This window comes from Ovis aries, chromosome 2 (genome assembly GCF_016772045.2).
Source record: "Ovis aries strain OAR_USU_Benz2616 breed Rambouillet chromosome 2, ARS-UI_Ramb_v3.0, whole genome shotgun sequence".
Lineage (NCBI taxonomy): Eukaryota > Metazoa > Chordata > Mammalia > Artiodactyla > Bovidae > Ovis > Ovis aries.
Window position 1 is genome coordinate 104,551,644 of NC_056055.1, and position 60,948 is coordinate 104,612,591.

Below are 60,948 nucleotides of genomic sequence, written 5' to 3' on the forward strand. Positions count from 1 at the left end.
TGTTGTTCAGTTGCTCAGTTGCATCCGACTCTTTGCTACCCCATGGACTGCAGCACGCCAGGCCTCCCTGTCCTTCACCATCTCCCGGAGTTTATTCAAACTTGCGTCCATTGAGTTGGCGATGCCATCCAGTCATCTCATCTTCCGTCGCTTCCTTCTCATCCTGCCCTCAGTCTTTCCAGCACCAGGGTCTTTTCCAATGAGCTCGCTCTTTGCTTCAGGTGGCCAAAGTACTGGAGTTTCAGCTTCAGCATCAGTCCTTCCAATGAATATTCAGGGTCGATTTCCATTAGGATTGAGTGGTTTGATCTCCTTGCAATCCAAGGACTCTCAAGAGTCTTCTCCAGCACCACAATCCAAAGGCATCAGTTCTTTGGCACTCAGCCTTTTTTATTGTCCCGCTCTCATGTCCCATACATGACTACTGGAAAAACCATAGTTTTGACTATACGGACCTTTGCACGCAAAGTTAGAGGAGAGGATAGTAGCCCTATTCAAGGCAGAAGGAAGGACTGAAGCTTGCAAGCACACTGAGGACCGCTCTGGAATACTGGTGATGTGCTTGTTCTTTTTTTTTTAATTTTAGGTTGTTTTAAAGTTGAAGTATCATTGAATTACAGTATCGTGTTGGTGATGTTCTGACTATTGATCTGTGTGTTGGTTGTATTGGCTTGCTAAGTGTTAATACATCCAGCTCTCTACTCCCGACTTACATGCTTTTCGGTATGTATGTTGTATTTCAACAAAAACAAAATTTTGTTTTATTTTTTTTGGCCACACTGAGAGGCATGTGGTATCTCAGCTACACGACCAGGGATGGAAACAATGCCACCTGCATTGGAAGGTGCCGTCTTAACCTCTGGACCACCAGGGAAGTCCCTGAAGTTTAATTTTTAAAAAAGCTTCATGAGTGGCAGCCTGGATGGGAGGGGAGTTTGGGAGAAAGCGGATACATACATATGAATGGCTGAGTCCCTTCACAGTTCACCTTAAACAGTTCACAGCATTGTTTGTTACTCGGTTACACCCCAACACAAAATAAAAGTTTTTAAAAGAAACTCCATGATGTCCCATTGAAGAGATTTATCCCAAATATGCAACCAATATTCTATGGGTGGGCATTTCCCTGTGAGGTTATTATAGACGACGCTGAAATAAATGGCCTTGTAGACACAAAAAATTTTTCAAAGAGCTCTTAAAACCAACATGCATAAAGCTCTTTTTAGCTTACAAAGTGACTGTATCCATAAATCTATAAATATATACAGGTAAGTTAATATTTATTTATAGAATTATCTTGAAATCATATATAAATATAATAGCATTTATATAATATAAATATATACACACAAGTGTTATCTCATTGCTCCTGCAGTGACCTACACAGAGAGCAGGGGCCGGGAAAGCCCCCTGAGCAAAGGAGAAACTGGATGGGCAGAGTGCCAGGGTCTGCCTGTTCTTGGCCCCGAGGTTGTGGGCGCCCTGGGAAGCTTCCCTCAGCCTGCCTTCTCATCCCCAGCAAGGCCTCCACCCGTCCATGAGGGCTGGTAGAAAGCAAAAGAGAAGCTGCCTATTCTTGACAAAATGGAAACCAAGGACCCCTGGCCCTTAAATGATTCTGCACCCACCGAGGGAAAGATACTGTGACCACAAGTGTCCAGATTCAAAAACAGGAAGGGGGAAACCAGTGCAGGGCCGATTTGGAACCGTTCCATGGAAGTGGAATGAATCACTCCTAATCCTGCTTTCTCTGACACTCACGGTGGCCTGCATGAGCAGGGCAGCTCGTTTCCTTGGAAATGTTTCTGTCATTTTGTCATTAGGCTTCTCACAGCAAGGGGGCAAAGGGGGAGGTCCTGGGGGAGAGGTAAGGGGAGGAAGAAGTGGCAGGGGAGGGGTCACCTTGAGCCAGATGCTGCTGAGGAAGGAAAGGCAGAGAAGATGGGGGTACCCAGCCCCGGGGGAGGTCGAGGAGTGCAGGCTTGGTGGGGGGCGGGGTGGGGGTGGCTCTGAGATCACAGTGCTATCTCTGTGTTAGTCCGGGTTCTCTAGAGGAACAGAACCCATGGGATATATACAGATTCACAGAAAGAGACTCATCATGAGGGGTTGGGGCAGGCAATTATGGAGGCTGAGAAGTCCCACAGTCTGCTGTTTGCAAGCTGGAGGGCCAGGAGTGCCAGGGGTGCGATCTGATCAGACATCCACAGGCCTGAGCACCAGTTACAAGTCCTGGTAGCGGCAGAAGGCCCAGCACCAGGAGCTGGGTGTCCAAAGGCAGACAAGGGCTGTCCCAGCGCAAGCAGTAAGAGAATTCTCCTTCCTCAGGCTTTCTGTCCTCTCCGGGCCCTCGATGGTGCCCACCCCATCGGTGAAGACCATCTTCTTTACTCAGCTGATGATTCAAATGCTAATCTCTTCCAGAAACACCCTCACAAACACACACTCAGAAATAATGGGCACACATTGACCTTATCAAGTTGACACATAAACCATCACACACCGGTTCTAACAAATGACATAAAATAACCTGGGGAAGCCACGGGGTGCGAGAATAGTGGAGAGGGACCTCTCTAGCTGTCTAGTGGTTAAGACTTCGCCTTCCAATGCAGGGAGTGCAGGTTCGATCTTGGTCGGGAAGCTAAGACCCCACATGCCTCGTGGCCAAAAATCTAATATGTAAAACAGAAACAATATTGTAGCAAATTCAATAAAGACTTTAATTATAGCCCACATCAAAAAAAAAAATACAGTGGGAAATCCCCGTCCCCTGTTCAGGTTGAGGTACACCCAGCCAGCACGCCACTCATGACCCTTCAGTGGGATGGAGGCAGAACATGCTACTTGAGTCTTTTCTCTTGTGGACAATAGATGGGAGCAGTTTGTGTGTGAAGTCTGGAGGTGGAAGGGGCTGCGGGGAGACAGGCCTTGAATCTGGAGCTTGCTGGGCAATCGTCCAACCTTCAAAGCTGTTTCCTCCCCTGTGTGGTGGGGACAACAGTGTTTACCAGGAAGTTGGAGATGATGTTACGAAGCACCTGGCACATAGTAGGACATCAGTAAAGATTAGGTCTCCCTTTCGGTTTAGCTCATTGGTAAATAATTCTTGGCTATGCAATTCAACTTACCCAATCGATGTATGTGACTATCTCCACCCAAGATTCAGGAGAGGAGATGCCGTCTCTTATCCTGATTTCCTGTTTCTGCCCTGAGCTCCTTTAGCGCTTCCTGTCTCATTCTCATGCTGACTGTGTGGCTGTCACGTGTGTGTGTGCATGCGTGTGCGCAGCTTATTTCTCCTGCTGTATTAAAGGGGGTGGGGTGAGAATCAGGCATTTGTTTGGGGGTCCCCAGTGCGTGGCACCGTGCAGCATGTTTGCTCAGGAAATATGTGCTGAGTATCCGCATGAGTAATGGATGAAAGATCATTGGACAGAATGGCCTATGAGTAATGGATGAAAGATCACTGGACAGAATGGCCTATGAATCTCTACCTGAGGTTGACCCGATACAGGGCCAGTGAGGTCAGCATTGGGATTTCAAAGCATTCGAGGGCCCTTTGATGGTTCTGGCACTATTTGGAACCAAGAATGTCCTACCCTCTGAGACTGCTTGGTTCATCCATCAGAGACATCAGTTTCTACCGTCTGCTCTTTGGGCTGAGGCTGTGCTGTTTGAGTGGTACCCAAGCCACTGCCCTGGTTTATCTGTTATGCTTAGCTGCCCTCACCAGCCCCCTACTGAATCCCAAGTGCCACTCCGAGAGAGAGGCTCAGCCTCTGAAGTACCCTAAACCTTGACCTCACTGATTATCAGGTCAGTCTCAGATGGAGAATCACAGGCCATTCTGTCCAATGAGTGCTCATCATTTACTTATTCAGTTGCTCAGTACCTCCAAGGTGCCATGCACTGAGGACCCCACAATAAATGTCCTAGTTCTCAGCCCCAACCATCTCCTAGTGCAGTAGGAGAAATAAGCTGTGCATACCCGTGTCATTCAGGGTCCCCACAGGAAACACAGGGCCCAGTCCAAGGGTGTTTAGGGAAGAAACAGGACTTCCCCGAGTCTTTACTCAGTAGTAACAAATCTGCCTGCAACTCAGAAACAAGGGTTGAGGTCGATTCCTGGGTTGGGAAGATCCCCTGGAGTAGGAAATGGCAACCCACACCAGTAGCCTCACCTGAAAAATCTCATGGACAGAGGAGCCTGGCAGGCTGTAATCCGGGGGTCACAAAGAGTAGACACAACTGAGTGACTGAGTGTGCAGGGAATAAACCAGGGGGAGCATGTCTAACACCCTGTGTCCAACAAGGGACAGGGGTGTGCCTAGGAGACAGTGTCAGGGCGAAGCTGTGCCTCAAGGGGCACCAGGGAGAAGAGAGCTCTGCTGAACCAGTGAGAGCTGAAGCTATGGAGCAGCCACCACCTGGCTTTGAGTAAAAGAGTGCAGACATTGCCTGAGCTATTACCTGGCAGGGAAGGGGAATGAAATATCCCAGCCTCTCTCTCCTCTTTCCCTCTCATCTCCTGCTGGTGCTTCCCACTGGTCAAACCCAACCGGAAGCCAGAGGGCGAGGGAGCCCAAGAGGTAACCCATGGAGGTCAACTCCCAGGTCAAAGGACTAAGCATAATTCAGGCAGGGCAGATGGAGATTTAACAAGCCAAACACCCCGAATGAGATCAGCTTCCAGCCAAAGGAAGCCTTGGGCAGGGTCATCTAAGACTCTGAGTGCATTTCGGCTCCATAAACATGCTCCGTAACTCTACTACCGGCCAGACACTGGGGAGTCAGAAGCCGGCCCAGAGGAGTCCACAGTCTTGGGAGAGAAGCCAAATGACATCTTTTTTTTTTTTTTTTTAATCTTTCTTGAATCTGTTATCAACCTAGAACAACAGGTGGGACTCCAAACCTTATCATCCCCACCCACCTTAGAAACCCAAAGCTTCATATGCATTCTACCCTCTCTTGAGCGTCCTAAAAGAATGTGACTGGGAGAACTGACGTCATCCTATGAGACCAATTCATGCCTTCACTGGGCAGTGACTTCCTGAAGACCTACTACCTTCTGGGCTTTGTCGAGAAGGACCAGGCGACTTCTCATGACACAGGAGTTCTTTAAGGTTCTGCTCTCCAGGCAACTGGGAGCTCTTTGATTGAAAACACACAACGAGCATCCCATCTCCTCTGGTTTTCTCTTCCCTTCCCCTCCTGGCACAAAGTATCTTTCAGGGAAGCACCTGATGAGGGTGATGGGGCATGCGTGGAGAAGGCAGAGGTTGTGGGAGCTCCTTGTACTGTACTCAAAACTTTTCTGTAGTTTTGGAAGTTCTTCAAATTAAGTGTTGGTCACTTAAAGAGCACAAGTAGTATGGACTTGGGATCAGGTGGAGACCAGTGGGTGGAGGCAGCAGACATGAGAAGATGCTCCCCTCCCCGGTCAGGCCATTGCACTGACCCGTGAACAGAACTGTTCCCATGGAAGCACAGGCTGGGGGGCGGGCTTGGGCTCCTGTCCAGCTTTGCCGATAACTCCATCCTTTGTTCAACAGCTTTCCGTGGATGACCTGCCTGCTACCAGGTATGGTGGTAAGTGCTGTGTGGGTGTGGATAAATTGCTTTTCCTCTCTGGGTCTTGGTTTCCTCATCTCTAAAATGAGTTATTTGGATTCAGTAATGCTTGTGGGTCTTTCTAATGCTCACCCTTTCTGAACCCATAACGAAGGCTCTAGGCCATCTCACGTCTGGTCCTTGAAGAGGGATGTGGGGACTTTCGCAGTAAGGTTAAGGCTAGCTTTGTCCAGCATAAAGAAGGCAAAAAGGAGAGAAGCAGGAAGGTCAGCCACAACCCCTCAAAGTTACAGGGCTACCCTTTGGTAGCTGCAAAACCTTGAACTTGGGCTAAAGAATGAACCTGTCTGCACCTGGTCACCTCTCCCGTATGAAGTGGTGATGTCAGCACCTGCCCTCAGGGCTCTGTTGGGGTTTCCCTGAGCCCTCGCGGCCCACGCAGTGCCTTCCCTCTTCCCCTTCCCTCCTCGAATAGCATCTCAGCACCCCCACCCCCACCCCGCCAGCCCTGAGGAGCCTGCTTCGTAATGACCTCCTTGGATGAAAGGCGCTGGGGCAACAGGAAGGACTGTTGTTTTAACTGCTCTGTGTTTCCTCCCATTGTCTCCAGCATTATAAACAAGCCTATTCCCCAAAGCCACATCTGATAATCCAGCTGCAGGAGGTCAGTGGTCAAGCAATCAGAAGTGCTTTTAGCTGGGATTAGGTAATTCAGAGCTGGGCTTGATGCCCGCAGCAGGTCGGAACCAACCCATCCTTAATAACACGGGGAATGACCTAGGCATAGATGCCTCTCAGCAGGGAAAGATGTCAGATGCCCAAACAGTGACCAGGTCAAGGGTCAGCCCATGCACACGACTCCCTGAGACAGCTCCCCAGGCAGCCCAGCCTCGGAACCTGAGGTCAGGACAAAGACCCTGCTCAGGGGAGGCCCTTTGCAATATGCAAAGCACTTTCACCCACTCTCAGCTGTTCCTTGCAACTACTTCATAAGGGAGATAGGCAGAGCGTTTAGAGGGAGAGAACCTGGGGCCCAGAGATTAGGCACGCCTACTGAAGGTCCACAGCGCAGGTAAGGAGAGAGCAGAGCCTTCTGGACCAGATTCCTGGACTCAGATGGTCAGAAGCTTGGGCCCCTCCAGGCTTATCACAGAGCCTGCCCCTGAGTGGAGCTCACAGTCTCCTCCAGTGTTTCCCTAACGACTGAAATCAAGCCAGTTAGGGGACACATTAAAGGCACACTTACTGTGCATGATGTTGTGAGGGACCAGGAGAGTCCTCCAGGCCTTTGTGGCATTAATTGGAGGAATTATGCTGTTGTTTAGTCTCTAAGTCGTGTCCAACTCTTTGCGACCCCATGGACAATAGTCTACCAGGCTCCTCTGCCCATGGGATTTCCCAGGCAAAAATACTGGAGTCCAGCAAAAAAAAAATTAAAAAAAATACTGGAGTGCGCTGCCATTTCCTTCTCCAGGGGATCGTCCCGACCCAGGGATCGAACCCACGTCTCCTGCATTGGCAAGTGGATTCTTTGCCACTGAGCCACCACAGAAGCCCTTAAATAGAGAAATAAGCAATTTATTGTCTCCTTAAACAAGAAATAAGTATCAATTAAAAGTATGTATATACTTGAAAGAGCTCCCCGTTTAGACAGGCAACCCACTAGATGTGTACTACGTGCTCTAGTTGATTACAGCTCAGCTGAGCTTTCCTGCAGGGAAGGGGTTAATGGAGCTGTTATTTGTGGTCACTTATTTCCCTAAATTGGTTGAGACAGCAGAGGAAAGGGGGGGGGGCGGAATAGGAAGAGAGAGAGGAAAAATGGATTAGTTTCAAGATCAAAAGATGCTCAGAGACCCAAAAGGAAATACAAGCTCCAGGGGTGGGGGGATTTTCAGGACTCTGTATCCTCTTGATAAGGAACTAGTTCTTGGGATGGCCCCACCCTCCTGTCTGAAGCCCCAGGGCCAGGTCCCCTCCAGAGCGAGAGCAAGCGATGCACCCCCTGCCAGAGCCGATGAGCAGCTTAGGTGGTACAAACCCAGAACCTGGAAAAATCCCTAAATCCACAACAAGAAACAACATCTAAAAAGCACCTGCTTTGTAATGTTTTGTTACTTTCAGGTATGGCTTACGTCAGTGCTATACGTGGACACAAAACTATTGGCTCAGCTTGCCTGTGCAAAGTAAATACATCCCGACACATTTCCATTCGTCCACAGGCATTTGTGATGCTCTACCGAGTTCTACCCAGTACTAAAGCAATGTGGTTAACCTTGAAGGTAAATGTAAAAATGGAAGGATGAAGTAGGAATTTTCCATGGATGCTTGGGACTTCCACAAGAATTTGAGACTGTGTCACATAGGAAAAGGACTGAAGAAAGAACTGCAATAATACATTGCCTTGATTTTTTGTTTCCTCACAAAATTAAATCAAACTTTCTGCTCAAATTTTTCGAGGGTTGTACTATTGGGACCAGAGCTGAGGACAAATAAGAAGGTTCACCAGATCGAGGAATGCAGATAAAACCTGTTAATTGTTCCACAGACTGATGGAGGAAATACACATGGGCACTTGGGGCCAGTCATTCTCAGCTCCTCTGCTCTCTGATAGAACAGGCACGTGTCATTTCTGCTGAGGCCCTTGGATTATCTCCAGTTCTGGTGCCTATTACTCCATTATCATCAGGAAAGTTGATGTAGCGGAGAGAGAAGGAGAGAGTGAAGGGGAGAGAGAGAGAGATTGGAGAAATTTTGTAATCCAGGATTCAGCTAAAGCAGTTCTATCCTAGGCGTGTCCCATCTTTTTCCTTTGGCTTCTTGTTGGTGTTTTCAATTTATTTAATAAACTGTGCTATTTGAGCAGCTTACTGTAAGATGTAAGCCTTTCTGTTTCACGACTCCTGGGAAAGCTTGGCTAAATACTACTCAATCTACCAAACCATCAAAATATCCCCAGACAACAAATGCAGAAGATGAAGGGCATTTAACTTGGCAGAGATGAAACGAAAAGCATTTTGAGTAAAAGGCATGGCGTGGGCAAAGGCCGTGAGGCATTTCCCTCCGTTTAGGGCAGGGGTCCCCAACCTCTGGAATCTCACACCTGATAACTTGAGGGACACATTCTCAGCTTCTCAGAAAGGAGGAGAAAGCATTTATAGTAATGTCTTGAGGGAGGTAGGGAGAAGCCCTGTCTTTCCATCTGTTTCTCTTGCCAGGTAACAGAGTTTGGAAAAAGCTGGAATGTGGTCTTTCCTGCCTGGGAGAGAAAAGCCAATCCTTGCACCGAGAAAGAGAAGCCCCAGGTTCAGCCAATGACCTAGACCTAACGTGGGTGGTGGAAAGATGGTCCTTGCTCGCCCTGGGGCTTGCCGGCTACCTTTCACCTGGGCAGGTGATGGTTTGTGGCAAAGCCTCCTGTTCCAGGAGCATGATGATAGATCCATGGAAATTCAGAGGATGGAAGCAAGTGGAAGTTTACGAGAAACTGATTTACAAGACCAGAGCAATAAAACTGGATACTCTGTGTCATTCTGGCACACATGGCAGGGGCGTTTGGAAGGAGAGTGGGAGGGAGTCGGGGAGGGTAGCAGCATGTTCCAGCATCTGTCAGCAAGGGCGAGTGTTGCCAGGAACTGGTTTAGGATTTGGGGAGGCCCTGTTGGGTTCCAAGAGCACCCAGCCTCGTTCTGCCTTCTGGGAAAACTTGGCTGTTCCTGCCTCTCTTCTCCCAGAGGACCAAAGCTGCATTCAAGGGTTGGCAACTGGCACCATAGAGAGAATGCTCAGGTCCGGGGGTCAGTGACCCTGATGCTGTCTCCCTGGGGCGGTAAGGGCTCAGGGACTTCAAACCACATCTCTGGACTTCTCATTTCTTCTCCAAAAAGTGATGAGGCTGGACAACATGGTCCCTAAAAATCTTGGCCATCTTCAGTGTGTGTTTCTGCAGGAAGCCAGTGGCTCTCCTGAGCTGTAGGGGAATGTTCAGGGGTGGCCATCCATCCCTGCCACACCCTGTCCTTAGAAGGCGTCCATGAAGCTGCTGCTGCTGCTGCTAAGTCGCTTCAGTCGTTTCTGACTTTGTGCGACCCCATAGACAGCAGCCCACCAGGCTCCCCCATCCCTGGGATTCTCCAGGCAAGAACCCTGGAGTGGTTTACCATTTCCTTCTCCAGTGCATGAAAGTGAAAAGTGAAAGTGAAGTTGCTCAGTCGTGTCCAACTCTTAGCAACCCCATGGACTGCAGCCCATCAGGCCCTCTGTCCATGGGATTTTCCAGGCAAGAGTACTGGAGTGGGATGCCATTGCCTTCTCTGGTCCATGAAGCTACATGAGCCCAATTCACCCCTGCTCTCCACTACACAAACAGCTATGGTGGCTAAGAGCTGACTAGGTCAAGGTGAGGTTACCATATCCTCCAAGAGAGACACAGTACCTGCCCTTTCCCTGTTTAGCTTTTAGCTGGCCCATTCACTATCTGGACCTTAGTTTTTTCATCAATAAAATAAAAACAAAGTCCCTGCCTATTTCACAGGCTTGCTCTGAGGATGTTATGAAGCTGGTGATGGTGGGAGCTCTGTTGATGCCAGAGCAGCAGTTCTCACACTCGGCTGTGTGTTAGCATTCACCCAGAGCCTCCTCAGGGACCCCTACCAAACTGGCACTTTCCCAATGTACAATCCTAATGTACAGCCAAGGAAATACTTTTCTTCAACTCTGTGTAAATGCAGGGGCTATTAATGCCCATAAAGATCAAATTTCAGTCAAGCAGTTATTTAGTTTATATAAAACTAAGCTGGAGAAGACTTTTGAGAGTCCCTTGGACAGCAAGGAGATCAAATCAGTCAATCCTAAAGGAAATCAACCCTGAATATTCATTGGAAGGAGTGATAGTGAAGCTGAAGCTCCAATACTTTGGCCGCCTCATGTGAAGAGCCACCTCCTTGGGAAAAGACCACGATGGGCTGGGAAAGATCGAGGGCAGAGGAGAAGGGGGCTACAGATGATGAAATGATTGGATGGCATCAACAATTCAGTGGACATGAGTTTGAGCAAACTCCGGGAGACAGTGAAGGACAGGGAAGCCTGGCGTGCTGCAGTTTGTGGGGTCGCAAAGAGTCGGACACAACTGAGCGACTGAACAACCACCACCAGTTTGACCCCATTTCTCTCCTAATGATTGCATATGTTAACGTTGTTCCACATAACACCGAGTGACTACAATTCTTCAGATTCTCCTGGAAATGAGGAAATAAACAAATAGAAAAAACAAAATCTTAATCTCTATAAAGATCTCAAACCAGTGGCTCCCAATCATCAGTCTTCAAGACTAAATGTGTATCTAAACCACCAGAGGTTCTGGTTGAAGTTACAGGTTTTCCAAACCCCAGTCCACAGAATGAACGCAAACCTCTGAGTGGGGAAGGGGTCTGAGCCATTGGTCCAGGTGGTTCTGAAGCTCAGCCAGGCTGGAGAACCTCTGCCAACACCTTCTGGGATGGGTACATCCTGCCGGGAAAGAGGGCCTCCTGGAAGGGATGAAGTTGTGTGGCTTTGAGCCTTTGGGTTCTGCTACCTGAGCCTTCGTGTTTCCACCTGGGAAATGAGATCCTGTAAAAGATGGGTTCTGGTGGCGCTCGGAGTCTCAGCCAACGGGTAGTTTACTGTTGTACAGCTCCCATCTCGCAGGCTTCCCAGGTGGCCCCGGTGGTAAGGAACCCGCCTGCCAGTGCAGGAGATGTAAGAGACGTGGGTTCGATCCCTGGGTTGGGAAGATCCTGTGGAGGAGGGCCTTTCCACCCACTCCAGTATTCTTGCCTGGGAGATCCTATGGACAGGGGAGCCTCACGGGCTACAGCCCATGGGATCACAAAGAGTCAGACACGCAACTTAGCACACACAAGCATGCAGACACATCTTGACGCCCTGTCACAACTGGCCTGAGTGGAGGCTGCTGGTAGACTCAGATTCCATGCTGTTGCTGGCTTTGGCTGGCTCCCTGCTCTCCCCGCACCCGCACTGGCTCAGCCCCTCATCTCACTCAGAAAGCCCGGTTCCCTCAGCCCCCTGCAGACTCACCTGCCCCATCTTCGTCCCTCCACTCAACAGACACAGACTGAGCCCCAGACTCGGCACTAGGCCACCGCAGAAACACGACAGAAACCTCCCTTGCACCTGGAGCTTGGGGTCTAGTCTGGGAGAGAGACGAGGGCTGGGCTGTGACGGGAACAGCAAAAGACCCCATGTGAACAGTACAGACGGACCCTGAAATGTTGCTGAGAGTCTGCTGTGATACTGATCTCACAACCTCAGCATCCGTTTGTACCCTCGGGATGATGGAGGACGTGGAGGCTGGGAGATTGAAATTACCCAGAGGCAGGCGACAACTGAGGAATGAAGTTGGGGTTGGAACCAGAAAGTGAGGAGAGCAATGCTGGTTTCCTGAATAAGTGCCCTCTGTGCTCTGTTTACACCTTGTCTTTTATTCAAGAGCCATCGAAAGATTTTACTTTACGTGATTTTACTTTACGTGCCTTACCAGGGCCCTGGGGAGGATGGACCCAGAGAAGAGGTGATGCAAGCCCTAGAAACTTCCCAGAAATTCCATGTTCCCAGTGCCTGGTCAGGAAGGGAGGGAAAGATGTGAAGTCCAGGTGGAGGCATCCCCTTGTCCCTCCGGACTCCCCATCCCCAGGAAGGGGTGTAGATAGAGGAAGGCCAGAGATAGCCCCTCAAATGTCCAGGGCCCAGGGCAGAGCCTCTGTTGCTGGTGCCTCAGGGTGGAAGGCATGGGCAGAGCCCTGGGCTCAGACGGTGAGATGGGACTTCTAAAGCAGTTCAGCTACTCCCTAGCTCTGAGGCCTTGCAAGTGACTTCAACGCAGGGTGCCTTGCATACAAAGCCAGGAGACACTGCTTGCCTCAGAGACTGCTACAGTGAAGACAGAAATGGGTAGGAAAAGCCTGTGGTGCACCCCTGCTCTTAGGCACTTTGCATCTTTTTTTTTTTTTTTTTTTTCAAATTACAGCTCTCAGCTGTCACCTCCTTAGAGCTTGCTTCCGTGGAAGGCAGCGCTTCCACGGCCACGCTTGCAAAGGAGCACAGCCAATGACAGGCCCACTCCCCGGCTCTGAAGACCTGTCCTCCTGCCCCCAGTGGGGCTGCACTGAAGAGCTGTCCTGGCTTCAGACTCCCTGTGAAGTCGGCTGAGTTGCCATCGAGACTCCATGGCAACCTAGCTCCTCCTGCCCATCCTGCTTCTTTCTCTCCCCTTCACAGGGATGGGCTCTTGTGCCACAACTACTGAAGCCCAAGCACCTGAGCCCATGCTCTGCTGCAGGAGCAGCCACTGCCGTGAGAAAGCCCGCACTCCGCAGCTAGAGAGTAGCCCCCACTCAGCCTGAAACGAAAGAGCAGCCCACACTACAGTGAAGATCCAGAACAGCTACATAAATAAATTAAGCTTAAAAAAAAAGAATTTCAAAGTCTTAACTTGGTCAAGCCATTGAAAGAAGCAACCTTGAAACTACCCTCCTCTGGACTTCTGCTTAGATGATATGGGGTTAGACAACAAACTCCATATCTGAAAGCTACTTTTAGCCGAAATTCTATTTCTTGCAGGCAGAAGCATCCTAACTTGCAACAGTGGCCCAACATGCAGTTTTGACCAAAGGGACCCAAGGACCCAGGGTGGCATCAGCCAGGATATCAAACACAAACTTCCATTATCTACACCCAGAGCAGTGAACTGCCGCATGAGCAGCACCGGTGCACACCATGAACCTGGAGGCCATCCTGTCACACGACAGATGAGGAAATGAGGCTCGGGGAAATTATAAGGACAAGAATCCATGGTTCTTTATATTTCACAAATTGCTTTTATATAGATCATCACACTTAATCTTTACAAAAATGACTATTATTATCCTCATATTATAGGTGAGTAAGCTAAAGCTGATGGGGGATATTAAACCATTAACAAATGCATTGTGTTCTCTAGTTTATAAAGTGCTTTGCACATCATCATTTCTCTAATTATTACCTTTAAATCCCGTCTCTAAGGTGGCATTTTATAGACGAAGAAGCAGGCTCGGAGGGTCGGCTCACTTGGCCGAGCTCCACTAAGCTCCAGGCTGTTCTTCTACATCAGTGGTTCTCACGGTGCAGGCCCAGGACAGACAGCCTCAGCATCACCAGAGAACGTCTTAGAAATGCAAATTATTGGGTTCCACCCAGACTGACTGAATCAGAACCTCCAGGGTGGAGCCCAGCCATCTCCTCTGCTAAGACCTCCAGATGACTCTGATGCACACTCACATGTGAGAAACGTTTGCTTCGTAGCTTCAAGTTTCTCTTCTCTGACTGGTCCAAAGTTGCCCTGCTCAGTGAGACGGGGGTCTCAGTTAAGGCCGCGTGCTCTTTCTAGCACAGAAAGTGAAAATGAAAGTCATTTAGTCGTGTCCGACTCTTTGCAACCCCATGGATTATACAGTCCATGGAATTCTCCAGGCCAGAATACTGGAGTGGGTGGCCTTTCCCTTCTCCAGGGGATCTTCCCAGGGATCGAACCCAGGTCTCCTGTATTTCAGGCACATTTTGTACCAGCTGAGCCACCAGGAAAGCCCAGCACGGAAAACTGACGCTAAACTCAAAAAGGAAGTTGGATCCCGAACCGGAAGATAAAAGCTAAGTTCGCAGCTACTGACCTGAGACTGTAAAATTATGAAGCATACACTGTACTGAAGAGGATTGTCTTTCAACCTTGAAGAAAATTGTCTCAGATCAAAAAGCAGAGGCAGTGCCATTGTATACGTCATACAAATGACAAACGGAATCCAGCTAGTGGGATGGCCAACAATATATCAGAATAGCCACCCAGAAGAATTGAACACTCTTTGGAAACAGATCCATAATTTGGTGTGGGGAAGAGATACTAAATACAGATCACCAGCCATTTACAAATGTGATGTCATCTAAGCCTAAACAATCCTTCCTGGTAGGTATAATCCTGCCACGTTATGCTTAAAGTACCTGGGGCTCAGAAAGCTTAAATAACTCACCCAAGACTCACTCAGTTAATGAATGGTGAAATCACTATTCAAATTCAAATAAAGGTCTGGTTTTCTCCAGATTCTGAATTTTTTTTTTTTTTTTTTTTTTTTTGCTGCTTCACTTTATTATTGATCATGCTGCATTTGGGAGAAAACCTTCCAAAGCAGCCCAGCACCAACGTCTCGTCTGCAACCTTGAGGCTGGCTTGGTCCCCAGTGAGGACCGTTTTTAAGCCCTCTTTGCTTCCACGCCCTCCACTCTGGAACCCTTGCAGTGATTCATTTGATGATTTCTTATAATATTTTCAGACACTGAAGCTGAGGGAAGGTCCTGCTCTTTGGGGGTTCTTCATTAAAAGGAACAATGTCCACCCAGCATGACCCCGGCGCCTGTGGCCACAACCAGACATGTGCACCCAAGATCTGAGCCAGAGTGAACATTCTTTGTGTTCCTGTGTGGTTGGTTTGTATCAGCCCGGTACCTCCTGCAAGCCACAGGGTGGTTGCTCAAGAGATATTGTTGACAGATTGATTTACTGACTAATTTATACGACATACTTATCCAATGACATCGGTGTCTTGGAGGGAGTTCAGAGGAAAATAACCAAGTTGATTAAAGGATTGGAAAATGTGCTTTACAGGGAAAGGTTATAGGGACAAGGGTTATTTAACTTGGAGCTGAGAAGCTGATGAACAGTGCGTGTACAGGCCATCTTGTTGGAAAGAAATGATGGCTGGTTATGCTTAACCAAGCCCCTTCCCACCTGGGAGCGAGAGCCCGGGCACCACACAAGCAGTCAGAGCAGGGCTGGGCATTGTGGCTGCTGGCGGCAGCCGTATCTCCCCAGCGCCAGGTCTCCCCTGCCCACACATGTGCATATGCACAAACACAAGGACACGCCGGCACATACACACACACACGTGAAGGCTTGCACACCCGTCCCCCCAACCCCACACACACATACGTAGACATGCATTGGAGCACCTAGGGGTTGAAAATGGCAGCCAGCTCTTCTCTTTCCCCAAGGTTAGCCAAGGCCCTTCCCAGGTCACCGGAACCGATAGGAATCTGTGATGATGGCTGACGCATCTTAGAGGCACACAGGGAACAACTTAGGTTATACTTCTTTGGAGGCTGCCCCAAGTGGGGATGTTCGCACTGTCTATGTGGTTCTTTTGGCTGAAGGAAGGGCCAAATGCCTGCCCGGGGCCTCCTCCACAGCCGCACTGCCGGGAGGCAATGGCTTGTGCCCTTTCCCATGACTGCGGAGCAGATTCCTCCTCCACGGAAGGAGCCATGGCGGGGGGTGGGGGGGGCGCGCGAAGAGGATGCAGGCCAGGCTTCAGGCACACTTAGGGGCAGTCACGCTGGGCTTGGTCTTCACTGCTTGAACGCCTTCTTCCAATCACCCTGGTCCCCTGGCCTCGGTCTCTCTGTAGGCAAACCTGGGACAGGAGGATGGCACTTGCCCCACCCAGGGATGAACAGGAATGTGAGAAGAACAGGGAGGAAAGAGCTCACAGGCAGATATGGGCTGGGCTTGGTGGCCTTTCCGTAACTTAATCCTTCGGCGCCACCCTTTCCTCTTCTGTAGAAACAGGCTCAGCGATGCTAGCCTTAAAGTCAGAAAATGCAAAGAAGCGATGCCTAGGGACCCCGACCCACTCCTTGCCATTCTTTCTGTCGCCCTGGCTCTGGGTCCTCCGAAAAGCAAACGTGCCCCAACCCCCCCACACACAGCGGTTCTGCTCTCCTGCAGGTGGGGGGGGGGCAGTCTCCCTCCTCCAGGAGCCCGAGGAGGGTCCTCAGAAGAGATTTCTCCCTCTCAGGCTCTAGCGACTGTCTCGTTCCCTCTCCAGGTCCAGGCTCTGATACTAACAACCTGTACGTCAACGAGCAGGAACCTGCATCTCAGCAACGCCGTGTTGCAACATGACCCTCTAGCACACAGCCTGGCCAGCGGGGGAAGAGACCCGGCCTTCTGTCATGCAAGCATCTCACTCAGGACGTCTGTCCCACAGTCAGGCACAAGCACTTCCCTGTTGGCTCTTGCCCAGACTCCAGATACTCTGCCCCGTGACACAGACTCACCATCCTCTGGGAGAGCACAAGGGCAGGCCAGCTCCCCTGAGTCCTCTGAGCCCCCTGGGGCAGGGGTACCATCCAGCGGAGGGAAGTCACACCTCTCTCCCTGCTGTGGGTTCAGCCTCCTGGGGCCGCAGGGCTGGCATACTCAGGGCCGCTCTCCTTGTCTCCAGAACCCAGAGTCCCAGCCCCAGAGAGCAGATACCTGGTCTCCTCTGCCCATTTGCACTGAGGCCAGACACCCAGCATCCCTCCCCAGAACAGAGCTGGATTACGACAAACCCAAGGAGGATTAGGGGGACACCATCTGCAGAGAGAGTAATTAGCTTAGCAGGCTCCACAGACTGTTCCTGGCCCTCTGCCCAAGGGTACACTCTTCAGGACAGTTAAAGACAGGCTTGTAGGGGAGCCCAACAAGCACCGGGGCTAACAGGGGCTCCCCTCGGCCCTGATTCCAGTTGCCTGCATGGGCCACAAGCAGCCTGTGCTGGCAAAGGGCAGAGGACACCCACCCCACGAAACATCAGTCCTGAGTGGGGGACCCTGGGGGATGAGGTAGCTGGCTGGTTGCCATACACGAGATAGGAATTAGGTACATTAAGTCCCCTACATGTGAACCTTCAAGTTGAGAGCTTGCAAAGCGCGTCGGCGTCAGGCACGAGTGACAGTGCGGCTTGCCCTCCGTCTCATACGGCTGATGCCCCTTCAGCTCTACCATCTCCCACCTCCTCTCCTGCCTCCAGTCAGTAACTCTTCTTGGCCATTCACTCGATGCCAGCCCCCGTATGCCTGCTGTAAGTACTACCGAACTTTTCAAGGTACTGTACTGTAAGATTAAAAATGTTTATTTTGTGTGTTTGTTTTTTAATATATCATTTGTGTGAAAAGTATCCTAAACCAACGACAGAACAGTGCTGCATAGCCGACTGTGTTGACTGGGCACCTAGGCTAATGTTGTTGGCTTCTGTTTCTTGTTGCTTAGTCACCAAGTTGTGTCCAGCTCTTTTGCAACCCCTTGGACTGCAGCCAACCGGGCTCCTCTGTCCGTGGGATTTTCCAAGCAAGAGTACAGGCAATAGGTTAGGGTTTCCCAGGTGGTTCGGTGGTAAATGATGTTGGATCTACAAACAAATTGGGTTTACAAACATGCTCTTACAACAGAACTCGTTCAGATGTGGGGACTTAATGTACACGGAGCCCTGAAAGAACCAGCTAACAAGTTAACCCACCCTTCAGCTGTTTTCTCTACCAACACTGAGTAACCAGTTTCCCCTGGGAGGACTATTCTTACTATTTTAGAGTAAATTGATCATTTGGGTTTTATGTTGGCAGCAGTTAGGGGGGAACCTAGCATTCTCAAATACACTCTGAGGGCAGAAATTGATTCTTTCTTAAAATACCATGTTTAGGTGGTCCGGGGTTGCCTGCAGGCAGGGATAACCGTGTGATCAGAAGCATGGAAACCAATCAGGTTGATGAGCCATCTGTAGAAACTGCCGAGCCTGAGTGTGCTTGGCCCCAAGCACAGTGCTCTCTGAGGTCAGCTCTCCTGCACTGCCCACTCTTGTGGCATGAGCCCTCCACTTCTTTGCTGTCACTGTAGCCCCGCCCTCCTGATATCCTCGAGGGGACCCCCATGTTACCCCCCACCCTGTGCCTTCTGAGGGACCAACTGGTCTCCCACAAAATTGCAGCCTCCAGACCACATTTCTCACTTTGGTGCAAAGTCCCTTGTCCCTTTGGGGAGTTCACCACCTAGCCTGTCCAGACTTGTGCACTCTCTTTCTCAGTCCCCTTAGGCACATTTTATAACAAAAAAAAAAAAAGAGAGAGAGAGAGAGAGAGAAAGAAAATTATGTATCTATCTATTTGGCTGTACCAGGTCTTAGTTGCGGTATGAGGAAAAAAAAATTTTTGTCATTGTGGCATGTGGGATCTAACCCCCTAACCAGGGATCAAACCCTGGCCCCCCGCACTGGGAGCGTGGAGTCTTAGCCCTGAGCCACCAGGGAAGTCCCCCCGTGGGCACCAGTGGCAGAGATCCCTGCTGCCCTCCAGTCCTGCCACCATCCCATGAGACTGGGATGTGCGTGGCGCCCAGCCCACAGCCTGGCCTCATGTTCCCTTGACTCAACCCCCTGCGTCTGCAGCCCACATCACCAGCTCACTGCCCAGGACTTGGCCCGCATTCCAGGCTCGACTCTGGAAGCCTCGACCTGTGGGGTGAATCTCGGCCCGGCAGTCTCGGGCTGGCTTTCCTCTCCCGCCACCTCCATTCTTCACCCTTAGCCAACTATAGCCACCCTCCCCAGTCCCGTCAAGCCCTCCTCCTTGAGAACTCTCTGCACCAGTCTAGCGCCCTCAGGGCATGGCTTCAGTCACCCTCCTGGTCCACTCTTGCCCAAGACAGGAAGCATCTGCGGGTAAGCCCTGACTCCATTCCTCCAACAAATATGCATGGAACGTCCCCTACATGACAGACCCTGTTCTAGGCACTGGGTCCTAACAGAGCAAAGACCCTGCCATCATGGAGGTTACATTCTTGTGGGAGAAAGCAGAGTAAATCCATACGCGTTAGGTGGTTGTAATTGCTGGGAAGGAAAATAAAGCAGGACCAGAGGCTAGAAGGGCTTCCCTGGTGGTTAAGCTGGTAAAAAATTCACCTGCAATGCAGGAGACCCTGGTTCAATTCCTGGGTTGGGAAGATCCCCTGGGGAAGGGACAGGCTACCACTCCAGTATTCACGGGCTTCCCTGGTGGTTTGGGTGGTAAAGAATCAGCCTGCAATGTGGGAGACCTGGGTTTGATTCCTTGGCTGGAAAGATGCCCTGGAAGAGGGCACGGGATACTCCAGTACTCTTGCCTGGCGTATCTCCATGGACAGAAGACCCTGGAGGGCTACAGTCCATGGTGTCACAAAGGGTCAGACACAACTGACTAATTAAGCAGAGCACAGTACAGAGGCTAGAGAGAGCAGGGCGGGAGGTGGGGCAGGCCTTTTAAAGGCGGGGTCAAAGGGTGCATCTCTGGGGCTGTGACCTGTGGTTAAGGCCAGAGTGAAGTGAGCTGGCCAAACAGGCAGCTAGGAAATAAGCTGCCCCCCACCCCCCAGGACAGGCAAGAAAAATACAAAAGCCCTGAGAAGGAACATGACCGAGGCCTAGAGAGACCAGTAGTGCAAATAAAGTAAAGGAGAGTGAGCGCAGACAGGACGGGAGAGGGAGGCAGGAGCCGCGTTAGGGCTGACTTTGGAGGCTGTGTCTGCATCTCGCACTTTAGCAGGCTGGCGGCTCCTCTGCTCCTTTCAGTCTTTGAGTAAATGAATGAACTGAACTTGGAATCATATGAAGGTTTACTAACGGGCTGAGGTGTCTTAAAAATGACTTTTGTCATCTGTGTATCTGCCCACCCCTTCAGGGTCCTCCCCCGGGAAACCAAGGGTTCCCATCTGTCGAAGGGCTGCATACTTCCAAGGCTTAAATCTGCCTTCAGAGAAGTGTCCACAGTAGGGTAGACTCCTGTTTCCTCAGCATGATTTGGCCTCCATGGGGCTCCTTTTCTATTAATGAGCGGACTTCCCACCCTCTCCAGCCCTGGAAAAGTCTCCCCAAACTGTCCCTTTCTCAAGGCCCTGCCAGGAAGTTGGACGTGCAGCTCACTTTGGTGACCAGAGGACATATCCGGCAACCAAAACACCCCCACTTCCTGGTTCTGGCAGATCACTTTACTTCTGTGAACAACGTTTCTCTGCCTGGTCTATCTTATGACCTGGCTTGACCCAACTAGAGCTCAGAAATCAGTCTCCATACACTGAGAGACTGAATAGAGCTACCTGTAACTCTAAGCCCAAGTAACAGTGGCTTAACCAAGATGTGGGTGGTTTTTCCTCTCACACCCAAGAAGTCCTGAGGTCAGTGGCCAGTGGGTGGTACAACAGACCTCAACTGTACCACCAGGGACCTCAGGATGGGATTCCCACCCATGTGCTTGTAACATGACTGCAGGTGTTGTGAGACCCAGTGGCTGTTGTTGAGTCGCTAAATTGTGTCCAACTCTTGTGACCCCATGGACTGCAGCCTGCCAGGCTCCTCTGTCCATGGGTTTATCCCAGGCAAGAATATACTGGAGTGGATTGCCATTTCCTTCTCCAAGGGATCTTCCAGGCCCAGGGATCAAACCCACGTCTCCTGCCTTGGCGAGTGATAAAGAATCCACCTGTCAAGCAGGAGATGTGGGTTCTATCTTTGGATCAGAAAGATCCTGTAGAAGAAGAAATGTCAACCCACTCCAGTATTCTTGCCTGGGAAATCTCATGGACAGAGGAGCCTAGCGAGCTACAGTCCAAAGGGTCACAAAGTCAGACACGACTGAGTGACTTAAAAGCAAACAGCAACAACATATATGTAAACAGAAAGCTATGTATGCCATGTAAGTCCCTTTACAGCAGTGTTATCAGTCAGGAGCCTTCAGAGAATCAGAACCAAGAAGATAGATAGATAATAGAGGGGTAGGTAGGAGACAGACAAACAGATGGTAGGTATTTAATAGGTTGACAGATGATTGATGGGTAATTTGACAGATGATTGATGGGTAATTTGACAGACGGCTGACAGATTAAATGATAGCTAAATAGATAAACAGGTTTCCCTGGTGGCTCAGCTGGTAAAGAATCCACATTCAATGCAGGACCCAATGAGCCATGCCATGTAGGGCCACCCAAGATGGACGGGTCATGGTGGAGAGTTCTGACAGAACGTGGTTCCTTGGAGAAAGGAATGGCAAGCCACTTCAGTGTTCTTGCCTTAAGAACCCCATGAACAGTATGAAAAGGCAAAAGCATATGACACTGAAAGATGAATGCCCCAGGTCACAGAGGCCCAATAGGCTATGAGAGAAGAGTGCAGAAATAACTCCAGAAAGAATGAAGAGACGGAGCCAAAGAGAAACAATACCCAGCTGTGGATGTGACTGGTGATGCGAGTAAAGTTGGATGCTGCAGAGAACAACATGGCATAGGAACCTGGAGGGTTAGCTCCACGAACCAAGGTAAGTTGGAAGTGGTCACACAAGAGATGGCAAGAATGAACATCAACACTTTGGGAACCAGTGACCCAAAATGGATGAAAACGAATTTAACTCAGATGGCCATTATATCTACTACTGGGGGCAAGAATCCTGTAGAAGAAAAGGAGGAGCCATTATAGTCAACAAAAGAGTCCAAAGTGCAGTACTTGGGTGCATCTCAAAAATCAGAGTGATCTCTGTCCCTTTCCAAGGCAAACCATTCAATATCACGGTAATCCAAGTCTATGCCCCAACAACTAATGCCAAAGAAGCTGAAATTGAACAGTTCTATGATGACCTACAAGACCTTCTAGAACTAACACCAAAAAAAAAGATGTCCTTTTCATCATAGGGGACTAAATGCAAAAATAGGAAGTCAAGAGATAGCTGGGGTAACAGGCAAGTTTGGCCTTGGAATACAAAATGAAGCAGGGCAAGGGCTAACAGAGTTTTGTCAAGAGAACGCACTGGTCATAGCAAACACCCTCTTCCAACAACACAAGAGATGACACTACACATGGACATCACCAGATGGTCAACACCGAAATCATATTGATTATATTCTCTGCAGCAGAAGATGGAGAAGCTCTATACAGGCAGCAAAAACAAGACCAGGAGCTGACTGTGGCTCAGATCGTGAACTCCTTATTGCCAAATTCAGACATAAATAGAAGAAAGAAGAGAAAACCATTCAACCATTCACATATGACCTAAATCAAATCCCTTACAATTATACAGTGGAAGTGACAAAGAGATTTAAGAGATTAGATCTGATTGAGAGAGTGCCTGAAGAACTATGGACACAGGTTCATGACATTGTATAGGACGTGGTGATCAAGACCATCCCCAAGAAAAAGAAATGCAAAAAGGCAGAATGGTTGTCTGAAGAGGCCTTACAAATAGCTGAGAAAAGAAGAGAAGATAAAGACAAAGGAGAAAAAGAAAGGTACACCCATTTGAATGCAGAGTTCCAAAGAATAGCAAGGAGAGATAGAAAGCCTCCTAAGTGATCAATGCAAAGAAATGTGGAAAACAATAGAATGGGAAAGACTAGAGATCTCTTCAAGAAAATTAGAGATACCAAGGAAACATTTCATGCAAAGATGGGCACAATAAAGGACAGAAACTGTATGAACCAGCAGAAGCAGAAGATATTAAGAAGAGGTGGAAAGAACACACAGAAGAACTATGCAAAAAAGATCTTCATGACCCAGATAACCACGATAGTGTGGTCACTCACCTAGAGCCAGACATCCTGGAGTGCGAAGACAAGTGGTCCTTAGGAAGCATTACTACAAACAAAGCTAGCGGAGGTGATGGAATTCCCGTTGAGCTATTTCAATCCTAAAAGATGATGCTTTGAAAGTGCTGCACTCAATATGCCAGCAAATTTGGAAAACTCAGCAATGGCCACAGGACTGGAAAAGATCAGTTTCATTCCTTTCCCAAAGAAAGGCAATGCCAAAGAATTTTCAAACTACCACACAATTGCACTCATCTCACATGCTAGCAAAGTAATGTTCAAAATTCTCCAAGTGAGGATTCAACAGTACATGACCCAAGAAATTCCAGATGTTCAAGCTGAATTTAGAAAAGGCAGAGGAACCAGAGATCAAATTGCCAACATCCGCTGGATCATAGAAAAAGCAAGAGAGTTCCAGGAAAACATTTACTTCTGCTTTATTGACTATGCCAAAGCCTTAAACTGTGTCGATCACAACAAACTGTGGAAAATTCTTAAAGAGATGGGAATACCAGACCACCTTATCTGACCCTGAGAAACCTGTATGCAGGTCAAGAAATAACAGTTAGAACCGGACATGGAACAATAGACTGGTTCCAAATTGGAAAAGGAGTACATCAAGGCTGTATATTGTCACCCTGCTTATTTAATTTATATGCAGAGTACATCATGCAAACTGCTGGGCTGTATGAAGCACAAGCTGGAATCAAGATTTCCAGGAGAAATCTCAATAACCTCAGATGTGCAGATAAAACCACCCTTATGGCAGAAAGCGGAAAGGAACTAAAGAGCCTTTTGATGTAAGTGAAAGAGCAGAGTGAAAAAGCTGGCTTAAAACTCAACATTCAAAAAACGAAGATGATAGCATCCAGTCCCATCACTTCATAGCTAATAGATGGGGAAACAATGACAGACTTTATTTTTTGGGGCTCTAAAATCACTGTGGATGGTGACTGCAGCCATGAAATTAAAAGACGCTTGCTCCTTGGAAGAAAAGCTATGACCAACCTAGACATCATATTGAAAAGCAGAAATATTACTTTGCTAACAAAGGTCCATCTAGTCAAACTATGGCTTTTCTAGTAGTCACATATGGATGTGAGAGTCGGACCATAAAGAAAGCTGAGCACCAAAGAATTGATGCTTTTGAACTATGGTGTTGGAGAAGACTCTTGAGAGTCCCCTGGACTGCAAGATCATCAAACCAGTCAATCCTAAAGGAAATCAGTCCTAAATATTCACTGGAAGGACTGATGTTGAAGCTGAAACTCCAATAATTTGGCCACCTGACGCGAAGAACTGACTCCTTGGTAAAGACCCTGATGCTAGGAATGATTGAAGGCAGGAAGAGAAGGAGGCGAAAGAGGATGAGATGATTGGATAGCATCACCGACTCAATGGACATGAGTTGGAGCAAGCTCCAGGAGTTGGTGATGGACAGGGAAGCCTGGCGTGCTGCAGTCTGTGGGGTCGAAAGACATGACTGGGTGACTGAACTGAGCTGAGCTGAGCATGTACTCTTGTGTATGTCTTGCATCCAAACTCATGTCTTAGTAGGGGTTCAATTCCGATGACTAAGATGATAAAAATGAAGCTGATGAGAATCAATGTTATGGAGTACGGAGGTTCCTCAAAACAATTGAGAAATAGTACTACTGTACGATCCAGCAATCCTACCTCCGGATCTGTACCCAGAGGAAATGAGAACAGGATTTTGAAGAGGTATCTGTGTTCTCCTATGTTCACTGCAGCATCTTTCACAACTGCCAAGATACGGAAACAAACTAGGTGTCCACCAGTGTTACGCACACACAATGAAATGCTATTCAGCCATTAGGAAGAAGAAAATCCTGCCATTTATGACTACACAGACAGAATTTATGGGCATTATGCTAAGTGAGATCAGACAGCCAGAGAAAGACAAACATTGCATGGAATCTACTTATACGTGGAACCTGAAAAGAAAATCAAACTCATAGAAACAGAGAATAGGAAGTGTTACCAGGGGCGGGGGAGTGGGGGAGACAGGGAGAGGTTGGTCAAAGGGTTCAGACTTTAAGCTGTATGATGAGTAAGTTCTGAGAGTCTAATGGTGACGGTAAAATAAAAAATAGAAAAATAAAACCAAGGTTGATGATGCTGATAAAGGATTAAAAAAGAAACAGGAATGGCCAAATCTGCCCTGAATCAGTCAAGGATAGTCAGAAATCTCTTGGTGGTGACTGTGTATACTGGAGACTGAAGCAAGCAGTTAAGTCAGTTCTACTTGAGCATTAGCTAGAGTCTATGAAGCCTGAATGTTCTGAACTTATCTAGAAGACTCCTGAAGTCTGCAGCAGCATTTAGTATGGCCAACTATGGTTTTCTTTTTTTGGGCTGCACTGTACATGGATCTCAGTTCCCCTACCAGGGATCCAACCAGCAGCCTCTGCAGCGGAAGCACAGAGTCTTACCCACTGAACCACCAGGGAAGCCCCATTGTGGCCAGTTGTTAAGACCAAGCTTCCAGCAGCAGTTTTGTGATCTTATGCAAGATCCATAATCGCGCTAGGACCCAGTCTTCTCGTATGTCAAATGGGAATGATAATCATTATTATATCTATCTCATGGAATTGTTGTGAGGATTAAAAGAGACAATGTATTTAAAACTCCTGGAATATAACTTATAATATTTACTAACTAAAAACACTCTTTAGCATTATTTGGTAATCCTATGAGATTTTTGTTTTGTTTCTATGACTAAACAGGCCTTTAGGATAAGTAAGCTGAGATATATATATATATTCATTCCACAAATGGTAAATAAAAAAGACACCTTAAAGGTTAATAAGTTCAAAGCCAGACTATGTGGCTTTTGTATGGATCTCTAGCAAGATTCAAGGATGTCCATTTTAATAAAAAGAACCCTGAAGGCGTTAGTCCCTCATTCCTGTCTGATTCGTTGTGACCTCATGAACTGTAGTCCGTCAGTTTCTTCTGTCCATGGGACTCTCCAGGCAAGAATACTGGAGTGGGTTGCTATGCCCTTCTCCAGGGGATCTTCCCGACTCAGGGACTGAACTCGAGTCTCCCACATTGCAGGCAGATTCTTTACTGTTTGAGCCACAGGGGAAGCCTCCTGGGTGTGGGAAAAATGAATCAAGTGCCTAGGTAGACTCTGTCCATAGCTTGTCTTCATTCTATCGATATCACTTTATGATGCTTCCAGTTATTCACCTAGCAAAAATTTACTGAGTGCCAGCCGCCATCCAGGCTGTCCACTAGGTCCCAGGGCCCCAGGGGTGAAGAAGACATTGTCCACACCCTCAAGGGACAAGCAGGCTGGACGGGGAGGCATGCATTCAGTAGAAAGGTGAAATGTCACATCATAGCGTCCTGATAAAGAGAGCCACAGCCACTCAGCAACTTCTCTGGTGGTCCAGTGGCTCAGGCTGCACACTCCCAATGCCAGGGGCCTGGGTTCAACCCCTGGTCAGGGAACTAGATCCCACATGCTGCATCTAAGAGCTACAGGCCATAGCCAAGACCCAGTGAAGCCAAATAGATAAATATATATTTTTAAGGTGAAATGCCACATGATAGGGTCATGATAAGACAGTCACAGGCCTTCAGCATACAGTGGACCATACCATGCATGTTAAGTGGTAAGCAGAAGTCATCGATAAGAGGAAATGCCCTCGTGCCTCACAACCTAGAGGAAACAGGCATCAGAACAAACCGTCAGAAGGATTAAGTGAACACTTACAGAGCGTGAAGTGCTGCCGCTGATGCATTCAGGGCTATGGACCCTGTTACACGGACCCGGAAAGGTTTTCCTGGGAAAGAGATGATTAAGCTGAGACCCAAGGCACTTCAAGGATGAAGGCAGAGAGAGGTTAGAAGAGCTTCCAGGAAAAGGAGCAGTAAATGTAAAGTTCTGGAAGGGGGAGAGGAAGGGGCTGGAGGAGAAGGAATGGCTCGAATCACAGAGGGCCTTGTAAGCCCCGTGTAGTCTCCTAGAAGGGGCTGCTCCACGGACAACCATGGAAGGTTTTGAAGCAAGAAACTGATGTAGTCCATTTTTTTCCCCACTGATATAAATGTTTAATTGCATTTTGAAATTGTGTGTCAGTAAAAATAAGAAAGCATAGAATTTTAAAAGCATGGACAGTATGACCCTATTTTAAATTTTTTTTAAATGTTCAATTTTAATTAAGTTATTTCATATTATCTATCAATTATCTTTCCATCTATCTATATACTCATAGACAATTGCCTGAATATTTCTGACATAGTTAATTTTTAAGTGTATGTGTATCTGTGTGTGCAGAGAGAGGAGTCGATATAACTCACATAAAATACTCAGAGATCCTAAGTGAGTTGCCCACAAGGTCAAAGAAGGCAGAGTCACATAGCCAAAGGGGATGATGGCTCTGTGTGGTTGGGACTTTTGGGAGCGCTCACATCTGGCCAAGACCCCCTCTCAGCCCCCAAAGAGCCAAGGGAACTGGGCAGGTACCAGTGGGGGTGGCCCCAGGACCCGAGGGCTCAACCACCAACTCCCCACAGCATCCCAGGCTTTCCCCAGGACGCTCCTGTGCATGGAGTCAGGGCTTACAGGCAGGGAGGCGGGGGCAGCGGGGAGCAGGACTCAACCTGCGGGTCACCAGCTGGGCTTCCAGGAGAGAGCGGGGCGAGGCTAACCAGAAAAGAGACTGGATCCCCACGGGTCTCCACATGTGGGGTGTTTGGGCAGTACACAGGGACACCCTTACGGAGCTGTTTTCTGTACCCAAAACTGGGTTGCACAAAACTGAAGCCACAATTCCACTGGCCAGTGCAGAAGCGGGTAGAAACCAGATCCTGGAGGGATGAGGAGTCGGTGAGGAAGCCAGCTTCTCCATGGAGAAAAATCCCCGACTATGGAAGGAAGGAGAAAAGTCGGGCTTGGGTTAGAAAGATGTAGCACCTGAGGGGCCATGTGTATGTGTACAGGAAAGCCTGAGAAGGCTCCCTGCCTGAAGGAGAACAACTTTCAAGGAGCGAGGCTAGAAATAGGAAAGGGCTCCAGGTCTCTGAGCAGCTGTTGGGGGCTGAGACCCAGAGCCCGCTGGAGAATAGGGACCAGAGAGGGAAGCTGGGAGGGCCACCCCCAGGTGGGTCTTCATGACCTCACAAAGCAGGCATCCTCAGCCCGGCATTCCCGAAGCTCCAAGGCAGTCCTGGCTAGGTCTCCTAGCAACTGGATGCAGGGCCATGGCACTCTTAACAGCCCAGGGAGTGGAAAAAGTCTTCCAACTTCAGGTGAAGAGAACACACAACTTTTAAGACAGCGTGTGCTCCGATTGGTCTAAGAGGGAGGGGTGTCCTCCCAGGGATCCCTGGACAGCTCTCCTGTCCCCGCGTGTCAGCTCGGAGGCCCGAGACAGGCGGGTGTGTGCCCAGGGAATGTGCGTGCCAGGTGTGTGCCAGGCCAAAGTTGGCCCAGTCTTTGGAGCTGGAGGGCTGTCTTCCAGGCCTGCGGTGACAGCCCCTGATGCAGCAGAGCCCACGTGGAAGGACAGAGGAGGTGGGCGTGGAGGTGCTGTGCCCGCCTACAGTCCAGGGAGGGCCTGGGAGGCCCCTGCAGCCCGTCACAGGGGTGCCACCTTCACCAGAGCCCTCGGGCCCTGTGAGCCCGTCAGGATCGTAGGCCAGTGTATGGAGGGAATATGTGTGTGGTTGTGGGTGTGGTGGGGGCTGGGGGGTGGTCTGTGTCTTTGGGGCAGAGAAGGGGGCAGATTTCACCGGTTGCTCAGAATTGTTTCTGAGGCCAAAATGCATGAGCAATGTGAACACCTGTGGACGGAGGAGAATCTAGCCTGCAGGGCCTGGGCCTCCAGCCCGTCCACAGAGGCTCTGCCGTAGAACTCAGGCAAGACCACCCCGGGCCAGCGGCGTGCACAGGTCAGCCTCTGACCGGCAGTCTCGAGCTGATGAGAGGCAGCGGGCAAGGCGCCCCCGGCTGAGGCTTCCTTCCCCGGCCCAGGACGGGTGCTTTCATCATCTTTCCTGGATTTTCCAGCCAGCTGTCCTTTCAGATGCTGACCTAGGGGTCCACAAGGGCTGTTGGGGAGGGGAGAGGATTCCCCGGGGCTGAGACAAGGCTCTGGGCTTCCCTCAAGCACTGTCTGCCATCACTTCCCCACTCCCCTCCCCCCAGGGGAGCAACACGCCTGTGTTCAGTGAATCCCCATTCATGCCACACCTTTTCTTACTCCCTGATTGAAAGGGACTTGATTCTCCTACATGTGTTGGTGATCTCTAAGAAACTTTCTAGAAAGGCCAGGTGAACTCTCAAGTAAAACAAATCCTAACCTAAAGAAAGGACTGAAAGGTACCTTAACCAGTCTCGATGTCCTAGCTTCACCAAGCAAGATGCATTCCTTCTGCTGAAGCATTGCTTCATCCAGCTTCTTCTTGGCTAGTCATTTACACTTTAGTATGAATTTCAGGGTCACATCACTATCTCCAGGCCAGTCTCAGAGGGAAGTCAAATTTTGTTTGAGGGAAGAGGATCATACTAATTCAGGACTTGAGGGCTGCTGGTGGGGTAGAAACCTGGAGCTGCAGCTGCTAGGATGAAAACTCCCAGAGGAAGGAGCAGGGCTAGAAAGGTGAGGGAAAGCTGTCCAGAAATGAAAGACTAATTCTGCCCAAGTGTACCCCTAGTCCTGGTCACTTTTCAGGATCTGGGGGTGCAGCATGGATTCCCAGTGATGATGATGTCCCGATTCCTCGGTCTCACCCTCCACCCCTCATATCACACTCTGCAGAAACCAGAAGGTCGGGAGCACCTGCGGAGACTGCTGAACTGGGAAGAGTTTGACGAGCTCAGGGACTCCCGTAGAAGCATCCTGCTGGACACCCTCTATGAAAGCATCATCTTCGCTGTGGGCAAAGGCTTCCCATGGGGGGAGGTGGCGCAGGTGGTCAAGTTCACGGAAGAGCTGCTCAAGGAAACCAAAGGTACAGGGCAGGAGTCAGTGAGGCCTGGGGAGGGCTCACAGCCATAGCGGCCCTCCAAAGAGCCTGGAGCTACTTGCTTTCTTTCCCTGGCATTTAGCCTCTTCCTATGGCCCCAAAGAGGGCCCTGTCCAGACTTTCTGGAAAGTGGAACAAACAGAATGTCCTTGCTGAGTCTTGGTCCTGATCGCTCTGGTGGGAACTCTTGCCCCACGCCAAGCTATTCACAAAACAACCACGGGTGTTTGTTTTTTTCGGTCAGTCATTTACACTTTAGTATGAACTACATTGGGTTTCCCTGGAGGCTCAGTGGTAAAGAATCCACCTGCCAATGCAAGAGACATAAGAGACACAGGTTCGATCCTTGAGTTGGGAAGACTCCTGCAGACGGAAGTTTCAAGCCAGTCCAGTATTCTTGCCTGGGAAATCCAATGGACAGAGGAACCTGGTGGGCTACAGTCCATGGGGTTGCAAAGAGTCAGTTACAACTTAGCAAATAAACAACAACAATGAACTTCATCATTAAACCTATCTCTCTGGGGCAGCTAGTTGAGAGTAGGGTCCAAGAGAAGTCAATTTTTGTTTTAGAAAAGAGAGAAGGAATAATAATAACTCAGAATTTTTGTTTTGGTCTTGCTTAACTTAAATGTGTCACTATTCTGCTTAAAAGCCTTCACTGAATTTCCATTGTATTCCCGAGAGACTGCAAATTGTTCCCAGCGTCCGTTTTTGCTCTGCTGAATGTCTTGGAGGAATCCTCTACAGATGTCAGCTTGCTGGCAGGGATGGGGGAACCAGAGTCAGGTTGCGGAAAGAGCATCTCTCCCACCCCTACCCTGTGCTGGGCTTCAGAAGAAGAGGGTAAGCATCTCTTGCTGTGATCCACAGCGCGAGGCGGTGTGGCCACAACATCCCACTCCTCGTCTGAGATGCAGATTCATTCATTAAGCAGGTACATGGAGCATCCCCTCCATAACCACCACTGTAGTAATATTCAACCAAGAATCATCAGTAGGTGCTAAAGCCAGTGGCTGAATGCTCGATGGGAAATAGGATATTACTCTGAGGAAGTCTCCCCACAACGTCATTACTGATGGCAAAGGGGAAAAGAATACTTTTAGGGTGAGGGAGCCTGGTGGACACCTCCTTAATCAATGTTCCATCAGTAAGAGGACACAGATTATCGAGCCACCCAATGGGATGCAAAAGAAGCAGCCAGCATCCTTCTGTGATGTTCTAGCAGAGACAGAGAGCCTGACATCATCAGGAAAACACTTCCAATTAAGAGCACTACACAAAGTCTCTCTCCCATAAGCTTCAAAGCACAGAGGGCATGAGAACCAAGGAAAGACAGAGGAACTTCTCCAAACTGAAAGACACTGGGGCACGTGTCCACTAAACGTGACAGGTGGACCCGATTTGGGTCCTTTTGCTGTAAAAAATGTCACAGGGACAACTGGAGAACCTTGGGTCAGGTCTGGGTATTGGACACTAGTGGTGTGCTGAGGGTGATCTCTGGACGCTGGTGGTGGTGGTTGTGAATGTCCTTGTGTAGGAAATGGACACAAAAAGAGCCTGGTTGATGGGGCATTAAGTGGATCACTTGTTCTTTAAGTAGTTCAGGAAATTTTTCTTTGTACTAGTTTTTTCTAGCTTCATTGAGCTATAATTGACATACAATATTGTATAAGGTATGCAACATGGTTTGATAGACGTATATACTGTGAAATAATCAGCATAATAAGTTTAATGAACACCACCTCACCTGGTTTTTTTCTTGGGATGAGAATTTTTAAGGTCTACTCTCTTGGCAACGTTCCAATACACAATATGCTGTTGTTCATTATAGTCCTCATGGTTTACATTATACCCTCAGGTCTTAGTTATCTTATAACTGGACGTTTGTACCTTGGGCCACCTCCACCTATTTCACCCATGCGCCAACCCATGGCTTCTGGCAACCACTTATCTTTACTATTTCCATGATGAAGTTCAGGGCCTTTTTGATTCCACATGTAAGTGAAATCACCGTATTTGTCTTTCTCCAACTTTTCTCACTTGACACATAATGACCTCAAAGCTCATCACATTGTTACGAAGGCTGTGGTTTCCTTCTTTTATGGCTGAATGATATTCGTCTATGTGTGTGCACGCGTGTATACCTATGCATGCAAATATGTATATACACCCACATATATATAGTGTATAGTCACATTTTCTTTATCTATTTGTCTGCCATGTGATGCATGGGTTATTTCCGTATCTTGGCTACTGCGAATAATGCCGCAGCGAATATGTGTTAGTGTTAGTCACTCAATCATGTCCAACTCTTTGCTACCCCATGGACGGTAGCCCACCAGGTGATTCTGCAGAATTTTCCAGGCAAGAATATTGGAGTGGGTAGTCATTCCCTTCTCCAGGGGATCTTCCTGATCCAGGAATTGAACCCAGGTCTCCTGCATTGCAGGCAGCTTCTTTACCATCTGAGCCACCAGGGAAGCCCACAGCAAACATGGGGGTCAGATATCTCTTCGAGAGTGATTTCATTTCCTTTGACTATGTACCCAGAAATGGGACCACTGTATCATGTGGTACCTTTGTTTGTACTTTGTTGAAGAATAGATTCAAGGGATTAGATCTGATAGACAGAGTGCCTGAAGAACTATGGATGGAGGTTCGTGACATTGTACAGGAGACAGGGATCAAGACCATCCCCAAGAAAAAGAAATGCAAAAAAGCAAAATGGCTGTCTGAGGAGGCCTTATCAATAGCTGTGAAAAGAAGAGAAGCGAAAAGCAAAGGAGAAAAAGAAAGATACACACATTTGAATGCAGAGTTCCAAGGAATAACAGGAGCAATAAGAAAGCCTTCCTCAGTGATCAATGCAAAGAAATAGAGGAAAATAGTCAAATGGGAAACACTAGAGATCTCTTCAAGAAAATTAGAGATACCAAGGGAACATTTCATGCAAATATGGGCACAATAAAGGACAGAAATGATATGCACCTAAGAGAAGCAGAAGATAGGCAAGAATACACAGAAGAAGCATACAAAAAGATCTTCATGACCCAGATAATCACAATGGTGTGATCACTCACCTAGAGCCAGACATCCTGGAATGTGAAGTCAAGTGGGCCTTAGGAAGCATCACTACCAAAGATAGAGGAGGTGATGGAATCCCAGTTGAGCTATTTCAGCTCCTGAAAGATGGTGCTGTGAAAGTGCTGCACTCAATATGCCAGCAAATTTGGAAAACTCAGCAGTGGGCACGGGAGTGGAAAATGTCAGTTTTCATTTCAATCCCAAAGAAAGGCAATGCCAAAGAATGCTCAAACTACCGCACAATTGCACTCAGCTCACACGCTAGTGAAGTAATGCTCAAAATTCTTCAAGCCAGGCTTCAACAGTACATGAATCAAGAAATTCCAGGTGTTCAACCTGGTTTTAGAAAAGGCAGAGGAACCAGAGATCTAATTGTCAACATCCATTGGATCATGAAAAAAGCAAGAGAGCTCCAGAAAAACATCTATTTCTGCTTTATTAACTATGCCAAAGCCTTTGACTGTGTAGATCACAACAAACTTTGGAAAATTCTTCAAGAGATGGGGATACCAGACCACCTGACCTGCCTCTTGAGAAATGTATATGCTGGTCAAGAAGCAACAGTTAGAACTGGACATGGAAAATGGACTGCTTCCAAATCAGGAAAGCAGTACGTCAAGGGTGTATATTGCCACTCTGCTTATTTAACTTCTATGCAGAGTACATCATGAGAAACGCTGGGCTGGAGGAAGCTCATGCTGGAATCAAGATTGCCAGGAGAAATATCACTAACCTCACATATGCAGATGACACCACCTTTATGGCAGAAATCGAGGAAGAACTAAAGAGCCTCTTGATGAAAGTGAAAGAGGAGAGTGAAAAAGTTGACTTAAAGCTCAATGTTCAGGAAACTAAGATCATGGCATCTGGTCCCATCACTTCATGACAAATAGATGGGGAAACAGTGGACACAGTGGCTGACTTTATTTTGGGGGGCTCCAAAATCACTGCAGATGGTGACTGCAGCCATGAAATTAAAAGACACTTGCTCTTTGGAAGAAAAGTTATGACCAACCTAGATAGCATATTAAAAAGCAGAGACATTACTTTGTCAACAAAAGTCCATCTTGTCAAAGCTATGGTTTTTCCAGTAGTTTTGTATGGATGTGAGAGTTGGACTATAAAGAAAGCTGAGTGCTGAAGAATTGATGCTTTTGAATTGTGGTGTTGGAGGAGACTCTCGAGAATCCCTTGGACTGCAAGGAGATCCAACCAATCCATCCTAAATGAAATCACTCCTGGGTGTTCATTGGAAGAACTGATGCTGAAGCTGAAACTCCAATACTTTGGTCACCTGATGTGAAGAACTGACTCATTTGAAAAGACCCTCATGCTGGAAAGATTGAAGGTGGGAAGAGAAGGGGACAGAGGATGAAATGGTTGGATGGCATCACCGACTCAGTGGACATGAGTTTGAGTAAACTCCAGGAGTTGGTGATGGACAGGGAGGCCTGGTGTGCTGTGGTTCATGGGGTTGCAAAGAGTGGGACACGACTGGGCAACTGAACTGACTGAACTGACTGATGGTAGGTATGCTGAACATCTGTTCATGTACCTGTCGTCCACCTGTATGTTTTCTTTGGGAAAAAGTATATTCAAGTACTTTCCCCATTTTTACTTGGATTATTTGAGTGTTTACTGTTGAATTGTATGATTTCTCAATATATTTCGGGTACTAACTCCTTATCAGACATATGATTTGCAAATATTTTTCCTATTCTGTAGGTTGCTTTTATTTATTTAAATATTTATTGTGATGATATTGGCTTTTTTTTTTTTTTGGCTGATCTTAGTTCCCCAGCCAGGAATCAAACCCATGCCCCCTGCGTTGAAAGCACAAAGCCTTAGCCACTGGGCCATCAGGGAAGTCTCTTTAGGTGGCCCTTTTCATTTTGTTGGTCATTTCTTTCACCGTGCAGAAGCTTTCAGTTTGATGTAGTCCCCCTTGTTGGTTTTTGCTCTTGTTGCCTTTACTTTTGGTGTCATACCCCAAAAATTATTTGTTAAGATTAATGTCAAGGAGCTTTCACCTGTTTTCTTTTAGGATTTTTATGATTTCAGGTTGTACTATTTTTTAATAGACTTTCTTTTAGAGTAGTTTTATGTTCCCAGTAAAATAGAGCAGAAGGTACAGAGATTCCCCACAGAAACCCTGCCTTCCCCAACCCACACTCGCAGCATTTCCCATTATCAACACCCCCCTCCAGAGAGGGTACATGTGTTCTAATTGATGAACCGACATTGACACGTGATTATCATTCAAGTTCACACTTTACATTGTGGTTCGCACCTGGTGTTATTTCTCCCGGCAATCTTGATTCCAGCTTGTGTTTCTTCCAGTCCAGCATTTCTCATGATGTACTCTGCATAGAAGTTAAATAAGCAGGGTGGCAATATACAGCCTTGACGTACTCCTTTTCCTATTTGGAACCAGTCTGTTGTTCCATGTCTAGCTCTAACTGTTGCTTCCTGACCTGTATACAGATTTCTCAAGAGGCAAGTCAGGTGGTCTGGTATTCCCATCTCTTGAAGAATTTTCCAGTTTATTGTGATCCACACAGTCAAAGGCTTTGGCATAGTCAATAAAGCAGAAATAGATGTTTTTCTGGAACTCTCTTGCTTTTCCAGTGATCCAGCAGATAATGGCAATTTGATCTCTCATTCCTCTGCCTTTTCTAAAACCAGCTTGAACATCAGGAAGTTCATGGTTCACGTATTGCTGAAGCCTGGCTTGGAGAATTTTGAGCATTACTTTACTAACGTGTGAGATGAGGGAAATGTGTGGTAGTTTGAGCATTCTTTGGCATTGCCTTTCTTTGGGATTGGAATGAAAACTGACCTTTTCCAGTCCTGTGGCTACTGCTGAGTTTTCCAAATTTGCTGGCATATTGAGTGCAGCACTTTCACAGCATCATCTTTCAGGATTTGATGAAATTCAGATATGCAGATGACACTACCCTTGTGGCAGAAAGTGAAGAACTAAAGAGCCTCTTGATGAAAGTGAAAGAGGAGAGTGAAAAGTTGGCTTAAAGCTGAACATTCAGAAAACTAAGATCATGGCATCTGATCCCACACTTCATGGCAAATAGATGGGGAAACAGTGGAAACAGTGGCTGACTTTATTTTTCTGGGCTCCAAAATCACTGCAGATGGCGATTGCAGCAATCAAATTTAAAAAACGCTTACTGCTTGGAAGGAAAGTTATGACCAACCTAGATAGCATATTAAAAAGCAGAGACATTACTTTGCCAACAAAGTTCTGTCTAGTCAAGGCTATGGTTTTTCCAGTGGTCATGTGTGGATGTGAGAGTTGGACTGTGAAGAAAGCTGAGCCCCCAAGAACTGATGCTTTTGAACTGTGGTGTTGGAGAAGACTCTTGAGAGTCCCTTGGACTGCAAGGAGATCCAACCAGTCCATCCTAAAGGAGATCAGTCCTGGGTGTTCATTGGAAGGACTGATGTTGAAGCTGAAACTCCAATACTTTGGCCACTTGATGCGAAGAACTGACTCATTTGAAAAGACCCTGATGCTAGAAAGATTGAAGGCAGGAAGAGAAGGGGATGACAGAGGATGAGATGGTTGGATGGTATCACCGACTCAATGGACATGGGTTTGGGTGGACTCCGGGAGTTGGTGATGGACAGGGAGGCCTGGCGTGCTGTGGTTCATGGGGCCGCAAAGAGTCAGACACAACTGAGCAACTGAACTGAACTGAACTGGTGTTATGCATTCTCGGGTTTTGACCGATGTGTCGTGGCAAGTATCCATCATTGCAGTATCATAGAGAAAGCTTTCACTACCCTAGGAATTCTCCAAGTTGAATCATCCTCCTTCCCTCCCCCTCAACCAGTAGAAAGTAGATGTTTCCTCTGCCTCTGTAGGTTTTGCCTTTTGTCATTTAGTTGGAATCCTACAGTCTGTCGCCTTTTCAGATTGACAACTTTCACAAGTAATATGCATTTTAGTTTCCTCCATGTCTTTACATGGCAGGATAGTTCATTTAAGGACTGAATAATATTCCATTGTCTGGATGTATCACAGCTGATGTGTCCATTCACCTACTGAAGGATGTCTTGCACCTCAGCATCCAGTCCTAGCCTCTCTTCACCGCCTCCTTGTCCACCAGCCTTCCTAACCTATCTCCATCTCTCAACCAGTTCACTGCTTTCACATCGTGCATCCGTTCACTAAACCGCACCGTGATTCTTTTCAGACACAAATAAAATCCCATCAGTCCTCTACTTCAAGCCACTCAGTGTTCCTATGGAATATCTTACGTGCACTTGATGCAGCCCTTTCTTTTTATTTCTGGGGCGGTCAGGTGGGCACCCTTCCGTGTCTGTCCTCCAGGCCAGCATGCCAACCCAGTGATCACAGCCCAAAGGCTGAAGCAAGACGTGCAGCGCTCAGGGGCTGGTTTCAGGGATCCTTAGGAAATTTCATCCCGCCGCAGACAACCCCCCGCCCTTTGGAGCCTTCCTGGCATCCCTCTGGATCCCCCTCCCCGCTGCTCACAGCGATGCCTGGGTACCAGGTTCAGCCTTGTGGTTTGAGCTCTGTTGTGGCTCAAGGCCAGAACAAACAGTGATGAGCAGGAGAAGAATGTCAGCCCCAAGCAGGTGGGAACTCGGGCTCTTTCAAGTTTCCATCAGAGCCTTCCACAGGCTGAGCCCTTGAGAAACAGCCGACGATGATGCAAACCCGACTTCAAACCGAGGAGATTAGATCACTCTGGCGCTTGCAGTATTTCTGGCTAATGTATACCTTGCCAATACACGATCTATCTATGTCTCTAGACTCCTAAACCTCAGAGTTACTAGGAGACTTAGCGATCAGAAAACTCAACTCCCTCTACGGAAGGGACTCCCCCTCAACAAGCCAGCAAGGCTTTCCTAGCTTCTGATGGCACTGTAAAGCAACAGGGAGCTCCTTCCTTCTGAGGAAGTTCATTCCTTTGAACAGCCACTCTCGTTATTAGAAATTCTCGTATCTAGTTACACCCTCCTCGGACACCTTCTATTAATACTCACATGCCCAAAGCCTGTCCTCTAGAAGCAGTGGGTGGGCCCTGCAAATACTTAATGGCCTTCATATACTCTGATAATCGTGTCTTCACATGTCGACTGGACAACTCCAAGTGCATTTTATCATTTTTATCATTCTTACCACGATGTCATTTCTATAGACCCTTCCACCCCATGGGTGTCCCCGGTGTCTCAGATGGTAAAGAATCTTCCTGCAATGCAGGAGACCTGGGTTTGATCCGTGGGTTAGGAAGATCCCCTGGAGAAGGGAATGGCTACCCACTCTAGTATTCTTACCTGGAGAATTCCATGGACAGAGAAGCCTGGTGGACTACAGTCCATGGGGTCACAAAGAGTTGGACAGGACTGAGTGACTAACACTTTCACTTTCCTTCCTCTACCCCACCTCTTCATCCTGGCCCCTCTCTTGCTGCTCTTCTCTGAACATCCTTGTGTTTGTTAATGTCATTCTCAAAATATGGCATCCAGATCCCAACACAATACAACCGGCGATTTGACCGGTGCAGTGATGAGGGATATTATCATCTCCCTTATCCTGGTGGCAATGCTCCTGTTTCTATAGCTTATGGGCACATTTACTTTGTCAGCATCAATGTCACAGTCATAGTGGGCAGGCAGTGCACCGCCCATAGTTGTGTTCCCCATCCTGCCTTTGCACTTGGCGATATGGAATGCACATGCAGGACTTTACAATCATCCCCACTGATTCCATTTGTCACTGTTGACCCGTCTTTTCCTCCTTCTGGCAGCTTTTAAATCTTGATCCTGGGACATCCAGCTTACAAGATCTTCCTCTTATTTTTAAATCCGCTCAAAGTTTGTGAAACTTGGTTATTACAAATATCAAGTAGGAACACGCTCTTGGGAGGGCTCCCAGTGCCTGAAATTGGACTCGTTGAAGCTATAATTCACCTGGAGGCTCCGAGCCCAGACGGAAGACTCAAATCCTAGTTCAGTCCCTTGTAGGACGCGTGGTCCTAGGCAGCCACACCACCACTGAACCTCTGATTACACATCAAAAGGGAAAAAATGAAAAAGAGCACCCAATTTGTAGGACTGAGGTTATGAAGATGAAGCCCCCAGCGTGGCTCTTGGTACATGGAGGGGCTCGGTGAGGACTGGCTCTTATTTTCAGGAGGGACCACAGGGACAAAGACCCAGAGACTCGAGGTGGGTGATGTGATTCTGAGATGGCCTGATCAAGCGCGGCCAGGTATGCTTCATGCGGAACCTGCTTCTCATCAGCCTCCAAACATACCGAAGTCATCAGCCCTTTCTTAGGAGCAGCAGAGATGGTCCCGAGACCCTTTCTCCTCAGATGCATCAGAAGAAAAGGGGCAGGACAATGGGCAGAGGACCTGAGGTAAAGCAAACAGCAGACTCACCCCTGAAGTGGGGGTGCAAGGAAGGAGGCAGAAAAGACGGCCCCGGGGAACTGACCCGCCAGGAGTGTCAACTTGGCTGGCTCCGGGCTTGGAGGGTGCAGACAGTGGGCTGCAGCAGGGAACCCCACAGGTGGGAGCCACCCTACAACTCTGCCTCCTGAGCTGGGCCCACGCCCTCGAGCCCTGCCACAGCACCAACCAGACGATATCTGCCACTCCAGAAGGCAGCCAGGCCAGCCCAGACATCAGCTATGTCCTTACGTACTGCCTCCCAGAACCCCATCCCAGGACACTCAAGGGCATGAACAAGCACCTCAGTCCTCCGAAGCTGGGAGTGCCTTCCACCCCAGGGCACTCCTTCTCACTCTGCATCAGCTCCAGGCCCAGTCTGGGCCTGGCCAAAGGCCGCGCAGCAGAACCAGGAGGCACCGAACTCTCCAGTCCGTAGACCTGGGCTCAAGCCCATCTCCAGCATGTATTGCTGTGCAGCCTTGAAAGCATCAGTTTACCTCTCTGGGCTTGCAGTTCCTAACCTCTAAAACGAGGGCCATAAGAGTTCCAACTCACAGTCGGGTTGGAAAAAGACACAGGCCTGCAGAGGATGATAGCGTGCAGACAGGAAGTGCTTGGCAAAGGCCAGCCCCCCAACCAGGCGTGGAGGTGAAGCGGGTCACACAGCAGAGACTGGTGGTCCGGGACCAGAAGTTGCTGCACGCTTCCCCCCATCCCCACCCCTGAGAGTGGGGGGCTTGCTGCCTGGCCCATATCTTGTCTCCTCCTTCCCTGCAGGCAGGACTGCAGCTGGGTTCAAGTCAGGGGCCGGGGGAAGGGAGGTCCAGACTGGCCTGTTAGACAGCTGCCCTGCCCGTGGCACACAGGCGAGGAGACCCCAGTACTCAGCACTCATTCCCCTTGTTAGGGGACCCAGGCCTTGAGGGGCAGGCAGACCAGATTCCAAATGAGCCATAGTCCTTCTCACCTCCTGCCTCATCTCATCTCCTGCCTGCCTCCTGCCCCCAGGCCTGGCCCACCCATCACAGGTTGTGGGTGTGAGATGCCAACAGCCAGGGTTCTCACTGGCTATCAGCTCACCTTCAAGCTTCTGTTTCGGCTAAAGTCCACACTGGGCTGTCACTCTTCTTGGAAGGTAGCTTCTCTGAGGGTGATTTTGTTTGTTTGTTTTTGTTTAGTTAATCCGGGGCTGTGGTGGTTGAGTTCTGTTTGCAGACAAGGTAACAAAGTTGGCCGGCAGCCTCTAAGGAGGGTCATGTTTGCACAACAGTGATTCAGAGCTCCGCCAGGCTGGCCGCCAGCTCAGCTTATCTCCAGGCCCAATCGGGGCCCCAGAACCGAGAGGGAAAGGGTGGCCCTTTATTCAAAAGCAGAAGCTGATTCCGCTCCGGCAAACGGCTCGCCGGCATGTTCGGGTCTCAGCTCCAAGCCAGAAGAAAGAGTCCTTGTGTTGGCCCCTCCTCAACCAGGCTCCGGGAAGCCCCGGGCAGATCCTATCCTGCTATGTCCTTGGGGCCCAGGGTGAAGTCACCGCTCTCAGCGCAGAGGGACAGAAGCCTGCCAGCTCCGGCCTGGTGGGAGGAAACCGCAGGAAGTGGCAGATTTTGCACACTCTACCTCAGCTCCAGGAGAGGAGTGGGGAGAGATACTGGGGCATTTGGGGACCTCAGGGAGCTGCAGAGATGCAGGGTGCTGGGGAGACCCCAAGCTTCCTAACTCCAGTGGGTCCATAGCAGCAGAGGGGGGAGCAGGGAGCAGCCTCCTTCGACTCAGGCTTCGCTCCACGGGAAACTGAGGGCTGGAGGCACCTGAGCTCACCCGGGACCTGGGGACACCTGCCCAGCACCCCTGGAGCCACTTTGCAGCTTCTGCCTCTTGGCATCATCAACGTCTGGTGAGCACCGGCCTCCTCTGCACAGCTGGGCTGGGGAACACCTCTTTCCTGCTGACCTGGTCCCCAAGTCATGAGTCTGGGAGGCAGTGGGCCTTGACGACCAGTCAGTGGAGGCAAGAGGTGACCAGGCAAGGGTCCAGTGAACTGTCCATGGCCCCGGCATCTGTGATCCCACCCACGGCAACTCCTGACTCTCCAGGAAATGTCATCCAGGCAGCTGCAGGGTGGCGGGAGGGGGCAATGACTCCCCCAAGCTCCCTGCACGAATGCTCCCTCCCAGCGCACTCACAGCCATGCCCAGGAGCCACCCCGCCAGCCCCTGAGCATCCGCCCACGTGGGGGAACCTCCAGTGACTCAGGACCAGCGCCGCAGAGAGCAGGTGCCCCCTGCCTTCCTGAGAGCCTGTCAGTCTAGCGGCTTTCTCCTGGGCAGCCCAAGCACCACACCCCTCGGACTAAACCCTTGGAGACAACTTTGCTGATGGAGAATGGACGTTCCCACAGAGGGCACTAATTAAGATCTTAGGAGACCATCTCTTGGGGCAAAGAGGCAACTCTTCTTTTTTCTTAACTTTTTATTTTGTATTGGCATACAGTCAATTAATAATGTTGTGACAGTTTCAGGTGTACGGGGAAGGGACTCAGACATACATACACATGTATCCTTTCCCCCTCAACCCCCCTCCCATCCAGGCTGCCACGTAATGTTGAGCAGAGTTCCCTGTGCTATATACGCTAAGTTCTTGTTGGTTATCCATTTTAAATACAGCAGTGTGTACATGTCCATCTCAAACTCCCTACCAAAGGGCAGCTCTATCCCAGAGATCTTCCCCTGAGTGTATTCATTTGCTCAGACTACTGTAACAAAGTTCCCCACACTGGGCGGCTTCAATGACAGAAGTGTATTTTCTCTAGTTCTGGAGGTTGGAAGTCCAGCATCGAGGGGTGAGCAAGACTGCGCTCTTCCAAGGCCTCTCGGGCTTTGCCGATGGCCATCTCCTCACTATATACCGCACGCGGCCTTTCTTGTGTGTGTCTGTGCCCTAATCTCTTCTTGTAAACACATCAGTCATAGCCGATTAGGGCCACCCTCATGACCTCATTTAAACTTAATTACCTCTGTAAAGACCCTGTCTCCAAGTACAGGCCTATTCTGGGGTCCTGGGGGTGAGGACTTCCGCGAATGGCTAGGGGTGGGGGAGACACTGAGTTAATACAGCCCATGATGCTGAGACCGCCAGGTGGGGCTGAACCGGTCAGCCCGCCAGAAATCAAGGTGCCACTGGAACATTTCCTGGGAGGCTGCACCTGCTGCAGAGGAAGGAACAGAAATCTCAGCGGTTTCACATGTAGCATCTGTCAGCCTCGCTGTGACCTTGTGTCAGAGACATTGTTTGTTTTAATTGGAGTGTGATTGCTTTACAGTGCTGTGTTAGTTTCTGCTGTATAATGAAGTGAATCAGCTCTATATACATATATCCCCTCCTTCTTGAACCTCCCTCCCACCCACCCCTCCAGGTCATCACAGAGCTCGGAGCTGAGCTCCCTGGGCTCTGCCGCAGCATCCCACTAGCTCTAGGTTTTACACATGGTAGTGTCTAGAGTAAATCCTGACCTCCTTATTCATCCCGCCCTACCTTTCCCCATCCCGAATCCACACGTCTAGTCTCTACGTCTGTGTCTCTAGTCACGGCCTGCAAAAAGGTTCATCTGTACCGCTTTTCAGATTCCACATATGTGCGATATTTGTTTTTCTCTTTCTGACTTACTTCACTCTGTGTGACAGTCTCTAGGTCCATCCATGTCTCGACAAATGACCCAATTCCGTCCCTCTTTATGGCTGAGTAGTGTGCCATTATATATTTGTACTACATTTTCTTTATCCATTCATCCGTCAATGGGCATTTAGGTTGCCCCCTGACTTGGCTGTTGTAAGTAGTGCTATGATGAACATTGGGGTGCATGTGTCTTTTTGAATCATGGTTTTCTCGGGGTATATGTCCAGGAGTCAGACTGCACCCTCAGCATCAGCTGATGTGTTCTGGCATGGATGTGCTCCCTGTGTGGGGTGGGGGTGGTACTAGTGTCCTTGGGACCAGACTTCTGGCCCTTTGGAGTGATCCCCTGCCCTACCTCTAACTTCCCATGTCTTTCTTCGGTTGGTTGGAGATTTTGGTTGGTCTCTGAGTCCCCATTGGCAGAGGGGACAAAGAATGGTATGAAGTCACCAAATATTAGTCTTGGTACAGTGCCCTGTCCCTGAGACAGTGAGATTACATGGTCGTTTTCACCTTGAGGTGATGAAGAGCATGAGGATGAAGATCCAAAGTCAGCGGCCCTTCACCAAACTTGAGGCGGCTGCAGGAGGCCCCCACCTCACCCTAGAATGTGGGACTGTGAGCTTGGTGGAGATCACCATGGCCGCTTAGAATCAAAAGGACCCCAAAAGTCACCTGATTCAAGCCTCCCTCCCTCCCACCACCACCACATACTCGTTATTCAGGACTTCTCTTCCCAGCTAACTGCCTGCTCACTCCTCCACTGATAAAGCTCTCACTTCTAGAAAGTTCTCCCTGCTGCTGGACTGAAATCTGTCTCTCCGAGGCTTCCATCTGATGGCTCCTGTTCTGACCTCTGAACCTTTCCAAGTCAGCTTAATCCTTGCTCTGCTCACTCAGCCATCCTCCAGCCAGCACAGGCAGAGCTCTGCACCAGTGGGTGGGGAAGAGCAAGCATCCACTCAGCAGTCGTGATGCACAGGCTCTCCGCATGGATCATCTCATTTAATGTTCACACCGAGCTCGGTTGGGTGGGTACTATTGTCCCCATTTCACAATGATGCAACTGAGGTTCAGAGAAGTTAGGTAACTTGCAAATCGTCACACAGCGAAAAACAATACCAGCGTTAACCTTGAGATTGCCTGGCACCAGAGTCTGTCCTTTCTGCCAAAGCTATTTAGCAGTAGCCAACTTCTCGAGGACTAGGGGTGAAGGATGGTGAAGGATTATTTGATGAGCAGAAAAGGCAAGAGGACCACTGTGGACAAAGAGAAGAGCTTAGGCAAAAGCTCATAACAATCTTTAAAATATCTGATCCTGTGTTTGCTCCTTGAGTTGCAAGAAAGTGAACAGGAAAGAAATCTCTAAAAGGACAACAAAATTTTTCTAAATCTTAATGTATGGATAGATTTTTCCTTTAATGTGGCTATTGGTTTTTCTTTAAGATAAACACAAAAATTTAGTGAATGGGGGGAAACATTAAGGCACTCACTCAAAAAATTAAACATAGAATTACCCCATCCATAGAATTACCTATGTTCCAGCAATTCCACTCTGGGGATACATCCAAAAGAAGTGAAAGCAGGGACTGGAACAGATATTTGTACCCCCACGTTCATAGCAGCAGTGGCCAGACAGTGGAAGTAACCCATCAACAGACGAATGGATAAACAAAATGTGGTCTATACATAACATAGAATATTATTCAGCCTTTACAAGAAAGGAAATTCTGATACAGGCTTCAGTATGGATGAACTTTAAGGACCTTCTACTAAAGGAAAGAAACCAATCACAAAAAGACAAATACTGTATGATTCCACTTATATAAGGTCCGAAGAGTTGACTCATTGGAAAAGACTCCAGTGCTGGGAGGGATTGGGGGCAGGAGGAAAAGGGGACGACAGAGGATGCGATGGCTGGATGGCATCACCGACTCGATGGATGTGAGTCTGAGTGAACTCCGGGAGTTGGTGATGGACAGGGAGGCCTGGCGTGCTGCAACTCATGGGGTCGCAAAGAGTTGGACGCGACTGAGCGACTGAACTGAACTGAACTGAGGGTGATCAAATCTGTAGAGACAGAAAATAGAAAAGGATTTGCGGGGGACTGTGAGGAAGGGAAATTGGAAGGTAGTGTTTAATGGATACAGTTTCAGTTCTGCAAGATGAAAAACGTCCTGGAGGCGGGTGGTGGTGATCGTTCCACAATGACAATGGACTTAATGCCACTGAACTGTACACATAAAAATGGTTTAGAAGGCAAATTTTATGTTATGTGTATTTTACCACAATAAAATTAAAATTAAGAAGTTCTAGTGGAAGTACTATAGTTCTGTGGAGTCCATGTCTTCTGTTCACCTTAAAAATACCCCAGTAGCGGAGGCACACTTCTTGGAGCTGGAGAACCTGGGTTTGAGTCCTGATTCTGCTTGCAAACACTAAACCTCTATTTCCTCATCTGTTAAATGGCAGCAATTAACTCTTTCATATGTTGATTGTGACCAATTAAATAAATTGATGGATAATTAAATGCTTTAAACCTATAAAGTAGCACACCCGTGCAGGCTGGCTTTATTATTATTTACTAAGAGCTGAATACTGGGCAGCAACTACATGTCCGGAGCTTTTTGGAAAGATCCTTTGGAAATGAGAAATCTAGGCCTTTCCAGCAGGTACTGAGAAGTGCACAGTAGCAGGGAGAGAAGAGAACACTCCAGAGATCTGGGGAGAGCTGTGAACTATTGGGTCCTCATTACATGGTCTGACCAGAAGGGTTGCCTCTTCTGTTCTCTGCAACCCTCTAGCTGGAGACAGCCAACTCCCAGCCATCCTTTGCCCTTAGCAGCCGGTGTGGCCAGGAGAGAAAGCACATCAGCATCCCATGCCCCACCCCCAGCAAGGAAGAGAGAGTCTCCAGGTAAAGACCTAGGAGAGAGTGGATTGAGGAAAACCAGCCTCTAGGAGTCTGCGGAGTCCTTGGGGAAGACAGGTTTGTCCTGGAACAGCCCCCAGGGAGTGGGGATGCGTGGAATCGTCACGATGACAATGATGACAACCATATGACTCAATGAGTGCCACTGTATACCAGGGTTTCCCAGGTGGCATTAGTGGTAAAGAACACACGCCTGCCAATGGAGGAGATGTAAGAGACACAGGTTCGATCCCTGGGTCAGGAAGATCCCCTGAAGGTGGGCATGGCAACCCACCCCAGTATTCTTGCCTGGGAGAATCCCATGGACAGAGGAGCATGTCAGGCTACAGTCCATAGGGTCGCAAAGAGCTGGACACAACTGAAGTGAAGTATGCACGCACGCACTGTGTACCAAGCACTGTGGGAGCTCCGTCCCTTATGCTCACATCTAACCCTACGAGTTAAACGCTTTTACTGCCTCCATTTTACAGATGAGAACACCGATGGCCATAGAGAGAGGCAAAATACCTCATGCAAGTAGTTAAGAAGCAGAAACAAGCTAGGAGCCCACAGCCGCCTGAATTCCCAGTCTCTGCTCTTACTACCACAGAAAGTTCTGAGGCACAGCCCCAGCGTCAAGGCCATCTTCAGGCCAGCGGCTGCCCTGGGCTCCCGGGTGGCCTCCTTGCGACTCTGCATGGTGGCCGAGAACAGAGCACGTGGTGGGCAAGGTGCAGTGTGACCGGATCCTGGGTACTGTGGTCTTGGTGTCCGTCAGGCAGCAGCCATCAGCATCCAGGCAAGACCCTCCACCAGCAAAAAAAATGACACCTCGCTGAAGGTTCAGGTGATGGTTAGCATTCTTAGAAGTAAATATTTTTTAAAGAAAGGGTTGCGCACTATCTTTTAGACAGAGTGCTATTGTACAGTTAAGACTACAGACAACGTAAGCGTAACGTTCATGAGCACTGGGAAACCGAAAAATTCAGGGGACTCACTTTATCGCAATGTTCGCTTCATTGCAGTGCTCTGCAACTGAACTCGATATATGTCCAAGATCTGTGTGTGTTTGCCTCCAATAAATCTAAGAAATGATGCATAGACTTTACCCTTTCTGACCATTTGCTGAGCTTATTAGCATACTCTGCTGTGTTCATCAGCATATAAAGGACACCTGTTTAATTTCCCTGGCTCCAACCTATATTCAAGGCCACGCATTTCTATGGAATACCTGTTGCAAAACAACCTTTGGAAAACTGTGACCGAGAGTGTTGGGGGCCCCTTCCAGTGTCCATCTCCAGGGTTTACTAAGCAAGTCCAAGCCACTTCAACCTGGATGCTGAAAGAGGCCTCCGCAGGTCAGGCTGGGGTTGGAACTCCGGCTCTGCAACCCTCCAGCTGTGTGTGTGCATGCGTGCTAAGTTGCTTCAGTAGTCGGGTTCAATTCTTTGCCACTCTGGACCGTAGCCCGCCAGGCTCCTCTGTCCATGGGATTCTCCAGGCAAGAATACTGGAGTGAGTTTCTATGCCCTCCTCCAGGGGATCTTCCGGACCCAGGGATCGAACTTGCGTTTCTTATGTCTCCTGCATTGGCAGGCTGGTTCTTTACCACTAGGGCCACCTGTGTGCCCTGCAGCATATCCCTTGACCTCTTGGAGCCTCAGTTTCTCTCGAAGGTAAAGTGGGGATGGTGGTTATACCTGCTCACCTTGCCGGGAGGCCTTGGGCAGAGCCTGAGATGACCCAGGGCATGCGGGCCAACAAAGGGAACTCCCTGAACAAGAGCCCTCTCTTGCCCAAAGAAAACACACACCCTCTTCCGAGCTGGCACCAGCACCCTGGGGTGGATGAGTTTGGCAGAACCTTGTCAAGGGCAGAAAGGGGGCCGTCGGGGGCAGCATTCGGGACCCCAAATGGGGGTGGGGCAGAAGGTCCTGGCTTTCCTCTGCTTTCCCGCCGTCCCAGGCTGCGCTGGCAGGAGCTCAGGTATTGGGAACTGTAAGCCAGGTCGGGCTGCAGCCTGACCGGTTTCCTCCCCTCGCAGCCAAGGCGGGGGCAACCAAACTGGTTTGTCAGGGGCCACCAGTGGCACCTGGATTCTCCCCCTCATGCCCACCCAAAAGGAGCAGCTCCTCTTCTCCCTTCCCAAACCCCCCTTCCATGTGCTCCCCCTGTCCAGCCCCAGATCCTACAGTCTGGGTGGGGGGAAGGGAGGGGGCCCAGCCCGCCTGGTCCAGGCCCCGTGCCCCTTTGCCCTGATTCTGGAGCATCTAGGCTGTCATCCCACCCACGCTCTCCGCAAGCTCCTCTCCCGACTCCCACCGGCTCCGTGCAGGTGCTGGCCTCCAGGCCCTTGGGGACCGTCTTCAGGAAGTTCCCAGCAGCCAATGCAAATGAAGCCAGCCACTCCCTGTAATTGAAGAGCAACTTGCAAGGACAGATCTGGCCGCCTGGCAGCTGGAGGCTTCTCCGGGAGACTTAATCCTTAGCTTTCTGAGTCATCGGGGGCTTCTCGGCTTGAGACAAAACGGAGGGTGGTCCAGGGGCCAAGCGTGTCTTGTAATCCAGCTTTGGACAACCTCTGCTAAAAACCAGAACTGGTCCAAAGAGTGTCTTGGGGCTGAAAGTTAGAACTCCGCCCAGGACAAGGCCCACACTTGCGTTTCATGGCTGAGGTCATGGCCAAGACTGTAGGAGGGCATCTGCCAGGGAGACAGGCAGCTGGAACACCTGCGGGTGTTAGCACGACGGGGCCCAAGGACTTCTCACTTCAAACCTGGGCTCCGTGCTTGGCTGCTGGCCTGGCCGAATGGGACAGTGATGGCTGCCCCCATCGGGAGGGTGTGGGTGACCCCAGCTCCACGCAGGTACTGCCCGGCCAGATAGGAGGAGAGCAGAGCACCCTCCGGCAAGTTCAGCTCTGCAAAGCCCAGAAAAACTTCCATAATTCACCTCCCCAAGTCCACAGGTACCTCCACACAGGCCTCAAGTCCAGCTTTGAGCATCAGAAACCAATGACCTCACACTGCTACCCACCCTGTGGGACACATTCGCTGGCCTTCTCCATCATCCTCCACACACCATCCTTCAGAAATACCCTCCCAGCATCTCACTTCTCAGGTTAAGGCCTCTGAGTGGCCTACACTCTGTCCTTCCGTAATACCCTCCCAGCATCTCACTTCTCAAGGCCTCTGAGTGGCCCGGGGCTCTCAGCTGAGATTCTTAACCTTTCCTTTAGGATTTTGACGATTCTCTCTATGGACACTCTCCTCAGAAAAAAAAATGCACGCAAAATTCCAGATGCAATTCTGGGCCCCGGTCAGTCCCGAGAGCCTTCCTTGGATGTCCTCACGTTTCATGAATTCCAGTTCAAGAGCCCAGCTTCTGTGGTGAAGTCCAGTGCTCTCACATGATCTATACAGCTTGCCCTCTGCAGACTGAAGCCTTCAAGCCCTCTGTCCCCAAGTTCAGACCCTCAGACTTCAGTTTTGCTTCCCAGAAACTCCAAACCAGGTGTGGTCCCTTTACGCGTCCAGAGTGCACTCCACTCGCCTCTGGTCTCTGCCCTTGCTGACCCTCCGTCAGGACTGCCTATTCCCACTGACTCCCGCCAAACTCCTCCTCGTTGTCCCACACTGGACTCCACAACCTCCCTGAAGGAAAGCTTCCCCCGCTCCTACACTCAGCATCCTGCGTCAGGACATTTCCCCCGTGTGAACATCTCTCCTGGTGTCTGGATTTGCCCTGAGCCTGGGCACCTGCTCGCATGTTGCTTTTGCAGGAACCCTCAGGTCTTGCTGTCATCATGTCATGTACACAAGTGTCATACAAAAAGAACAGGGACTCCATTCTGGCAGTCTGTTGGTTAAGACACCACGCTCCCACTGCAAGGAGCGCAGGTTTGATATCTGGTTGGGAAACTACGATCCCACATGCTGTGCAGTATTATGGTCAAAAAAGTAAAAAAGAATTAAACCAGAGACTGTCATTTTCTATCCATCCCGCCACAAAAGCAGAAAAGAGTAGAACAGATGCCCACCAAATCCGAGCAGTGCAAAGCTCATGTCTTTGCAGGAAGAGACCAGGCGCCAGGTGTCACGGTCTCTCGGCAGAGAAGAGTGTCATGGGGCTTTGGCTCCAGCCTTCTACCAGTTGGTCAATCTGTGATGGCCCCTGGGTATGAAAGTCTGAGTTCTCTGGCTCAGTCTGCCTCATAACTCTGGTGGAAGTCAGGCAGCAGTTCTCATCCAGACCCCATCCTGGAGTCAGGGGTTGTTTTTCTGAGATGGTTGGGAGTATGTGTATATGGGAGGGAGGGGGTGCTGTATGGAACCCAGGGCTCCCGCTGGTCCCTGGGGCACAGGTTCAGGGGTGAAGGGGACCCCAGGATCAGCAGCCAGCTTATTTCCTGGCACAAGAGACACTCCAAGGAATGCATGGGTCACTGGTCTCTGTGACACAGGTGGGAAGCTATGGGGCTCGATTAGAAACGGGAGGAAAGTGTGTTGCTCTGGAGTTGCCGGAGCTGTGTCTCCACCCACGTGCTTTTATCACTATCATTTCCCTGAGAAGCTGTCGTATTTATTTATTTTTCTGGGTGGGTGGTTGTTGTTTAGTTGCTAAGTCATATCCTACTCTTTGCGACCCTCATGGACTGTATCTCTCCAGGCTCCTCTGTCCATAGGATTCTCCAGGCAAGAATACTGCAGTGGGTTGCTATTTCCTTCTCCAGGGGATCTTCCCCACCCAGGGATCGAACCTGAGTCTCCTGACAAATTAAAATGTATCAATTTGTCAATAATTGAGAAATAAGTGCTGAAGTTACACCCCATGATTTCCTCATCCACTGCCTTACAGAGTCACCACTCCAGTTTGTAGTGAGAACACTCAGGATAGACTCTTGCAGCATATTTCGAATACACGGAGCAGTGGGGACGTCCTCTGTGACCCATCTCCAGTGCTTTCTCGTCCTGTATAACTGAAGCTCTGTCCTTGGCTCACAGCTCCTCGTGTCCCCCTCTGCGTCTGCGAGTTCCACCTGTTTAGACTCCAAACAAGAGTGAAACCCTGCACTATTTGCCCTTCTGTGTCTTGCTTATTTCATTTAGCATAACGTCCTTCAGGTCCATCCATGTTGTTGCGAATGACAGGATTCCCTTCTTTTTAAGGCTGAATAGTATTCCACTGTATGTGTGGGAATCACAGTTTATTTAACCATTCATCTGTCAACAGACCTGACCCGACACAGGCTGTTTCCATACCTTGGCTCTTGAGAATAACGTGGGGGTACAGCCACAGCTTCAAGATCCTGGTTTCATTTCTTTGGATGCGTACTCTGAAGCGGGATTGCTGGAGCCTTTTGAGAAGCCGTTTTAGAGATTTTTTTTTCCCCTAATTGCCCAACCTCATCAAATTTCAAGAACATAGGTATTCTGTATGTCTGATTATATACTATATGCATATCTGCTTTATACATTATAAAGCTTACTCTTTATATTTAATGCAAGGTTAAAGATGAGTAAATAACATTTTAAAATTAAATTAAATTGAAAAATGATTAACATCAAACTTAATTGTACTTTCTGAGTAACTTTTAATGTAGCTTATTTATGTACCTAATTTGTAATTGTCAAATTATATAAGCAAAGAAAAGTGAAGTGAACTCGCTCAGTCATGTCCGACTCTTTGCAACCCCATGAACTGTAGCCTACCAGGCTCCTCCCTCCAAGGGATTCTCCCTCCATGGGATTTTCCAGGCAAGAGTACTGAAAAATTTATATAAATATATCGTGACAAGAGCAATGCAAACAATTCTTACAATGTCATTCAAAACTGTTATTTTCCTGGGAAAACAGTGGGCAAAATTAATTCCTTAAAATTATTTTCAGTAAATTTAACTTTCAACTTTTGCTTAATACAGCGAGGTAACCAGTTGATAAGGGATGTGGGGTGGGTGGTCTAGGAGACCTCTGTGAGAACCAGGGGCCCCACTGGCTGCTTTCTAGCCTACCAGCCCCAAGTCCTCAGCATTCCCATTCCTCAGATGAGCCACATTTTCTCCAACCCCTGGGCCTTTGTACACGCCGTTTCTCCTGTCTGCTTCCTCCTTTTCCACCTTTCTTTGCTCAGTGATTCCCTCTGACACAGCCCATCCCAGCTCCTTCCCCACTTCCTCAGGGATCTGCTCCCTGACTTCCTTGAGAAAGTCCCTTCTTTCCACGGTGTGCCCACCCAGCACCAAGCAGCCCTGAGCACGATTATACTGCGTGTGTTTCCCCCAGCACTCCACCACCTTCCTGGACCACAGATGAGTTCTTGAGCCATGGAAGGAAGGCCCCCTAATGAACACTTGTTGAAGGGATAAGTGAGTAGCTCCGTTACTACACTCCACATGTCAGTTTGTCCATTACTCACTAGGTATGTATTGGCCCTCACTGAGCACAGAGCGCTGAGCTGGGGCTGAAAAGAAAGACGGGATGTCATCTGCCCACCTGTCTCCTCCCCCCCAGACTGGAAGCTCTCTGAGGGCGGGGGTCACAACAGAGGTACGTCCCACCTGTGCCATATCCTCTTGGTGGCCCTCCTGCTCCTTAAGGGTCCCCAGGAAAAGGCTGTGAGTCAGGCAGGCCTCCATCCCCCTCCACACCCGACCATCGGTCCTGACGCTCAAATCTGCCCTTGCTGCCCGTGCCTGCTGACCTGGCACTCTCGGGCCACAGTGCCTCCTGTCTGGGCTGGGCTGAAGTCTCCCCGCAGGCCGCCACATGACCACGGTCTCCCTGGGCAGGCCCTGGGCTGCCTGGAGTACAAAGCCCTGGCTTCTAACACAGCACTCACGGCCCTCCCATCTGCCTTCCTCCCACCTCTCCACTCAACATGCGGTTTTCCGCCTCCCCCGACAGGTGCCAACGACAACAAACGCAGTCTTGTTCCCCGCCCCCCTGTGCCATGTGGCTCCTTGCCCCTTGGATCTTGCTCAGGCGGCACCCACGCCATGCCCCCCCCCCATAATCTTTCCTGGCTCAGTCCCACTCAGCCTCTGAGAGGTCGCTTAAGTCTCGTCCTCTCCAGGAGAACCCATATCCTCAACGGAGCATTCCCCGTCGCCTGATTCTGTTCCTTTTTACACATGTGTCAATATCAGCTTGTGTATCTCTCCTGTGAGAACTCTGAAGGCAAGAGATGTGCCTAATAAAACATCCTAATGTTGCTAGAACCTAGCGCTCTACTACTACTACCAAGTCGCTTCAGTCGTGTCCGACTCTATGCGACCCCATAGACGGTGATTAATAGGCCCTCGGTAACAGCTTGACACACTTACTGTGGATGGATAAATGGGTGGATGCACACTCATGGACGGAAAGACGGTTGGGTGGAGAGACGAGTGACTGAGTAGTGAGTGAATGGACGGTAGGTGAATGGAGAGATGGATGAACGGATGGCGAGTGGACATTCGGATGGTGGACAGATGGATGGAGAGAGGGATGGATGAAGGGAAAGACCTATGGAGAGATGCAAAGATGTGGCCTGGAGAGTTTTCTCACAGTGAACAAACACTTCTTTTCCTGGAGCATTCAGTGACTCCTGCCTTGCAGTGGGCTCTGTATAAGCCACTTGGACACACCATCCCATTTGACCCCCCTAACAATGCTATGAAGTAAACATGACTATTCCCCCATTTTACATCTGAGGGAATGGTGGTCCAAGAGTCACAACTAGGAGGAGACAGAGCTGTGTCCATCACCCAGGCCCAGCACCCTCCCCTACCCCATGCTGAGACAGGGTACTATCTTGGACCTTGGAGTTGCTGATTTGCCTTGAAAGGAAGGGAAAACACAGCCCACTAACCTTTAATTCTGCTGGATGGAGAGGCTCCCCCTTCCCCCAGGAGTTGCTGTTGTTCAGTCGCTCGGTTGTGTCTGACTCTGTGACCCCATGGACTGGAGCACGCCTGGCTTCCCTGCCCTTCTCTATCTCTTGGAGTTTACACAAATTCATGTCCATTGAGTGAGTGATGCCATCCAACCATCTCATCCTCTGTCACCCTCTTCTCCTTCTGCCCTCAAATTTTCCCAGCATCAGGGTCTTTTCCAGTGAGTTAGCTCTTCGTGTCAGGTGGCCAAAGTATTGGAGCTTCAGCTTCAGCATCAGTCTTTTCAATGATTTCAGGGTTGATTTCCTTTGGATAGATGGGCTTGATCTCCCCCGGGAGGCTGAAGCCTACATCCTAGTGATGCTTCACAGCACTTTCTACTGAGGCTCAAGGTGGAGCAGCGCTCCATGTGCTAACGTTTCTCTAAAGCCCTGCTCTCAGACTCTGGGGAGAGTTAAGGTGAAAACACTCACGCAGAGCCAGGACTGAGGAGCCAAAGTGAAGGCAGAATCAGCAGGTGGGGAGGGCTTGAGGAACAGCCCTATGGGCCGGGCAGAGACAGCCCCTCCTGAAGGCCCAGTGGCACTCTGGCAGGGCCTGAAGAGGGTGGTCACCGGTTGAGGGGGATCTGCAAGCAGGCTGGCCTCCACCCCAGGAGAAAAGCCAGGCTCCCTGTGTGCAGCACCTGGTCTCCGTCTTCATAGCGGGAGCTGTGGAATCCCCCTGTCTTTGCCTGAGCTCTTGTCCTGCAGAGCTGACACTGAGTCAGGGGGCGAGAGAGACACGGCTGAGCTCACGGTGCCCCTGTGGGTGGCATCTGTGTGAGGGTCCAGGGTCCTCTGTCACTTGTCCTGTCCTCTCCCTGCCAGAGATCTGTCCACAGGGCACACCCCTCACTCAGCAAGACCCTTTACTGAACCACCTCTGTCTTGAGATGCAATCATATGCTGGGGAGAGTCCTGCCCTCCTGACCACACTCTTACCCTGAGCCTCTGATGGAGTTGTGAGCAAGAGGCATGAAAGGTGGACTTCTCTCGTGGTCCAGTGGTTAAGAATCTGTACTTCCATTGCAGGGGCCATGAGTTCGATCCCTGGTCAGGAAACTAAGATCCTGTATGCCACACAGTGCGGCTGAAAAGTAAACAAATTAAAAAGAGAGAGATGTGAAAGGAAGAAGATGGGAGAAGATGGTTTATCCTCCAAGGAGCATTGCTCAGTGCTACCCTCGGGGCTGACCTCTACATGGTCTAAACAATACTTGCCTAAGTCAGTGACGCAAGTGGCCAGTATAATGTCCCTGTCTCTGCAACCATCTCACACTCCACTCATATCAGAATCCCTTTTATACTCTCACCTCCTTCCTGAAGGGTCTGAAGTGGAAATAGCATAAAGCACAGCTGAAATAAGTCTTTAAAACAAGAGCTAAATGTCAAAATATAGGCAAGAAGTGGGATAATCATATAAGAAAAAAATAGGATAAATGTAAGTTACTGCATAAAATTGCCCCCTGAGCTTCCCAGGAGCCAAGGGAAAAAGGGAAACATGATACACTCCATGGCTTCCTCAACCTAAAAAATGGTGACATACAACAGTTGGTAGGACATGGTCTCTGGGGTCAGCACACATCGATCAGCCATCCCGGCTGCTTTGGTCTGGTTCATGCTTGCTACCAGGCCCTTCTGTGCCCCCAGGTTGCTCCGTCACCGAGGCCGTGACAGTCCTGGGAAACAAGCTCAGAGATCACCAGGGGCAGTTCAACACCACCCACCTGCTGGCCCTGTGCGACTATTTCCACAACACCTTCATCCGCCACTACAAACTCTACCAGTACGTCCTGGGCCAGGACCGGGATGTCAACCTGACTGTTACCAACCTGGAGGTGTGCACGCCGCCCCAGCCGCTCCCACTGGCCGAGGGCAAGGACCGGGAAGTCTGGAAGCATGAGCAGCAGCTGGAGGGGCTGAGCACGGCCGAGGTGCAGAAGCGGACCCACATGCTGCTGCTGAAGGGGGCCCTGCGCCTAGAGCAGCAGCACCTGCTGCGGGAGACGTTCTCCAGGCTGCCTGGGCGGCAGCACCAGACTCTGAACAGAGAAGTGAGAGGGGCCCGTGGGGCAGGGGGCGGCTCTCCTGCCCCAGTCTACGTCCCTTCCCGCCAAGAGAACCTGCGGGCGGGACCCTGGGGTCCCCCCACCCTGGGAGGGCGCAGGAGGGCACAGGCTTTGTGCACATGTCTCATGAAACATCCCTCAGATATACAATTCATGTCCCCATTTTAGTGATGAGATGGCTGAGGCTCAGAGGGTTTAACTGATCACCCAAGGTCCCCAAGCTGGCATGTGGTCGAGTTTACATTTGGACTGAGGCCTGGTTGACCCCAAAGTCCAAGTTCTTTCTAGCACAGATTCCACCAGAGGAGCCCCCGGTTCCAAACCACCATAGACTCCCACAGTGCCCTGCCTGCCTGCAGAGCTGGCATTCATGGAGGCCTGGGGGATGAAGGAAGGGCCATGGAGGGTTCTTCCTCTCCCTGCCTTCTGATCTTCTGCCAGGGCCTCCCACTGGCTGAACCCAGTCAGTAGCAACAGGTCAACGGAGGTGGTTGATGCACCTCTTAAAAGTCAGCCTCCTGGGGCATAGAGTAGGGTGGAGATGGACAGAGAGTAAGTCTGGGGAGCAGGGGATAGAAGGTCCCAGCACACTGAGAAAGGAGGCAGCTGGGTTGAGAAGTGGCACCTGTGGTGGGACTCTGCCTGCAGATGGCCTCAGCTTTCCCCAGACCCTGCTTACCAGCCACATTCTGTTTCTTGCAGGAGCTAGAGAAACTCATCAATGAGGCCATTCACATCCAGATCGAGTGCCTCAAGGAGCTGCTGCAGTATGAGATACAGATAACCTTTGATATTTTGGACCTGAAACTTCAGAAGAAGACTCTAAACCTCAACGCTCCCATCGCTCCCTTGGTCCCCATTGCTGGTCAGTCAGGCCAAGACGAAGCTCTTAAGTTGTCCAAAACCAACAAAGGCAAGAAAGCAAAAGCAAAGAAGTAGAAGACCCCTGATGTCTATGGTCTGAAAACTGATTGAGGAAGAGCCATTTTCAGTTATGAAAGGATTATGTGATGCGCTCAGCACCCAAAAGGTCAGAGGTTTCTAGTGATTAAAAGAGACACACAGAAGTCCTGGCTGCAGTGCTTGTTGAATGTCTGTTTCTTGCGTAACTGAGTTACGTGGGTGAAGGAGGTGGGGCCAGGGAAGACACAACATATATTGCATGTTCTGTATCTTCTTGCTGGACACCACCTTTCGCCTCCTGAAAATCCAATCCAAATAGATTTTCCCTGCAGGGTGGGAGAGGGCTGTCCCCATGAGGCCAGTCAGACACCACTGGTGACTAAGCCTGAGCTCAGACAACAGACACGAACAACACAGCAGCCCCGGGAAGGTCTCAACAGGTGAGAGGGAGGGTGGTCCTGTCCCTCAGGGAAGACCTGCAGCACCGTCAGGGGAGCAGGTGCTGGGACCCCCTCCTCTCTGAGGATCTACCACGTGCAGCCTGCTGTACCCACCGGCTTTCCAGCTGGAGGGCGCAGAGCCCACACCTCTGGAAAACACTTCCTTCTGTGAGAATCCATCTTGTTTAGCCTGAGACAGGGGAATGGGCACCATCCTGGAGGCCAGAGGCCCAGCGTTGCTCCCAGCACTGTTTGCGTCTGTGACCTTGTCCACGTCCTTTCTGTCTCTGAGCCCAGTGCTCCCTTCTGTCAAGTGGGAGACCTGCTGGCCTGTAGGCGCACTCCCACACTAACACCCTCAGAGAGAGATGAATCACCCCCGAGAGCCCAAGAATAAAGCGCTCCAAAGGTGAGGTGACCATCCGCTCTGGTTGGTCTGGGACAGTCTTGGTTGACTTTAATTGCCTTGGAGTCCTGCCTGGTGGGTGATTGTTCAGTGGGGTGTTATTCAGAATCTCTATAAGAAGCCAGGACAAGACTGACACCCCTCCTCTTGGACTTCCAGCTCCTGCCAGCTTCCTGGTTTGTGAGTCACATGGGCAGTGAGTGAGTTTTCAGTAAACTTGAGGCTAAAACTGGAAGATGACAAGGCTTGACCTCTGTTTCCTTCCCAAGCTTTTCCTGCCTTGGTGTAACCTCTCAAAGACAGTGTGTGCGGCTCTCCCTGGGATGCTGGAATTCTGGTGGGTACAAGCAACTCAGGAAAGCTGACTCCTGCTCTGGGGTGGGCAAAGGGATGGACTGTTGCTCTAGCCGGTGGTGTCTGGCCTGTAAGAGTCACGAGGCCACCTGGCCACCGGAAGGCCAGTGGGGAAGCGGGAGTGGCAGGCGAAGGGTATATTCGTGACGTGCAGGACCTCGAAGGCAGGAATCTTGTTGAAGGGCTCAGAGGCAGCCGCTGGAGCAGTCTTGCTGCAGCAACTTTGCCACTTACTAGAGGGTGTAAACCGGCAACTGTTTATCTTGGTGTTTGCAACTGCATTTTCATTTTCCAACACACCTATAGCAGCAATGAGTTCAGCAAGAAAGTGCGTGAGTTAGGAAAATGTAAGGATCTAGACTTCCTCTTTTTCAAGAAGGTTAATGCAAATGGTTCTCTGCATTTAGCAACCACCCTGAGAACCATACGGATGTTACTGAAAACAAGACAAAAATCTGCTCTAGTATCATCAGCATGTAACTCAAAAGACTGTCTAAAGTCCTGGCCAAACATTATCCTGCATGTTTCTGACAGGGGGTGTTTTGGATGAGATTAACATTTGAAGCTGCAGGTGGGGTAAAGCAGATTTCCTTCCCCAATGTGGGTGGGCCTTGTCCAATCAGTTGAAGGCTTAATAAACCAAAACCCTGACCTCTTGAGCAAGAGCAAAATGATTGGAGGGATATAGAGGCTGGAAGAGGGGAGACCAGGAAGGAAGCTATTGAAATAATCCAAGCCAAGTATAATATTAACTATCAGGTATGTAGTATACAAATATTTAGTAAGTACCTACTGTGTGCTAGCAACTATTCTGAGCCTTGAGAACACTGCATCAAACAGTAAAAAAGAGCCCCTGCTCATCACGTTTATAATCTGGTGGGACGAGAGAAAGTCAATGAATTAACAAGCAAATATTTGATGTACCATGATGGCAAGTTACATGAGTTGAACATATACTGTGTGCTAGGTACTCTTGTAAGCACTTAATTTTATTTTCATGACAATCCTATGAAGTGAGTACTATTATTACCATCACCATTTTACAGATGAGAAGGCTGATGGGCAGGGGCTAAGAAACACCAGGGAGTCTAGACATAGATCATATTCTTTGCCTCCCCATTTCACTGCCTTTCAAGTATCGGTGGCCTGGCAATGGCAGGGGGTGGGGAGAAGTCCACAAGCAGGGGCCTTCCTCTCCCCAGACCAGACATCCTGGGTCCCTCAGCCTCCCTGCTCTCCTCCACTCCAACAGCTCCTGAGCACTCATTGTTTTGCACCATTTTGCACTCCTGGTCCTCATTTGCAACTCCTGCCAGCCTGCAACTCCTTTGAGAGCCAGGAGCCATTGTACGTCTGTGATGTCTTCTTAGACCGTCACATGGCGTCGGGCACATTGTATGTCTGTAGACCTGAAAGCGTTGCCAAAAACCACCAGTTCAGCAAAACACGGATGTGTGGGTAGAGTAGAAAAAGAAAACCATGATGGGAGAGGTCCTTTAAAGGCACTCCCACAGTGTTCTCTGTTTTAAAAGGAGAGAACTGTTTAATCAATAAGACATGGAATTTTCATTAATAGGTGATAAATCAAGTCCTCAACCTTCTTGGCCAGGATACTCAGACTGGAGCAGGGTCTCAGGCCCTGGTCATCCTCACAGAAACTCAGGTACAGGGCTAACAGCAGAAATATTGACATTACTTTACAGGGACCCGGCACCTATTGGCTTACAAGGTAGCCCCACGTCTCAGTGCACACATACAGTTTTGACTGCCCAGATTAACGACTTCTTTGAAAAACTGGTCTCCGCTGCCTGCACCAACCAGAGAGTTCTGATGGAGGCTCTTAGCCTTAGTGCCTCCCTCCCCAGCCAAAGCAAGAGCACATTTCACACGTGGACCAGTACTAGAACACCACTGTGCTGGGCCACGGTGATTGGGCCAGGCAGGGGCACATGACCCAAGCTAGACCAATCAAAATGCGCTATAATCACCCCACCTACCACACCTCCAGCCCTGGTGATCGATTCAGGTGTTTTTCCACTTAGAGCTGTCAGGGTTCCCTCCCTTTTGGTGGGAGGCTATAAGAATTCCAGGAGACTGATATTCTAGCAGCTAAGATTCCAGGCTGAGAGAAGGAAGACACCACGCAAAGGGAAGCAGAAGAGACAGAAGAGAGGTTGCTCCTTAATCCAGTCGCCTGGGAGGCAGCTCCACCCTGTCAGTGAGCCAAGGAGCACACACCCATTACTTGATTGACGTCAGGAAGCTGGCGAGGCAGAGAATGCTTCTCCCATGACAGATGAAGAAACTGAGGCTCACACAGGTGAAATGGTTACTTAAGGTCACTTGACTAATGAGGTGGGGGGGAGGTTGATGTTCATGACAGACGCATCCAGAGCTCCAACCTCTAGAAGACAGCTTTTGTCTTCTCTACTATCTCAAAAGGCAGGGTCTCTGTAGCCAAGACCACCACCCTGCCTGTGTGTGTGATGGATCCTGGGTTTAAGCCATACTTTTTGTTCTGGACTCTGAGCCAGACCACAGTATCCACTCTTAGATGGAAGACTATTCAGGGGCCAGGGAACAGAACCTGAATAGTCTCTTCTACGGGAACCTGGACTTTTAAAGTCACTCTGCTTATTTAACTTATATGCAGAGTACATCATGAGAAACGCTGGGCTGGAAGAAGCACAAGCTGGAATCAAGATTGCCGGGAGAAATACCAATAACCTCAGATAT

General features: G+C 49.4%; 1 protein-coding gene across 1 annotated transcript; it reads left to right on the forward strand.

Annotated features, from left to right (window-relative positions):
- Window positions 1-28,249: 28,249 nt before the first annotated feature.
- C2H8orf74 (chromosome 2 C8orf74 homolog) lies at window positions 28,250-57,048 on the forward strand. Its single transcript, XM_004004445.5, has 4 exons — window positions 28,250-28,297; window positions 29,809-30,001; window positions 55,691-56,094; window positions 56,812-57,048. The coding sequence occupies exons 1-4, from the start codon at window positions 28,250-28,252 to the stop codon at window positions 57,046-57,048; spliced, it is 882 nt and encodes a 293-aa protein (XP_004004494.4).
- Window positions 57,049-60,948: the final 3,900 nt, after the last annotated feature.

Coding starts and splice junctions, on each gene's coding strand:
- C2H8orf74 (XM_004004445.5), top strand. CDS start 28,250: ATGGCACTCTTAACAGCCCAGGGAGTGGAAAAAGTCTTCCAACTTCAG. Junction 28,298..29,808: donor AAAAAGTCTTCCAACTTCAG/GTGAAGAGAACA, acceptor CACACTCTGCAG/AAACCAGAAGGTCGGGAGCA. Junction 30,002..55,690: donor GCTGCTCAAGGAAACCAAAG/GTACAGGGCAGG, acceptor CTGTGCCCCCAG/GTTGCTCCGTCACCGAGGCC.